The sequence below is a fragment of the Melampsora larici-populina genome (genome assembly GCF_000204055.1).
Source record: "Melampsora larici-populina 98AG31 unplaced genomic scaffold MELLAscaffold_50, whole genome shotgun sequence".
NCBI classification, from domain to species: Eukaryota; Fungi; Basidiomycota; class Pucciniomycetes; order Pucciniales; family Melampsoraceae; genus Melampsora; species Melampsora laricis-populina.
In genome coordinates this window covers 590,441-651,388 of record NW_006768814.1, presented here as the reverse complement: position 1 = coordinate 651,388, position 60,948 = coordinate 590,441, and the positions used below count along the sequence as shown (strand labels likewise).

The window sequence follows — 60,948 nt, the reverse complement described above, 5'->3', positions numbered from 1 at the left end:
TTAAATGCAATCAAGTCAATTCGTCAATCTGGTGAATTAAATTTACCTTCACCTAATTCATCTATTCCGACGGATTTTACGGTGAATAAATTGGATGTCCCAGTACCTAGTCGTAGACCTCATTGTATAAAGGATGATGCTTTTGGTCGACTTTGGCATAAGAAAGATGATCGATGGTGGGTTCCTAAAGCTGCAATTTTAGTGAGGATTCAAAAGTAAGTTTGATTTACTCTCAGACTCGACCAAGTTTAAATGTAAATTTTTCTTGATACATCAATTTTTTTTTTTCATAGTCCGATTATAGATGAAACCTGTCATAATGTCATCAAATCTCAATATATAACTAAATTATTACAAGAATCATTAAAGGAAGAATTATATGAATGTGAACTTGCAGGATTATCTTATGATATTTCATGTCATTCAGATTCATTGATTATCAGTGTCAGTGGTTATAATCAAAAAGCTTCAGCTTTATTTGAACATATTTTCAATCGATTGAAAAGTTTAAAAGTGGACAGAAAAAATTTTGAGTTGGTTAAAAATTTTCAAATTACAAGTTATCAAAACTCTATGTTAGGAGATCCGGCGAGGACTTCTAATTATTGGATTGAAGCTGCTTTGAGTGATTTACAATATTGGTATGAAGAGAAATTAAAGTCTTTAGAAGGTTTGTCGGGTTCTTTTTCTTCTATTCCTGGGTAACTTTGTTTACAATCAATTAACATTTTGGGGAATTTGTTCTGGATACAGTTATTACACCGGAAGATGTTGAGGCATTTATCCCGGAACTTTTGAAAAGAGGATTTGTTGAAAGTCTTGTACATGGGAATTTAACTGGAAAGGTAAATTTAATTTTTATTTATTATATTTTTTGGATTGAATCCACAATTAATCTTGTTTTTTTCGAACAACTTTCAAAGGAAGCGATTGAGATTTCAGAGTTACCTACTAAGATTTTGGATCTCAAACCGGTTGAAAGTGGAGAATTGAGAAAATCACATTCATTGAGTATTCCTAAAGGTGAGTCTACCACCATGATCATGAGACTGCTCATATGGCAAATACTGAAAGAGTTTTTTTTCTAGGCACGAATTTGATATATGAGCGAGATTTAATCGATCCATCCAACTTGAACAGTGCGGTAAACTATTTTACAGATGTAGGAGACATAACATGTCATTCAACTCGAACCAAATTACTCCTCTTAACGCAATGCATGAAAGAACCGGCTTTTACTCAATTAAGAACAATTGAACAACTGGGGTATATAGTTCGTACTTATTTACGAGGATCAACAGGACAGATCGGATTAACTATCCTGGTTCAATCTGAGCGTGATCCAAAGTATATTGAAAGTAGGATTGAATCTTTTTTGGTTTGGTTTGGAGAGATTAAATTGAAAGAAATGACAAATGAAGAATTTGAGGATCAGAAAATAAGTTTAATTCATAGATTATCAAAAGATTTTGAAAACCTTTGGGAAGAGTTGAGTTTTTGATCTTTTACTTTAACTAAATGTTTTTTTTCATTCAGTTTATTTGAGCTGACATTTTAATGTTTTTTTCTAGAGCATCACATTATTGGTCTCATATTCATTCGGGTTATTATGCATTTGAAGAAAGGTATGAAGATGCAAAAATGATACAACAAATTACTAAATCAGAAATGGAGGAATTTTATCAAACTGCAATAAATCCCAAATCTACTAAAAGATCAAAACTTTCAATTCAAATCAAATCACAAAAGGTTCCAGTACCAATTGAATTGATTGAAGAATCAGGTTTAAAAGAAAAAATTGGACAAAAGAAGATTGATTTTGAGGAATTGAATAGGTTACTTAAAGAATTAGGATTAAGTGATCAGAAATTGACTAAGGAAGTAATAGAAGATGTTTCAATGGTTAAGCCGGTGTTGGTTTTGGATGGAATTGATGGGTTGAGAAATAGGTTGGAGAAAACTAATTGTGCTATTCCTCATCCTGAGTGCAAAATTGGAACACTTGAGATTCCAAAAAAACCGATTGAAAACAAAGTTTGGGAAAAAGTTTAAAAAAATTGAAGTTGTGTTGAATTTTTTTTCTGTGTTTATATTCCTTTGTCCCCATTACAGTGGTTTTGAGAAAAAAAGTTACCTCTTTGTTTTTCTGTTTTTCTATTTTTTCGAGGTTGCACTAAATAGATTTTACATAGAGCTGCTGGATGTGCTGAAATTGATACATTGCAATCACAGCAGTCAAGGCTGGAGCTCAAAAACCAAAACCAAAACCAAAACCAAAACCAATGTGGTTGATCATCAAGTCAAGAGGGAGCACTATATGGATTTCACAAAGCACATAATATAACAAGGAGTAGAGAGCCTCTTCAAACACCTTCACTTTGAGATTGGAATGATAATTCCCAGTTACTTTTGGGTTACAGTAGATCTTTGACACAGTTTTTGGTGCAAGTTTTCTCTCTAGATAGTTACAATTGACTGTGATGTAAAAAAATGGTTTGTAATAGGATAGTAGCATTTGTGCCAACCTATTACATTATCCGGCTAATTTAAGTTCAGATTTGGACATAGATTGTCAAAAAGGACGGTAAATCTCAGAAGGCTCAAAAGCGCCTACCTGTAACATTTGATCATACAAGAGACTATGCGGGTGTGCCCGCACAAATTGAATTATCCACTTAATGAACCTCATAATTGTGTGGTTGATTGAGCGGGCAAACTCCACAACTATACATAATAGAAGCCAACTGTGCTGATTACCTCCCCACAAAACCTCAATATCTGAACAAATCACAATTTTAGGCATTATTGACTCAAACTGGCATTGGCAACTTGCTCCAACATTTTAACAAACAGGGCAATATTCTAAAAGAGGTGTAATGTCAGTGTTTTTCAAAAAGGACATCTTGACAGGAGATGAATTGAGAGTCAAGATTATTGCAAAAAATATAAATTCTTGGTGAGAAAGTGATCTTGTGATTCCTAAGGAATCTTAGTCTTGACTATCTGCTTTTGACTTCGCCTGTAGTAAGGGGTGGATAACCTGAGGGCACAGGTATCTTCGTAAGACTACGGCAGACAGCAGGTCTATGACAATACAAGACACTAACCTGTGAGCTTGAAAGAATTTGTGAAGCACGTGTAAGAAAGTTTATAAAGTTCTTGACAGAATGCTTTCTAAAGACACTACTAAGAAAGAACGTGCAGTACTTGGGCAGAATCACTGAGGGCACAGGATCCTTGTTAGACTACATCTCAGTCTGCTAGGTCTTAGGCAAGAACAGTTGACTAACCTGAGGGCACAGGATCCTTGTTAGACTACAGCTCAGTCTGCTAGGTCTTAGTTGAGAACAGTTTACTAACCTACACGCATCACCAGAGGAACAAGAAACAACAACCACACTAAAGATTGGAGAAAAGTTTAAAGAGAAAGTTGACAATAGAGAAACTTCACTACCTGCAAGCTCGAAAGAAGTGAGGAGCACACGTAAGGAGGATTTTTTAAAAGACAAATTGAAAATGAATAAAATCTAAGTATGAGAGTGTTTAGATTTGTTAGTAGTGAAGATTTGCAAAGCTTGAGAATTAGTTGAAGGAATTGTAGGATTTTGACACTGGACTTTAAAAAGAAACCTTTGTAAAGGTTAAACAACTTATCAGCTTTTAAGTGTTGACTAGACACAAAGCTGAGATGAAGACTAGACGATGATAACTCAACAGACCTTTATAAAGGTTAAACAACTTATCAGCTTTTAAGTGTTGACTAGACACAAAGCTGAGATGAAGACTAGACGATGATAACTCAACAGACCTGAATGAGACAGGTAAAACTTTCAGAATCTTTATTCGACTAAGGAAAAGCATAGGAAACACACCTTTATAAAGGTTAAACAACTTATCAGCTTTTAAGTGTTGACTAGACACAAAGCTGAGATGAAGACTAGACGATGATAACTCAACAGACCTGAATGAGACAGGTAAAACTATGAAAAGAAAATAAAGAAAGCAAACGAAACATAACAGCCACAAAAATATAACATTAACTTTCTTAACATTAATAAAAAGAAATAACAAAAAGAAAACACCTTACCTTTCAGAATCTTTATTCGACAAAGGGAAAAAGATTCTGAAAGGAAAACAGAGCAAGGTATAAATGAAAATTCAGAACACCCTCTGCACTTCACATCAGATCACAACTCAATTGAATTTAATTCATCCGTCCTTGAATCACACCTTGAATGTTCATTTCCCACAATAAGTCTCGACGTCGAACACATCACTATGAACTGGTTTTGAACAGATAATCAAAAATGAACAGAAGATTTTCAAGAAGCATTTGTTGAATGAAACAAACTCGCATCATAGTCAAAAGTCGAGCACGAGAACGTGTAATAATCACAATGAACTTATTTTTTAACGTGAAGTTCTTGACCCATATTCAGTTAATTTCAACAGGAATAACTCACTGATTCTTTTCAACACAAAACAAATCATAAAAAGGGGAAAAAGGGAAACTACAAGAGTGAGCAGATATCCCAAAAGAAAATTCTCCAATGCCCCTTGCTTCACGTTTACCGACTAGACCCCTTTGGTCCATTTTCCTCTAACATTGCCACCTTACAATACACTCTTCTAACAACGTGAATACAAACGCACTCAACACCCTCCACTTCCAATAACCAGATTAGGAAAATGATCTTTGACCACCTAGAATAATTAGATAACATAGATACATTTATCTTACCAAAGTTATTTAGATAAAATGAATTGAACAATCATCATCATCATCATCATTCATGTTAAAGGCAAACATGCAATTCAAACAAAACCTCACAAAACCTCCACCTTTCCCCCTAAGAACCCTGAGTTTTGACCAGCCGAAGTTACAACTTCGCGATGATTACTCTCAATTTTCTTAGATTCATGCAATCTATCTATTCATTGGTTCACAGAAGTGATCTTTTCACTATCTCCTGATGGCCGTTCTCTTACAACTTGGTAAGTCAGTTTGTTTGGTTCATCCACCCGTGTTCAAGTTTCTCCTCAGGTATCTATCCTCTATCTAATATCTCTTCGTGCTTCCCAGTTCTTCTGACTCACTTCATTTTGTGTAGTGAAAGGAGCGGTGCAATTAGTCAATGTACCAATCCAATCAATTCGAACAGCAGCAGTGTCAAAAAGTAAGACATTGTTAACTCTCACTACAGAAAATGTAATCTTTACCGGGCGGAAAAGAAAACTACTGACATAGAAAAATCCTGAGGCAACAGGAAAAGAGCTAAAAATCTGAAAAAATATGCACCTTGTTCCTAGATGTTGGGGCGTCATGATGAGTATTTTTTTGTATTTTACACGCAGATATTGGTTTATGTACTAACAATAAATGCTGAAAATCATCAAAAACTCACATATAACAATACCTGAAATTTGGGTCATGAGTGTGAAGACAATATTTTGTGGTCTAAAAACTTCGATAACTTTTGCAATTCTGCTCCAAATAACTTGATTTCTGGTTCATTCAAAAGATAAACCATTCTCCTTTACACTTCATAAAGGCAGCAAGTTGTTATCTTGTCATGTAAACACTCTACATTTGTTCAAACAATTCTACATGAATAGCCCTGTAGGATCTTTTGCAGACCAGCTACAGATGTGATGTCCACTCTATTTAGCTATGGGTTATCTGAGGGGGGTGTTTTCCTTAGCTTGTCTGAAGCAAGTTAGTAATAGTGAATTACATCAGTCTACCGGTTTGCCCTAGGCAAACCTAACTTCTTCCTGTGAAGGGATCTGTTAGGTTTCTTGGGGTGCCCCCCGACCGTGAGGTACCGGGGGGGGGGGGGGGTAGGGCAACCGGGCCTCGTAGATGGGATGCTCTGCACGGTGGGCTAGGCAAACCATCTACGGTCCCTTCCGCCCTTATGCTACAAATACAAATACTATAAACATGAGCTATAAACAAAAATTAAATCACAATTGGACGTAACAAACTATAAGAGGGGACCAGAGGGAGACTTGTGTGAAACAGAAAAACCTCCCAATCACGCCGAAGAAACTTGGGCCGGTGGGCGGGTGAAAAAGTTTCTGATGAGAGGAAAACAGCTCTAGAGGATAGAGCGGAACAGATAATCGACCAGAGATGAATATAGACACTCGTGGGATATTCAGAGAGGGAAAAGGTTGGCAAAGGTCAGGATTGGAAACTGAGATTTTCCAATTGAACCCTGGCTATATGCGCCAAAGTTACAGGAGTCCCCAATATAGGGATACCCACGTGACTTTCCCTCCTGAGACCCATATGCTTATACGTGGAAATCGATGGAGCTGTCGTGCCTTTGGGCACCATCTACCATCAAATAATAAATGTAGAGGGAAGACTCACCTTGTTTATGAACTTTAAATTGAGTGATTTGATCCAGAACTCCAAAAGTTATTGATGTTTGAAGATTTCAAAATCCTGTCTTCAAAATCATGGGCCAAATTTCAGGTATTGTTACAGGTGGGTTTTTGATGATTTTCAGCCTTTATTGTTAGTACATTAACCAATATTTGTGTGTAAAATACAAAAAAATACTCATTATGACGCCCCAACGTCTAGGAACAAGGTGCATACTTTTTCAGATTTTTAGCTCTTTTCCTGTTGCCTCAGGATTTTTCTATGTCAGCAGTTTTCTTTTCCGCCCGGTAAAGATTAACTTTTTTGTAGTGTCTTCCTGTCAACTCCATCATCAGGACCTAATCTCATGATTGATCTCTTATAGTTTCTCATTGAATCAGCTGATCAAGTAATACCTTGAGATAATAGTGGTACACAAACATTACAACCCATTTGAAAAACCCATTTAAGAAAAAATATAAAAACCCATTCAAAAAAATATTTTTTTGAACAGAAAATTCCAGAGGGACCCAATTTACAGAATAAAATCGGAGGGTAGCTTATTTTTTTTTGACCTTGAGCGTGTTCAACAGCAAGTTGATCAAGAACTGCCTGAATTTACTGTTCTTGGCTCATAGCTTTCAACATAGCACAATAAGCTTGAGGAATCCATATGGTGTTAGCCTTGGGTTCAGTACTATTCATTGATGTGGTAGGGGGAAACACATAGTGAATTTCTGCAGTGCTATATCAAGATGAGAAAATATGAGGCAATTTGGACAGTTTTCTTCAAAACCACAATATGTTGGTACAATTGCATTTGGATGATTTGCTAGATCATTGGTCAAGTTGATCTCAATCTGTTTTGAGTCATCTAAAGGGCCTTTTTTAATCACATCTATCAATGGAGGCTTTGTTGTACTGTAGAAAAAGGTGTCCTATCTCAGCTTTGAACTTGATATCACCAGGCTTGGTATTCATAAGCGACAATGGACCAGGGTGCCACCATATCACTGCTTGGGCCCTTAGTAATAAGGGGGCTCAAGTCAAAATATTTGCGACCTTTTATTAAAAAATTGGGGAAAGTTTCTTACGGTACCGTGCTGTAAAACCTTTTCCCAATTCGTAAAAAAGGACCGTAAAATTTTTGTTTTGGATCTCCTTCTAAGCAATAAATTTACACAAATTTGCGTAAACGAAATTGGGATGTCGTATAACTTTTCCCAATTGCATAAAATTTTGTGTAAATTTTACGCAATTGGGAAAAGTTTTTTGCAATAAAAGTAGTAAAATTTTTTGACCTGAACCCCCCTAATGTGCAGTTGGATGCTGATGGTGGTTATGGCCTGCAGAGGCTGGATTCCTACCTCAGGTGTAAGCAACATAATTTTTTTCCCTTGACTTTTTGACATATTCCTACCTCTTCAATAAGGCACATTTACTACACCATGGGGGGGTCCTGTGCCCAAAAATGGTCGACATCGCCTGAGTTTCGCCGGGCCGGATTTCGGTCCGCGGACGTGGGCCTCAGTCGTCAGCCTGCGAGCTTAAAACCGCCAATGGCGCGGGCGTTTGTCAGCGGCCGAATGGCTACCCCGAGACCACCCTCGACGCACTCTCGCGATTGACCACCCAAAGACAGCCGGAAGCCCGTCTATTGTACCTATATCACCCCTCTTGCGCGTTCATCACGATGGTGACACCCATGAAGCGCTCCGAACCATGTAAGGCCTCTCCAAACAGACATCGAAGGCCAATGAACACAACACTGACGAGCATTCCAGACATCGAATCGGTTTCATCCGATCCGGCCAACCCGCGATTTATATGTACAGCTTGCAACACCCGCGGAATGTCAAATTACGAGCATCACATTAAATCAACCGCGCATTGAGACAAAGTACAGAGGGTCATATCACGATTGGCCGAAGAAGAACAAATGATGATTGGCTTAGAAGCAAATAGACCAACCGCAACCACCACCATGACAGGCGCCCTGTTGGAGTCAGGACCTTCCTCAGATCCCGATCCCAATCCACCTTCACCTCTCACAATGCTTCGATCGCTGCACGCATCCGACCATCACCGTGATGGCTTAGCAAATCATGCGAGTGATTTCAATGACGCAGAAGATCGTGTTCGATTCGACATGTTGCGTCAGGCCCTGGAGAACCTGGACAATCTTGAACTGGAAGACGACGAGGACAAAGAGTGCGAAGAAGAGGCACCTCAAGACCCGGCATTAGCTAGAGCCCGAGCCCAAGAGGCAATCGATTGGCATCCGTTCAAAAACAAGGAAGTAAGTAAGATGAACACCCTAACAAGCGCCAATCATGATAACTAACTCGCTCCACTGTATCACTGATCACTTAGCAGGTAGCTGGGTTGCTGATCATTGGGACAACTCGACACCTTTTGTCTCGGGCGCAATACCTGAGCATTCGATCTATCATACGAGTATGCGATGTCAAGCTGCCTGAATGGGGAACATTGCGGGAACTGAAGGTGCGCTTGAAGAAAAGGCTTGACATGTCTTTGACTGAACGATGTAGTCCCTCTGGCACTCCTCTATTTGGCATCAGCGTAAAGACACTGATCAAGAACGTATGTGTTTTCCCTGAGTATTGCGCGCGCGGTTTCCGTCTGACAGAGGATGCTCTCAGGTAATTCCGCATATGGCCTTTGTCCCCGAAATGCCTCATGATGGCAAGGTCAACAGACTGTCCCAATCACGAAAATGGCGCTAGTGTTACGCACCAGAACTACGAGTCCAAATGGTAGTGGACAACCTCCGACATTTTTATATATACGAACCTGTCAAACTTCGAACCGGCCAGCTGGCGGTTCCAATGTTCTTCTTCAAATCCAATGACAAAATGCTAGCGAAATGTTTACCTGCTTTAATTCAAAATGATCTCAGTGACCCCGACCGCTTCAATATTGTCATACCTGAAGAACCGCCATTTGACTCACCAGAATTTTATACCTTTGATGTGGGAGATTTTGCAAAAACCTTCGAAGAAATTACCCTGGAAGACGAGGTATATCTAAGTCCGCTTTGTGGCTCGAAAATGTATCGTGGGTGACCATGTGTTTCGGTGGTCATCAGATTAATGAGCTCGCCGATTGACTTTGCTCTGTTATGTAGAACATCGCGGCGCTGGGGTAGTCACTCACCCACTTGCAAACCCATGGAGAGCAAAGGCCGCGGGAAAAGTCATCCGGCATGTGCCCATAACCTTATATTCGGACGACACTTTGGGTAATGTTTCCAAAAAGTGGAACAAACACATGAGCTTATATTGTACTCTCTCTGGTTTGGCACCCGAGTGGACAAACCAGCAATATAACATCCACTTTTTGGCGACGTCCAACAGCGCGACCGCGCTGGAACTGCTCGAAGATGTGGTAGATGAAATGAAGTAAGTCATACTTAACCTTTGGCGTGTTGGCAATTGGACGCTTACTTTTGTTCCCCCTCTGAAGTGATCACGGCAAGCATGGGTTTGTTGCATACGATGAAGGGTTGGGTGAAGATGTCTTGGTGATGGCGGTTATTCTCTGCCATCTTGGGGACTCTCCTATGCACGCCAAAATCTGTAACACGACCAATCCGGCGAACACTCTCACACCGTGTCGGATGTGTGAACTGAAGGTAGCACGCAAGGTCGACAAAGAAGGACAGACGTTTGTACGGAATTTTTTGGGCCTGGATGCCATAGGCGAAAAGGTGCGTGGATCGATGCAGCTTAGCTTTTTGGATATCTTCGCTGACCAATCAAACCAACCAGGGCACCTTGCCTCCTCGCCAGTGGGACGTTACCCTTGCACGCACTCGGGAACTCTGGGACCTATCTCAAAAGCGACACACGAAAACTCTGGTGGAGGACTTGGCTAGAAAGTACGGCCTGCGTGACCCCTACAATGATTACTACGTTCGCAAAGTACACGTGGCTCTGGCTAAACTCCCACCTGGCGAATTCGCAACTCTGTGCAACCGACTGAATGAAGAAAGGGGTCTGAAATTATTCAATCCAATGCTAAGGCTAAAAGGCGAGTAGGCTGTGCACCCTAACATCTGCGCCTTTGGGTGATCTAATGCTGAATCTCATGCATTTCAGGTTTTGACGGACACCTTGATACACCGGTCGAGGTGCTGCATGTCGTCCTTTTGGGTATTGTCAAACACTACAAGAAAGATAATATTTTCTGGGCAGAAAATTAAATTATTGATACACAAAAATATTGAGAGGCCAAGAGGCGAGCAAAAAATGAATAAAAATATGCATCTTGTTCCCTGCGGTGAGAGCTTCACTCTCCATATTTTTCCATATTTTTACAGTCCATATTGATAAGTGTACTAACAATAAACCTTCACAATCATCCAATTACAACCTGTAACAAGCACTGAAATTTGGCTCATTAGTGTTTAGAGAAACTTTTGATTTCTGAAAATACTCATAACTTTTTCAATTCCGGTCCAAAACGCTCGATTTTGGGTGCATTGGTAAGCAGGAATTGTCCTCCAAATAGTTCATAATAGGACCACACAGCATACTGGTCTGCTAAAAAAGATATCATCTTTTTCATACATTTGTACATACAGATCCATAGAATGATTGTCATACTAGCTACATAGTTCTTGATCGTATGAAAGTTCGAGGGGAGGAGTTCAGCTTTCTAATGCACTTAAAATCGAGTGTTTTGATGCAGATTTGACAAAGTTATAGGTGTTTTCAGGTATCAAAAGTTTCTCTAAACACTAATGAGCCAAATTTCAGTGCTTGTTACAGGTTGTAATTGGATGATTATGAAGGTTTATTGTTGGTACACTTATCAATACAGACTGTAAAAATATGGAAAAATATGGAGAGTGAAGCTCTCACCGCAGGGAACAAGATGCATGTTTTTATTTATTTTTTGCCCTTCTCCTGGCCTCACAATATTTACCTGATTCAATACTACCAGAGCCTTGTCGGGAAAGACTTTCGAACGGTACTTCAGACAGTACTGTTTGTACTGTTTCCATTGATGACCAAAGAACAGCGCAATCTTTGGTTATTGTTGTGCCTGCTGGGGTCGTATATATTTCAAACAGAAATCTCCGATATGGAAACATACCTATCGGAATTGGACATTCACATTGGAAGTTTCCTTCACAAGCTGATCGGTTTCACAGCCCAATGGGTTAACAAACCTAAGTTTCATATGCTTATTCACTTGCAAGACTCAATTCGCAGGTTTGGACCGGCGTCACTCTTTGCAACGGAGAAAATGGAATCGTACAATGGGAACTTGCGTGATGCATCAGTCCACTCCAATCATCAAAGCCCCAGCCGCAACATCTGAAACACATTCATCACCGAGTCCCTGCTTCGCTTGCTAATCTCAGGGTCATCTTTTTACGACAAGGAACTCCAGGCCCGCGTGGTAGGTGGTCCTTGGCTGCGAGCGCTTCTCACCCACGTCCCCGAGGTCAAAAAGGCTCTAGGGCTTAACAAGGATGCTAAGCGCATGGCTGAATTCCAGCAAGGACGTACGTAATTGCTTTCCCTGTACGTCATAACTCACCAAAGAAGCTAAGACATCGCCTTTCCGAATAGGTCGTTGCAAAAATGAAGTTCCAACGCCAAACATTTTGAGAGTCACCGCTCCAGGTGCCGAGTATGTGTGTTTCGAAGGGGTTACTTTGCGAAATGGTCAGACGGTGCGCCCTCTTGACTTTATATTGGTAAGCGCGCGTATTCCCATATACGCTTTGAGAATACCTCTGACAAGAAATCCCAATCCAGCTGAAAGACCAATCGACAGTGGCCCAAGTACAATCGATATGGATACCAGATTGCCAGGCACCCGTCAAGGCGGTCATTGTGTTGAAACAATGCTCCATTGGCCGCTTGGTCCCACGTTATGGCATGCGAGAAATCAAACGAACTGAACATCAGTTTACGCGCAGCGTAAAGGTTGGTGCACTATTGGGCCAAAGGTAACGCACCCTGGCTGAAATTCCTTTGTTTCTGTTCGCTCAGGAGGTGGTCACCGTGCTCAACGTGCAGCATAACTGTCACAAAGGCCAGTGTGAGGTCACTATGTCCCAGACCAAGATGATCGAGCGCAAGATATGTGACGTTATGGTCTCTGGAATAACTCATGCAAAGACGTCTTCATTTATTCTCAATTCCGCCGCGCATTACTCTGGAGAACTTCATCGACGAATTGCCAACACAAAACTAACCGCGGTCACGCCAGAACAATGGAATACAACAATTGCTCATGGCTTGGATGTATGGCATGATGTACCCCGGCAAAAGAAGAAGGAAAAACAAGCAGCAAATCAAACAAATCATCTTGACACCGAAAGCGAGGTTGAACAATAAACAAGGAGAACACTAATGCACTATTGGGAAGCTATGATAATTAAACCGGATTACAACGTGAAATGGTTGTTGTAATTAATTCAAGAAATGAAAATGTAGACAGAGTGTGATAAGATGACCATTTTTTCCTCGTAATGACAAAGAAACAGTTTGAATCACATTTCCTCAGAGGTCTCAAGGTGATCTTCACCTGAACACCCGGCCGCTCCCTATGGGACCAAAAACGAGGTCAATGAGATTAGACCATGTCCAAATTACAAAGTGAGGTAACACATACTAGATGGATCAAAGTGTTGACGCAGGCGATATTTGGCAACGTGGCATCTGAGACAATCCTGAACGACGTGTTCCAGATTCTTGTGAATAGTTCGCCGGATCATATTGAGAGCGCATCGGTCAATGACCAGTGCACAAGCCGTGCGGATGATTGGCCTCATGCCGGAGAGGTAATCCTGGCAGCCTGTGATATATTCAATGGCGATGCTGCATGTGTGTAACCACGCGAACCAGTTGGACCCATCCTCTTCTAATTGGTCGACTTCTTCTACAAGGGTTCGTACATCTTCAAATTTTTTGAATATTCGACGAACCGCATTAAATTCATCATATTGAAAGTCTCTAACGGCACGCTCGGAATTGTTAGTGCACATGGTTGACTAAAAAGACACGCGATATAATGGAAATCCATTAGATTGTAGGAAATAATCGAAAGAGTTGGAAAAACGAGATAATCGAAGTCAAGAAAAGGCCATGCAAAGTTTTGAAATTATCGAAAGCATTCGAACACCGAGATAATGGAATTCAAGAAAAGAAACGATGCTATGTAAGTGTCTTAATAAGCGTCATGAATTTGGGAAACGTCTGATGGATCACCCACCATCTGGTTCATGACCTTTTGGAATTTTGGTATCAGGCACGGTCGATTTAGAAACTCGGGAAGTGGATGGTGTTGGATGAAGGGGAACAAGTCGGTAAGGCGCTAACCCGACACCCTTCATATGGCAAAATGCATGTCCTTGCACACTGACTCACCACCTCCCCAGGTAATGTCTCTGTTTGGATGTTCATCCAATCGGTTTTTTGCCACATAGCGGAGAAGGCAGAGTGCATTGCGCAATGCCGACGGTTCTGGTCTCTTTGCAACCTCACAATTTACAAGCCCATATGGCCAAATGAGGACTGGTTTCCTCATCTGAACGGTCTCGAATGCGCCAGAGTGACTGCCACCAAACATTCTGTGCACACAACCACAGGATGATGAGTGGATTGGTTCACCGGCAGATTGCCCAATCGCGAAGGCGTTGTTAATGGTTAATGCAATCTGGACTCCTGGCCGGACCGCAGAGTCTTTTGCGAAAACACCTTGGCTCCAACCGCACCAAATACAAGCCTTCTCCTCCGAAAGAGGACAAGTTCCCTTGTCTCAACGGTCTAGAGGCCGCCGGGCCCAATAGCTCGCATCTTTTGTCCACACAGCCACAATCCACAAAATCCTTTTGGTCATGGACTGCAAATAGTCGCATTGGAGACTGCTGACGACAGTTGGGGTCCACAGTTCCCTCCAGCGTGTTCCCCAATGTCGGGTATAAAGACAGACCGACTTGCTCGTCCGTGTCCAGGTTATCCCATTCTGCAACCGATTCGAGATTTAACATCTTTCTGAATTTGCAATGCATCGCTCTTTTTCATTTTGACCCAATCAACCATTTTTTATTTCAACTCTTCGCTTCGACCAATCAATTTCGTCTGGCCTTCTCCACCATGTCTCCTCTTCAAAATCGTTCATTTGGTTCGTTTGTCGCCTTCCTCCCACACCCTTTTTTCCTTTCTAACCCACCCGACCTCGATATTCTTATCCACGGTTCTTCGTCCCTCAGAGTCCAGTCCAGCTGCCTCTCAATCGCCTGGCACCCCGGCCACTGCCACCTCGTTGCGATCTTTCAGCAACTTTGGTACCTTACGAGGTACAGAGCTTCCAATCTTTTTTGTTACCCCCTATTGATATTCGTCCATCTCATGTTATCACCTCGCCGTATCCTCAGGAGCGAGAGGCTCCTCTGGCTCTGTCCGGCCCCGAGAAGGACGTTCGCGATCTCCGGGTTTGCGCACCCCATCGGGTCTTTGGGACGACCCTTCCCAAGAACCGTTTGACCAAAGACGTACACCACGGGTGAGCTTTTTGTCAGAATTTGGCCTGACGCTGTCTGAGAATGGTCAGGTCAAATATTGGCCTCAAGACCGACTACAGGCCATCTAGATGCGGGCTGCAGTCGGGCATACTTCTGGCAAGCAATTCTTTCCAAAATTAAGAATAAGGAGCGGCCTGCAGGCCAACAATAGGCAGCCTGCCGCCTGGCATCCTTCACACGGCCTAATCCAAGCAGAAATCCGCCTGCAAAAGGCCAGGAGACCGCTACTAGACGTCAACCACAAACATCACTCAAGTTGCAAAGTCCGCAACTCCAGTGATTGGTTAGGTCAAATGTGACACATTCATCGCTGGCCTCTTGCATAGCAAGAACTTTCAAAGTCATTTTTCCACTCCAAATTCAAAAAGAGATGCTTTAATTCAACCTCATCGCGCTTTAGAACATTTGCAACACACAGGTTTATCCTTCAATTTTAGTAAGTGTCTTTTCCCCCCCTCTTGCTTCTTTTACAAACGCATATGAAGAAGAATCAGTGTCTTGATACTTACCCTTGTATGTTGGGCTAGTCAGTACTGTACTTTGGCTCTCAATGAAGACCATTCCAGGTGGAGGTGGGCAGTTTCACTTTACAGGATCGGTTTTGTCACTTGTTTGTTTTCAGTCTTGATAATCCTGTCTTGAAGATTTTCCATTCGAGTTTGATCATCATAGATGATGCTACCCTTGTCTTTTATGTAGCGGCTTTCCCTAGACTAGCTCGTCATACCCCACAAGCGAAGGCAGCCTTACAACAATCCAGTTCTCTCACTGCTGATGAGCTCAAAATCGAATGTAGTCTGGAACACAATCGAATCTTGAATATATCCACCTTGCACTCTAACCTGGGCTACCTCTTTGTAATCATTATCAACCTTTCAGTAGTGATCTCTCTCAATGGTAAGAAAGTGCTTGATACATATAACATCGTCTTGGTCAGTTTTTTTGTACGTTTATCACTCTTGAAAAGCAAAATCGACTCACATCATATTATCCACAATCTAGACTAATTCCTATTGGGTCATCTTCCAAAACCCATGACCAGGTTCTGCACTTCCACCTCGTTCAAGTTACTGGACTGTCAGTTGAATCGATCTATTAAAAGCTATCCAACAAGTGAAAAATTGCCCATCACATTCATATATCTAATTACATTCTGCTTACTGGCTGATGGGTAAGCAAATATATTGAATTTATTTATTGGAGTCCTGACTCGATGTTGATGTTTTCATGGTTTATGATAAGTCTCAACACCACAGGAACCGTGATCTCAATCATTGGAGGAAATCAATTCGAGTTTAGCTTTTTGGCCTCTGAACACGCTTTGAGTGGGGTTAAAAGACGGCTTTCTAGTTGTGATTTAACTTCGATCTTTATCCTCCAACATTCTTATTATTATCACATTATAATAATGACAATGAGTCTTTCTTTAAGATTTGTTCATCTTTCTCATGTTCCGTAGTCCCTGTCTCTTATCAGGCTTGTATTAGACTTGTTTCCAGACTTGTAGATGGAGAATTGTGACTGTAAAATCAATCAATTGATTTGTCAAACTCGTGTGCCCCTGCTGAGCTCCCTGCTGAGCTGAGCTAAGCCCACCCGAGAGCCTGATTCCCCCGTCTAAAATCCGAATACCTCATTCAGACCGGGTAAGCGTGTCCGAGAGCTGAAAACCCTGGTGAATGTGTTGGGCCATCGATCCAGCTGACCGTCGAAAGCCGGAATCCAGGCGGCCTGCAGGCAAAATCCAGGCGGTCTGCAGGCAAGGCCAGCAGGCGCCTGGCAGGCGTCTCGCGTGAGGGCCATCTGCAGACGGCCTGCCCCTATGCAAGCGCTGGCGGTCTGCGGCTGGCCTGACATGGCCGCCTGTAGCCGGCCAAGACACCTCTGTGGTGTACCCCTCTTGGACCTGTCGAGACCGTTGTTTTTGACTAGCTTAACAACAAGCCCACTGTGCCAGGTGATTTTTCTCGGACTCGTCCGCCCCTGGCACAGGGGGCTTGCACATTAAACGACAATCGTTGCGTGACTAATAGCCACCTTTTGGTGGGTGTTTTTTCACTTCGCTTTCACACCACGACCCACAAATGCATTTTCTTCAAAAAAACAGTCAGATGAGCTCTGTCGAGTTATGAAGGAAATGGCCTCTTCAGAATCTCGACAGAGCTCATGATCGTGTTGATTCATTGAGGCTGCTTATTTTGAGATTTGAAATTTCAACCGCTAAGATTGTTATGTGTACCCTTAAAAAGGCTCGAGAGATGGTCAATTGACTCCCTTAAACAAACTTATTACTCGTTTTCCAGCTCAATTCTTGTGAGCTGGCACTTTTGATTCTCTTTTTTTTCTAATAGAAGTTATGTACAAGATGCTGAACTCATACCAGCCAGTTTCAGAAACAACATCAAAGTAATGTTGAATGAGATAGGATGGGTTGCATCCAAAAGTGACCCAAATTTCACTTTTTGGGGCTATTGGTCACGCCAGAGATGTCGTTTAATATGCAAGTCCCTCGTGCCTCGGCTTCGGGTTACCGTGAGCTTTTGCACGATTGGACTTGGGTTAAGTTAGTGTTTTTGACGAGTTAGCCACGAAGGCCGGCCTTGATGACACCCACCGAAGTTATGCCCTGGCCAGCTGTGAGGTAAGAGGCCTTTGTGCTGTGCCCTTGTCTCTTGTCCGGTCTTGGTCATTGATCTCATGTTCGGATTCGATTTCTTTCCCTCGCGTTTGGTCCTATCCTGCGTAATCGATCTCATTTCCACATGTTCCCACCTCCTTAGGCTCTCGGGTCGTATCGCCACATTGTGATGAGTGTGTGTCATACCAAAGTCAAGTTTGAGGTCGAGTGCATGTCGGAACAACTCTTGAAGATGGTTGATCATGTAGTGGGGATCTTGGACAAAGTCGAGTCGGCTTTGGACAAAGTCAACGCCATGACGATCAAGGTCGAAGCGATTTTGGACAAGGTTGTGGGTATTGCTGATCACCTTGAGACTCTAACCGAATTGGTCCAATCCACCCCGGCCCTTCAGGAAACTCCCAATGGTCATGGTGCCGGAGTGCCGAATTCCCCGCCTGTTCCTAGCGGGATGGCATGGACCTGCTTTACAGAGCTCCGGGTACGTCGTCGATATTCATCTTTTTCTTTACTCTTCCTGAAGATGGTTTCGATATGGATCAGGGTGCGATCATCACCGCCGCTCACAGGTTGATCATCAAAGAGAGCCTGGAGTCTTACACAGCTTTGGAAACTCCTGACCGGGACTGGTTGGCTCACTCGTACTTCAATTGTATCAAGGTATTTCATCTTCTCTATACCAGTCTTGCCATTTTCCAAAACTAATTCTCTATTCAAATAGACCGCTGTTCGCCAAAGTGGGGCGGTTACCCAATTTTTGCCACTGCAGGTCAACGGTGTCAGTGATGTCACCGCGACTAGGACCTACAACTCGGAGATCAAGAATGTCGCCAAACATGTGCGCGAGCGCCTGCACTTGCTGGTAAGTGGTATCATTTGAGTTTGGTTTACTCCACACACCGTCTGACATGTGACGCGCCACAGCTCTTGACCAGGATTTACGATCCAAAAAACCCTGTCATTCATGGTGCCGTTCCCAACCTCAAGGCTCTCGTTCATCGAGTAAGTTTTCCCTTTCTGCTTGAAAGTTCACCAAACGTTCTTACTAATGTGACATTGATCAGATTGCCATTAAATTGGGACAAAATGGAGACCATAGTGACATCAATACAGTATGGGCCAGTACCAGCGAGCTCGCGCGCTGCCGCTTTGCTTACCTCGTGAGCGCCCTTGCTCTCCATTGGTCCTTCTATGCTTATGACAAATAATTGACCACTTTTCTTCGCCAGCGTCGAGAGGCCGTTCGCATATATCAAGTTGGACGAGGGTCGAGTTCAATTTGGGCCGCGGTGGACCGCCAGCTCAATGAACTACGTGCCCGAGGCCATGATTTTACAGCCTCGTGAGTGCATGGTTGTTCTTATTGTCAATGTTTCAAGCTTACTGACCTAAAATTCTACCCCAGTTTCTACAACATAATCTATGATGATGACCGTTCAGCTTTTGATGGCCAAAATGTTTTTCAAGACATAACCCAAAATCTTTCCTTTCAATTACCTTTTGAACACGACGTAATGGCGGGCGTTGCGGCAGCTCAAGAGGATGAAATGGAACAATGACCAAATTTCGCATTTATTGAAAAGCATCACGCCCGATCATGATCATGACCTATGGGACTTTCACCCAAACCGACCCTTCCACTTTTTCAGCTCTTCTTGTTTAAATCACGCAGATGTGCGCTCAGTGCTTGTCCCACGCCATGCCTCCTTATCCCCAATGTCCCCCAAAAACAATGAATATAGCAATTCTGTTTATCTATTTTTGATGGCTCTCACACCGTTTGGCGTAATACCTGACCGCATTGCCATCCAAGCGCGTGCGCCTTGCCTCGCACGCCTGCCCTTGCCTTACCCTGCCTGCCCTGGCCCCCGTGTGCGCCGAAGCGCCGAAGCGCCTGTCGCACGCCTCACATGGCGTGCCTGAAGTGCCTGGGCCCCCGCCCTCATTTCACGCTTGCGCCTCCATTGCAAGGGCGGCCCTCTGGTCGCCGATGGCCATCATATTTCTGGCATTAGGCCGCATTTGGGCTGTATTCGCGGACGGTTCACACACGGCCAAGCCAAGGTCTATCCTCAGGCCGCCCTTCACTGCGGAGGCTTGGGCGGCCTTTCGACAGCCGGCCGTCACCGCCCAAGGGCGGTCACGACCCCCCCAAGGTGTAGATTTTTTTGAAATTTTCTCAAATTCCTACCCAGAAGATTAGGACCCTTTTTGCCCAAAAAGGCCAATTCCTACATACCCAATAAGCCGGGTATATAGGGGCTCTCCAGGGTCCTATGACAATCAATTGAATCCCTTATATATCAATCCAAGCAAAGCAAAAGGAAAGAAATGGTCGGAATCGATTCCGATCGACTAAATTATTGGTCAATATTCATTCTCGTTGTCATCATCACACCAACAATTACTCAAACAATATTGCCACCGGCTCATTTAGTTTTGTAAGCTTTGAAATTTATGTTTTTATGTGAACCGATGGGTATTAAAGTGACTGACTTTGTTTTGTTAATCTAGAATCTTACACATGTCTTTCCTACCCAATCAATCTCCAGAACTATTAAATTATCCAGTAAGACCTAACATTCATATTACTTCATCATTTCAACATTCACATCAACTTCAGTCATAAATCTCAAACTAGCCAATTCATCAAATAGAAATAAGAAAAAACTCACTCATCAACATGCTTTCGGTGATGATAGTTTTTGATGTTGCAATTCTTTAGATAATCAAGAATCCGATCAACGTTACAAGAATCTCAACATTAATCCAACCGTATATCGAGATGACCCGTATACACAAAATCGAAGCCGATTCAGATTCTCTAAAGTCGTATTCAAATATTCTAGGGGGACGTACTCCAAATTATTCACAATCAGGTGAATCGAGTAGTTTCAAAAGACCAAAAGATTATGAAATATCAGATTTAATTCAAGTGTCTACACTTGGATCTGATTGGGCACCAGATGAAGGTAGAAACGATAAAGATTGAAGAGGTCAACTTCAGATAATCAAATAACTCAAATGGTCTGACTGATAAAATGAATTGGCAAATGCTCAAGCTGGTGTAAGACATTCGATTTTTGATTAGTTGGCTGGTGAAATAAAGTGTGGTTGTTTTGGTGAGGATTCAAGGACTGATTTTACTGCTTCTGTTGATAGCGTTTGTTTTCCTTTTGATCCGATTTCTCTAATTATCATCCGACTCTAAGGTAATGTATATTTCCTGGATTATTGTCAGATTGGCTCTCATGCTTCACTTTTTTATCCCAGGAATCCCAACTTTTGCCTATAACAATCAGCAAATAATGGTTGGAGAATTCAACAGTAAGATTTTAAAGGGCAGATCCGATTAGATTCTCCTTTGATACTAAGATTGTTTCATTGCTCATTGCTAAAAAAATTTATTGTAGTCCACAGTCTTCCAACTTTGCAGTAATTGTTGAAGATCTAAGTACTGCTGGTGCTATTGAGGTTGAGAGAGGAAATATGGATCAAAATTTGTTTTCTCCAATACTAAAGGTTATACACTTTTTACAGCTACTGTTCATTTTAAATCTAGGTGTGCTTTTTCAATTCATTTTCAATTCCAAGACTTTGGAATCGAAATGATTTTCAAGCTAATGTGTTTCTTTTTCATCCATAGTGAAAGTGTGATTACTGATTCAATTTAGTCAAGTCATTATCCAGCTTGTGGTCATATGATTTTGAATTTAGCAATTGGTGTTTCATACAAAGTTTCTGGACTTTGAAGAGATTTGAATTAACTGTTTTAAATTTAATTGATTGTCCTGTTGAATTACTTGCTGATGATGCTTGATATAATTTGAAAATGAATGAAGGTTATGGGATTGAAGGATATGCAGATATAGAGATACATGGTTTCTTCTTTTCATTTGGCAATGTTGTTTTGAGTTTTTGTTACAGAGAATTTTACAGAGAATTGAAGGAATTTGAAATCAGACAATGTCATGGTGGACAGTTATCTTATGGTGGATGATCATCCTTCAATATTTGATTAATTCATATCAATCACAATGAAAATATCAAATAAGTTTACTCAATTTTGCCTTATTTTCCTTTATTGTACCAATTATTATCTCTCTAGCAATTTTAATAATTTGATTTTTTTGAAAACCTGATGATATATAATTTGATTGTAATTTTGTATATATTATGAACTTGTTGGTCTCAAATTCAAACCAAACTTTGTTCTTTCAATGGAGTTTCTGTTTGAGAAATGGATTAGGTAAGATAAGCTCAAACTGAAGCCTTCTCGAATTAGTGGAAACCAAAATTACAACTTGGCAATGTATGTAGCAGTATTCATATGGTGGACATGGTCCAAAAAGGGCACCTGGGTGTAGGTGCAAGGGTGCACCCAAAAAGTTGAAATATAGGGTGTGCGCACCCCAGAACCACCTTGAAGCTTTTCCTTCTGTTTTTGGACTTTCTCTCACTTTTCTTACATCCCACCACCTCCAATTATGCCCAAGGACAAGAGCAGGACACCATCTGAGAGGATTGTGAGCACCTCTACAAAAGAGCTCAAGTCCGACACAAATCCAAGATCTTATGTGAATCAGTCACAATAGTCAACAGTCTATCAGCAATAGATAGTGATAGAATGCACAAAGGCCAATCAAACCCAATCAATTCAGACTTCCCAAATCAATGTGTAAGGGATCAAATCCCTGATCAGAAACAAAACAAAACAAATATACACTCAGTCTAAATGATATCAAGAGGCAATCACTGAATGATAGTATAGGGATGTGGTATTGAAGTTTTGTATGAGAAAAGCTTATTAAATAAAAAGGAAAGCTTTCTACAAACAGATCAGGAATATAAGAAGCAATACAACATGAGGTTGAGTGAATCTTGTGGGTATAAAATGGTGATATTAAACATAATAAGGCATAACATTAAATTGGTAATGATAACATAAAACAACTACGTATTGATTGTAAATATCTCCAACAACATGAACACTTGAGACCTTCAATTTTACTTAATCCAATTGTAAGAGGCATTCAAACCCATTCAATTTTTAGGCCTCAACACATTATTCACATTAAAGTGGCTATCTTTTACCAAAACCTGATGATCTAGATTATCCTGATAAATTGATTAAGGAATCCAACATAGAGAACCCTGGTTCTGAATGGTGCTCAGATTTCTTTGTCAGGTGATGCAAGGAGAAATGAACATCAAGATGCAGGGGAGGCTTTGAGTTTGAGGCGGCCTTAAGATGATGTACAAGAGCTTTGATAATCTATGGTCAGGAACATGTCATGGGTGCTGACTAAATCCTATACCGTTTCCAATTTCAGTCAAGAAGAAACAGCTTCACCTTGATTTGTTAAGTAGAATTGGAGGCTGTGTGTCTGAATATTGGATTTTTTTGGGTATGATGCAAATTTGAAAACCTTTCTGGAGAAGCCTTTGGATGTTCTTCACAATTGAGTATCAACGGATCAACACAGCTTATCTTATCAAAAACTCTGGTCAAGATGTTAACTGCAACAATCTCAAGGTATCCAGCATTTCATTTGATTCCAATCACCAACATCTTGAGAGAATCGATGTTAAAACATGCTGAAAACAGTACCACAATTGCTACACAACACAATGAGATCTGACCTCATTGGCATTGTGGAGCTCAGCCTGAGCTATGAAGTGCACCACAATGCTCTTCTATAATAAAAAAATTGTGTGTTGAAGTTGTGGAGCAGTCACAGCGCTATAAATTACTGCATTGTGTGCAATATAGCGGTGCTGCGCATTGCACTGCTATATAGCACTTTACAGTGCAATATAGGAATTCACTGTGGCCGAAGTGGCTATCAGAAGTGTGAAAAAAAGAATCAATTCAGCATTTGTAAAGATCAAGAGAAAATAAAAACAAATGACTGTGTATAAAAGAGAACAGGCAAAAACAATGACCATTTATGATGGAGAAAAGAAAGAAAACATTGACCATTGATGATAGAGAAAATAAAAGGAAAAGTAACTATTATGATAGAGGTGAACAAAAACTGGATTTGTCAAGAATATTGAATTTGAGTGAATGAATTGAATAAATATCAAGATCCTGATTGAAATTTTGGATCCAAAAGGTAGCTGGGGCTGGAGTACATTCTGCCCTGGGTGTAGGTTATTTCCCAGCTATATGGCGGAGAAACTCCAGCCCCTGCCCATTGCGGAGCACTCACTGCTCTATGGGAAATTTCAACCCCCAAAGTGCAGAGCACAGGCTCTGTAACATACAGCAGGGCCATTGCACAGCCAAAAACTGCTCTGCAATTGGTCCAAAATCACAAAAAAGAGTGGAGTGATTTCAGTATTGCTAGAACCCTTTTACCTCTATCACAATATAGAGTAGAAGGGGTTTTAAAATGTTAACTCATCCAAGTAGCACTTCAGATCAAATATTGATTGGAAATCAGGGTAAATTCCACATTCAGAGTCCAATCTAGCAACTTCCCATTGATTGCCAGGTGATGTTCACCACCTCTACCAATGTGATTACTATTTGCACTATGTCCTTGGATCTGTCCTTGACAAATCCTTGCAGATCTGTATTCACATGTGACCCTCTTTCTCTTCTCCTGAGAAACAGGAGCAACAATAGTTTCAAGTCAACTGCTATTATTGAAAACTACACTCAGCATCAAAGTCTTACAGCCAATTATATGTCATGCCTTTTTGGAATAATGTTGAGCTGAAGTGATCCATCATTAAGGCAATCTCAAAGTATTCCAAGTGAGACACCATGTTATGTACATACACAGTAGGGTGTTATAACTTATAACAATTTGTATTCATAAATTCAGTGCGGTGCCCGCCGCAAATCTGGCTAGTAGCTTTGAAATTATGATTAAAGATAAATCAGTAGATTTGAAAACGGGCCAAATACAATTTGAACAAGTTGCTCAAACATTAGGTGTAATGAGATGGCATACTATAGGTACCAAACCCACTTGACATCATCTAAATATCCAAATTTCACTCGCCTTTTAATCAAATTCACCTTTATCATTACTTTGTTGTACTTATCATTCAAACGATAGCAAACAAACTTGAGATTCTAATGAAGAAATTCCAATTGAAATTGTTGAATGTTTGAATTCAGATCCTAACCAGCAACAAGCCTATATGTCAAATAAACTCAAGAGTTGCTTGAGTATATGTAGTAAGGTAAGGATCCTTCAAGCACTGAATTTGCTCAAGTAACCCCTTGTCTGGGAAGTTCACTACCAATATTGAGATCAAGGCTCAGGCATTGAACCTCAACCTTCTCAATCAGACTCGGTGAATGTCTGACCATCTGACCCATGAGGTCGTCTTGGATTGGGTCCACAGGCTCTGCTAAGCCTTGTGAACAATGCTGACGGCTTCAATTGCTTGCTGGGTTAAACAAACAAAGCTTTAAGCCGTTCACAGGGAACAGTCAGGAACAGCCCGGTTTGAAATTAGATGCAGCCCGGTTGAGCTGAAAACCGGGCTGCGAAAACGCATGTATCCGACATCCGGGCTTCGGGTCTTAAATACCGGGCGCCAAATAGTGCCGTCCTTAGAGCATCCCCAGCCGTGCTGTAAATTCGTATTGTATGGAGCGCCGCACGGATTGTTTAGGCAAGTGTTTGAGGCATAAATTTTGAACAATGCACAGCCGTGGTGTCGTACAGTATGGCTTGTAGCATATTTTGTGAAGTGAGTTATGGGTTAGTTGATCATCAAGGGAGACATTCTGCAGGGAGTGCGGTCGTGGAAGTGGGAGTTATGGGAGAAGCGAGGTACAGATGAATTTAGGGAGCGAGCCAAAATAGAACATATTTGGCCTATTTTGGCTCACACGGAGGGAATTCCCTTAGCTACGTGAAAATTTAGGGCATCGGCTGTGGATGATTTTGCCCTAAATTTCCGTACGACATGGTTTACGCCACACGGCTGTGGATGCTCTTACTTTTTTCCTATTGTATGCAATTGAAAAGATTTAGGGCTCAATTCTATATCTACTGTGTGTTTATAATTTCCAGTCAGCTATCAAGCTACCGTAACTGTAACGTAACTATAATAGCAACGTTACGGTCTCAAGATAGCGGCGAGAATCAATTTGAGTTACGCTAGGCCGGATAGCGTAACTGGGCGAGCAGCGCTAGCCAATTGAGAAATTTTCCGATAACTCATAAAGCTACCCTACGCGCAACCAGCCTCGTAACGCTGCGTTGCGCTGAACAGTCTTTAGATCTTTGCGAGAGAAGCTTATGGTTCTTCATTTCGAGTCTTCAAGGCTTCTACCCTTCGACCCGAGCACCCCTTGGTACGTAGAATCCGAGCTTGTGAAAGCTAGTTTTTGGAAGAATTGCAAGACATGAAGCCCATATTGTCATTGACGCAGGCCACGAAAATTTCTTTGAAAACTTGAAAGACTTCAATAGAGTTCAATCCCTTGATGTGCATACGTCAGACTAGTAGCTCAGGCTAGTTCCTTGCATTGGCACACATCCTTGAGAAAATCAACCACTTAACCAGTTTCTAACTCAAGTCTAGCTGATTCGCTTCACAAAGAAGCCAGACACTTGATTCGTATCCCGAGAAAAAGGATACTATGAATCACATTCCCATTGAATTCTTAAATTTCCAAGTATCCTTCATGGGTATTTTAGTATGAACTTTCAAAAGACTTGGCCTTGGAAGTCTTTAATTGTTCTGCTTCTCGAAACTTGTATGCAGAATGAAAAAAATGGCAGTTGAAGCTTTCTTTATTGAAGTTAGGGTAAGACTCGGACTTCACTCTGAACTTGAAGGTGTGACTAGATTTAAGTAGATCATTCGTATATCCTTTGCTGTCAGTATTTCAGGTGCGATACTTGAAAAATTGGTCTATTGTCTAGAGCAAGAGTGCTTTCTCGAATGAAAACAGGATAATTATTGCTTGACACTGACTCTGAGGTCTAGACGCTGAAAATGCAGGTGTTGCGATGACTGCCATCGGCCCTCCGACTTTTTCCACCTCAAAACCAAGCGAAGCAATCTGTTATCCAAGGGGTCAAAGAAGCTGATGCTGAGATGGTCAATGAAACTGAAGTGTATGATTATGCTCAACAACAGAGGCATTCAATGAGAGTCAATTTGAAAAAAAGGATTCAATCATCTTGTCAAAAGTGCTTCAGGATCACTTTTTCAAAAAGTGAAGGTGATAGGACTGTCTAATTGATTTCAAGCAAGATTGGATTAATCAGAAAAAGAAAGTTAAACATCCAAGACAACAACAAAGATATTGAAACGAGTTAGTTTAAGAACTGAACCGAATAAAATAAAAGAAAGATTTTGTATTGCCGATTGGTTAAGATGTGAGAAAAAAGGTTTGAAAGATGAACAACAAGTTTCTATTCTATAATCTATTTGATGAAACAAGTTGATGGATGATAGGTTGATCAAGGAGAAGGATTCCGATACTTAAAAAACTTTTGTCTTTTTCGAGGACGAATCAAGTTGTACACAGAGATGCAAAAATAAAATAATTGAAAATAAATCACAACAAGTGAAATTGAAAGAGACGCGTCGAGGAAGATGTTGCCTGGGATTAAGCATTGATAAGGTTTGGCCGAGATTGCTGTGAAGTTGAATCTGGGTTTTTTGCTCGATTTAGTTCAGGTGATCCTTGATTGGTAAAAAGGGCATTCAAGACACTTGTGAAACCCTCCCTGCCAGTTGCAGCATTTTTTGCAAATCTGAATCAAAGAACAAGTGTAAGCATTAAATTCAAACCCAAAGTCATAAGTCAAAATGACTATACCTATCCCTGCCCCATGATTCGACCTGCTTGCCAATAGCTTGCCAAGTCTGACCTGTAGCTAATCGTCCCTGTGCCTCCATTTCGGCAATCTGCTTGAAGATAGTGTGCTTGGCGTTATTAGGTGATGCCTCGTATCGAATTTTCTCTTTGCAAATCATGATCGAAGACATCGAAAGATTAACAGATCCCATAAGGATCATTGCCGGAGATCCAGATCCTGATAAGCCTGCTCTAAAAAATGACAAAAAACACATGAACAAATGGTTTTGATTAGTACAATCTTACTGAATTGACCAGAATGGATAGGAAGTTGAAGCCTGGTATGGTAGGTATTTGATGAGTGCAAACCAAGGAGGTATTACGGTTTAGAAAAGATCACCTCTCGCACAAATTGTTCTTCTGCACCACCTACTAGCTATAATAAGATCCATGTGATCGATTGAAATGAAATCAGGTGATTGATCGATCGTAATTCTAAAACGTGTTCATTTCACTTTCTCGTACCTTCATGATCCAACGAGGTGCATTTTGTCGAATGGTGATCAATCTCTCTGTTCGAAGAGTTCCATCAGATAAAAAAGAGCGATCTAAGACGTCTACAGAGGTGATATGCTCGGATAGATGATTGGGATATTTGTGCCAGATTCCTATGGCCACATCTCGCTTTGGATCCAAAAGATCAAAGAGAACAAGAAGATTAGTTGATGTTTGTTTGATGGAGATTTGATGAATGTAACTTACGAATGAAAAAGGGAAGATATGTTCAGCTTGAAAGGTCAACATTTCTGTCGAGAATCGGTTTGAATGTATTTTGGTAGGAATGGATGGAACTTCAACTTTGCAAACTTTAAACTCAACCACTCGAGTCAACCACCATCTCCTAGAATGAGCCCCGCCTCGTCACCCCGACTCCTCTCAGGGTTGACTCCGGGGGTCGGGTGAGGGACTTAGGACTATCGGCCGGGCCTGGTGGTGGAGCAGGGCTGCCAAATTTCAACTTTGGTGTGGAGATTTTTTCATCATCTCAAAATCTCCCACGGAGCATCGGGATTCTGGATATGAAAAGAAGACTTACCTGGGTCATGAATAAGTCGACTGTGTTGGCCACATTGCGATTGCTAGCCAATGGTTCGGTTTCAGGCAGGCAGGGGAGATAACTTTGTGAGGCCCGTCAATCAAGCCATACCAATCAGTTGTGGTTGTAGCTAGCTGAAGATTGGAGTCGTCAACCTTGGCAGCATCTTCTTTGTCAGCAGGACCATCAAATCCAAGTCCTTCAGCTGTTTTGTCTTCTTCAGGGATAGATTGGAGAGTTGTTGTTGGGATGGGGAAATCTCCTAACATTGTTGATTTGACAAGCGGAGGTGGAGGGGCCTGGATACCAAGCGCTTGAAGTCCACCACTGACAATCAGGGCTAACTTATGACACACACTTGGTGCATTTTGTGGTTCCATTTGAAAACTTCATTGCTGTCCTTGCAGTGTTTCTTGAGATGTATGTTCATTGCTTCAGCAAGTGTGTTGTCATTGCTCCCCAAATTGTGGGTCTGAGCAATCATGTAGATGAGAGAAAAGAAATAAGATTAGATTAGAAGCATGTAGGAAAAGTGAAAATTTTAGATGATGCGTGAAGAGAAAAGAGTAGATGCGGGTAAAGTCAAAATAAAGGCTTATCTTTGTGTGCAGGCCATGTTTGATCAGGAGATTGATCAAAGGCTTGGACAGCCAGTCTCCTTTTTGATGCCATGTGATCAGCTTCAGGGCCAAGTGTCTCATGACATAGCTCTAATCTTTGGTGACAAATGTCACACTTGCACCTAGAAAACCATATCAAGTTCCTGCAGTAGTCCATGCGTCATGAATGAGACCAAACAAACTTTTAAGAGACTGTCAGAGTATCATCAGAAAGCTTGTAGACAAGTAAGAGAAACAGAGACTCACCTTGAGTTCATCCATCATGGAAGATCACATGTCCAGATAGGCCTCATGCGCAAACTTAGCTACCCAGGTCCTTCCAAACGGATGGGCATTTGGGTTGGTGTATCAAAATGTGGTGCATAGATATAGGTCTTCCAGTCTTCACCATGGCTGAGTGGTTCTGATTACCCATATGCCCAACATGTGATTGAGTATCTGGTGATCAAATTTGGGTGTCACCTGAGCAAAAGTCTTCATCAAAGTTTGACCTTGATCCCGGTTGTCCTCTGCAGATTGATGTTCAAAGATGGTGAGTGGAAGCTTACAGCTGTTTTTGATTGCTTTAAACCTCTTCTGGCAACCCGGCTTTCCCAACTTACCTTCCTGCCGGGATCCATTGCAATGGGCTAGCAGATCGGTTGCCAAAGTTGCAGAACAGGATACTTGGGTGCCACACTACTTGCACTGAAAGGCTGTTGCTGGCAGCCTGTAAGGTTTGTATCTCAAACCTTCACTGAACTGTGATGGGAAGCTGTCAGAGACAGCGGGACGGTTTCTAGAACCCAAGTGACTTATATTATTTCAAACCAACAGGAAACCAATATAGAACTGGTTCTGTAGGATATGGGGTGGGAAGTCAGTCCCAGATCACTACGGAACCATAGCGTGGAATTTGAACAAAGATATATAAAGAAGTCTCTAAGACTTAAGTGTTAAATATTGAGTAATTAGTATTTGTATGTATGTGTAATGACCGTATGTCTTACAAAGCCCTTTCAAATATTTCAATTAAATCAAGATAGCAAATTAATTGAAAAGAGTCAATATAAGAGACAAGGAAACATAAGAGGAAAGAAGATAAACCACTTACATTGACAATTGCAATCATCTCATCATAATAATCATGGATGTTATTGAACTGAGCTTCTTTCTTTGGTTTCTTTGCAACCTTCTCATTCTCCTAGTCAGAGTCTTGCACCAAGTTAATTTGAAGGCTGACAGGCTGACTAACTGCACCATATTTGCTTTCTTAGGTGGCTTGGTGAGAACAATCTGTTTTACTTTGACGTTTATATTAATTCCTTGAGGATTATTTCCAAGGCTTCTTGGAATGGTTGGTCTGGCGGCAAGGCTGAGGCAATTTTGATTGATCTGAGGATCCGTCATCTGTAGTGTGATCTCCACTACTAGGTGCTGGATAGACTGATATGTCTGATACAGAGGCGTCATCTTCACATCAAACTGCACGGCAAGAGTTGGCTGGTGATTCAATCAATCGAGATGGTTCCCTAGCTGGGGAAGGTCAAGCACTACGTTGAACTTTGGGGTTATTGGCTAAGCCAGAAGCAGAGGAGGTGGAAGACATGGTGATGATGTGGGAATAGTGAAAATAGCTGTAAAACAAGATCAATTAATGTTATGGTGGTAATTGACAAAGGGAATAGTGAATGAGAAGAAAATGAGATTTGTAAATATGGAAATGTAAGTAGTGAATATGGAATCAAAAATAGGGCAAAGAGAAGAAAGGGGTCATACCTCTTGAAAAAAAGAGGGGCTCTGCTCAAATACCCCAATGGAAAGGGTACATGTTTCCATTGCTGCATGTCTAGATCAATCCTAAAAATTAATTAAGCCAAAATGAGTCAGTGCAAAGGGGAATCTAGATGGAAAGAGGTGGAATGCAGACCAAAATGGTTAATACTTACCAAAGGGGCAAGATCATGAAGTACTCTTTGGTGACCTTTTGCGTTTGAGGGCGGTGTACTGAGGATGAATTGGATGGGCAAACTACAGCTGAAAACTAGGTACTTTACCAGAAAAGTACCTAGTATTGGGATACTGACAAGACCAATACTAGTACAGTACCTACACCAAAAAAAAAGTTTCTGGGGCCCGTAGTAAAGCATTGGCCACAAAGGTACTTCACTCCCAGGTACTGTACTGCCAAAATTAGGTACTTTACTGTACAATACCAGTACTGGTACAGTACCTGCTGCTGTGTTGTTAATACATAGTTGTCAATCTCATGTTCTTCTACATTAAAATCAAACATTGTGAATTTGGACCTGTAATAAACCATGGTCCAGTCTGATACAGACACTGCATATACCATAATTTAACCTAGCTCCTCTTATTTTCTTCAACTTGTACTCACACTCTTTTATGGTTCTCATTCAATTCCTTCAGCACTCTTCATCCATCTAAGTCATTGATCTATTTCATCTTGGCATCATTCTTGCTAATTAATAATAAACTCTCTTTGATGTCAACTAAGAATATCTCTTCACATCTTCTTTATATTTTTTTTCACTCGTTCTTTTTCTATTCTTTTGCGTCCAATCCTCATCTTGTATTATTTAAGCCTGACTTATTAGATTGTTCCTCTATAGTTTTTGAACCAGTGAGTTTGTATTTGTTTTCTTAAACTTTAAAACAAAAACCCACACTAAGGGCGCGTTCACTTAAGGAATTTCGGACCAGAAATCACATTCTGTAAATTTTTTAATGCAAAAATGTAACATGCCCCACCAAATAGACATTTTAAATTTTGCAGAATGTGATTTCTCACCAGAATTTGCTTGAGTGAACGCGCCCTAAACCTATGCAGACTTTTACTGATCACTAAACTTTGACTTTCTGCTTTTAAGATGAACAAGCAATAAAAATGATAATACATAATAAATCAAATGATTAACAGCATTGCTTTATTGTATGTCAGAGTGTGAAAGTTAAGACGCATTTAATTTGTTAATAACTCTTGTTCAACTGATGTTCATTACAGCTGTTTTGAGAAAAATTGATGTTGTCCTTGTTTTTTTATTTTTTTATGTTCAAGTTGCACCAAAGATTACTGGTGTGGACTCTACATATGAGCAGCTGTAGTCAATGATTTGCTAAACTTTAAAGATTGTACCTCACTGTTAAGCCTTGAAAACGCACCAGAGGCTGTGCATTGCGGATACAAAGTATGCAACCATTGTGATCATTTGTGAACTTTGCACCCTTGAACAAGGTGAGTTGTACCACTCTCATGTATGTAGAGTCTATGTGAGTGTTCTTTAGTGAAACTTTAAAATAAAAAAAAATAAAAAAACACAGAGGACACCATTTTTTTCTCAAAACAGCTGTAATAATAGTTACAGCTCTTCAGGAAATTTGTGTCCAGTCGTTTTTTTTAAAAAAAGTTTTGCACATAAAGTTGGCGCCAAAATACAGCCAATACAGCACTTTAATAGCAGTGGATCCTAAAGGAGCTGCAGGCTAGGACATCAATTGTGCTATCCCCTCCCACCACCACCATTCCACCATTCCACTATTTGACCAATCCAACCAATCCAACAATACCTTCCCTCCCATCCATCTCCACCACCGTCCCACCAATCCATTGGCACCACCTGATCCATCCAATCATTGAAGATCATATGTGTTCAATGATGATGACAAACAGCTGGTTGATACACAAAACCATTTGATAGAGACAACCTCCATCAGATATTTCCTACATACACCAGCCAGGCGTCTGCGCACTTAAATAGCCCTCTTTGACCACCGTATCTTGACCGCAGCTCTTCCATTTGCTTTGAAACCAGCAGCCCAGAAACATTTTGCCTTGTCTAACCGTCGTAGTGTCCAATGGCCCACCATAAACTACAAGACATCCCCGTGTGCGCCATTTACACCCTCTTTGTACATCTTCTGGAGCCTCATTTTGACATGTTTCTTTTTCATTTGTTCACACAGCCAAGAAGGATCTAATAGGCCTGTTAGCCCAGGTGCTTGATTTAGATCTTGCGCCAGCCCCATTAAGAGGCAGGCAAAGCCATACCACGTCATTCCAACCAGCCCTCAAAAGTCGGCCGCTAGACAAGGCACCATTTTGGCTCCTTTGATCCCCAACTTGACTCTTCCTTGGAGTCACAGTGTTTCCAATGCAAGCCTCACCCAAGCATTTGCTGAAGCCCATCATCTGGGCCAAACCGTCTATGGCTACAGCCCACCTCACCAATTTCAATCACCGCTGTTCAACATCAACTCGATGATGTTGCAGCCCAACGTTTTTGGGCACAGAAGCTTAAGTGCACCTCAAGTTTTGACCCCAACTCAACCTTCTATCGTGGTCCATCTTAACAAAGATGAAGATGATGAAGGTATGTGATCCTGTCCTTGTGTAGAAGGCCTGTACCAAATCTTAAACCACCATGATCTTTTTCTCCGTAAACTTCTTCCCTTTACACTTTTTTAGAATTACCGCACCCCTTAGATATTCTAGACTACTGAACTCTGGATGCGGGTATTGAACAAACGCGCTCAACCCCGGTTCTCATCAAGGAGGTGATGAAGCACCAAGAACACACATTCCTTATGTCGTTCAACTTATACCAACTCAGTAGCTAAACACACTAAGAAGGCTCGCGGTCGTGCTGTCAAGGAACCTCAGAAGGCACCCAAGCCCCAATGGAAGAATTTCAAGCCATTTCTGTTTCATAGCGATTTACCTGTGGGGTCCTTCAGGTGCCCTGTCTATTGTGACATGATCTTCGAAGCCTGCAATTCCCAACTCACCGGGGTTTTGTATGCCCTTATTTCTGCCAAAAAAACTGGCCTACTTGCGATTCGAGCCTTCATCAACACCACCAATTGCCAGCACAAGGCATTCCACAGCTTCATTACTGATAATGCCAGTTTGGGTACGTCTGTCAATGCTGTGCTAGCTGCCCCATCTGAGGCAATCATGGGTTTCAAAATCACACATTTGAACCCTAAAGCTAGCAAGGATGTGAATCATGCTTTAGCCTTGAGTTTCCCGCCACCAAATGACCCTTCCGACCCTCCATCTGATGAGGAAGGTACAATTTCAGAGGGGGTGAGTTAATTTCTTTTCAATCTGTTTGTGACGGTAATGTTACTGAGTCTTGGACTGCTGTGGTTGAGTTGCAGTCCAATTACCTCACCAACATTCAAAAATGCTACAAGCAATCAATGGCTCGCTTCAAATCTCAATTCAAGTCAGGCGAGAACATTGCCACAACCGTCAATCCGGCCAACCCTGCCCAAGTTTTGCTTCTCAACACCGCTTGCATACACACTTGGGCTGATGACTGGGTAAGATTTCAACTCTTTCACCATTGTACGCCACCAGGTCACTTACATATTGCGCAATGTAGGCTGACAAGGTCTGCGGTGTCAACAAGCTCCATCCTCCAACTAAGTGTCCGGATTTCAAATGGATCCCGGTGGCTCATTATCAAGCAGCCAAGGATGAGCTTGAAGGTAAGGCAGTCGGCAAAACTGCCAATACCCCGGCACCAAATTCCGCAGGGACCATTATCCATCATAACTACTATGCTCAAGTGCCAAGCCCTGGAATGCCTCCAGTTAACCCCTTTGCAACTCCCAATATGATCAACGCTGCCACAATTACTTTACCAGTATTGGTATCGTAGCGGTATCGTAGTTTTTTTTTGGGTATCGTATTGTCAGTATCAGTATCGCAGCCACAATACGGTACTGCCCGATCCTCCTGGCAGTATTGTGTATGGCGTTACTTTACTTAGTATTGTATTGCCCCCCGAGTACAATACTGGAATGGGCCCAAGGAAGTATCAAGTACAAAATCTCTATTGATTTTGTGTCTGGGAGTGCGATACTACGATACAGTATCAGTATCTGATCGGTATTGTGACAAGATACGGTACTAGGTATTGGGCGGCACAGTATTGCCATTGCGATACTTTACTGAGTATCGTATTGTGGGTACAACTACGTTACTGAGGCTCATTTTCTCTAGTATTGTAGACCCGTTACTTTACTGAGTATCGTCAATACGATACCAGTATCGTATTTGTGGCAGCGTTGATATGATTAATGGACGACCCAATGTCCAATCTCACGCCTTCCCCCGCCCAGCGATATCATCTTTATCACCACTGCATGGCGGCAAAAACCCCAACTTTGAGGATTTTTGGAAATTTGCTGGGATTCACCCAGGAATGGCCAAAACTTGCTCGGCCTTAGAAAACAAAGGCATTGACAACTTCAATTGTCTACTTGACTGGGAAACTTACTCTATTACAAGATTGCACTCTTTTGGGATACCATTTGCACATGCAGATGACATTTGGAAGGTGGTTTCCAAATTCCTCAACAATTTGAAGTCAAAGAAGTTGGGTTGACTTTTATTTTGTTGTATTTGACCCCAACAAAGGGAGTCCACTATTCATCTTGCCTCAGGTTGTTCTTTATTTTTTCTTAGGTGTTGAACTGCCTTAGTTTCAAATTTCTTGCCACTTTTTGTAAATCATCACTTCTTATTTCAATCAGTGGTGTTCTCAATACAATTGGGTTACTTTTTTATCCTTTGGTTCTTCCCCACTTTGGAATTCCCCACTCTGTGTTTGATGATTCCGCTCATACATATTTCTAGTTAGTCATGACTCTGTGATATGAACATTGTTCATTTGCTTGGCCTGTAGATACGTGAGAATGAGAACATACCCTCCGCAGGGGGGGATATGAGGGAGATGCTGCATATCATATCTCTATGATATGAAGCATCTTGCTCAATACAAAGGTCTTTGGAGCGCATGTGATTCAACTTTATGGTCACAAGACCACCAAAAGCTTAAAGTGATATCTTCACATAGACACTTGTTTGTGCTGAGTTCTAACATTTAAGAGAATATCCGTCTGATCCTCCTCCGTCAGACCCCATTTGTATTGTTTCCTTACTTGCCCAAACCCCCACATCCTGAATTTATTTTATCTTCCCATTATATCATTGGCTTTTATCCATTTCTTTCATCATCATTATGCAACAAGATATGCAAAATCCTTCTCTTGCTGACATTATCTGGTATTGAAAAGTCTCTGCTCGCGATAAGTCCAATGCCCTGCCTTTGGACATCTTGCCAAACGCCCACCCTTTTGTTCTCACTGGTGAAGATCAATGTTTTTATTGTGGTATTTACGGCCACCGTCAGTGTTCTTGTCCTATGAAGGAAAAACATTGCAAAGGAGAGTTGCTCACGCGGGAAAAGATAGGACACCAAGCAATGCATTTTGGTGAATGGTGTCGTGTCAAAAATGGGAAGACTTACAGTACGGATATTTTGGGTGGAAACACCAAGCCCATTGAACCTGTTTGCTCGAACTCCATCACGGCTTGCAATGTAGCTCCTGCCACTTTGTCCGCGGTCAATCAGGCACCTGCTGCACGCGGATGACAGTATCAAACTCCATCTGTACATCAACCTTTGTCTCCTGGTTTATCTTCCTCAGACAAGGAGTATCTCGTCCAAACGGTTGCCAAATTGGATGCTGGTAAGCGAATTTGTAGTTCCTCACAATCTAGTTCATTGCAACTGATCTCTGTTGCAGATTTTAACCCTTGTGAAGAAGAGCCAGTTCCGGATATTGTCTTGATTGACAAGTGGGGGGATGCTTATGATGGTGAGCACACTAGCTAGCTCTGCGCAGCCACTGGTTTCAATGCTGATGCACAATCCAGCCTCAATGGACATTGAAGTGGCACCTTCAGTCACCACTTTATTGAAGGCAAACCACATTCCTAAAGAATGTCCAGACAACCACATGGTGAATGTGGAGTGGTGCGTTGTGAACAAAGGTAAGCTCAATCCATATCACTATGCTCGCCCGCTCTGGACTTTCTACTGATGCAACTTCCAGAGTCAATGTCCAATGCGGAAGCACCCACGGTGGTGGCATTGCCAGCCTCTCCATCTATAATCAAAACACTTTGGGAGGCCGCGCACGGGGATTACATGCTCATGGTGAGTCCTCAGACAACGTTCAACTTGTAGGTCACTGGAAAGCAAACACTAACACAAACTCTTGTCAGCAGGGGGCAAAGATCTCAGTGTGTTTCTCAAGGTCATCCGTCAAACTGGATACGGAGGTCCTAATAAACTTATGTCATCATTGTGTTGTGTGCTTTTGTTTAATTGTAAACATGCTACGCAGGCCAATTGAAAGGCCCCCTTTTGTTTGGATCAAACAATATCATTTTCATACTTTGCACCATGAACTCAAACTAAGATTTCTCATAAAGCATGTCATAAACTGGATAAAAATCCATACAAACTTTTGAAACACCAGAAAAAGACAATGTAGCAAACATGTATCAATGACTACGCTACAACCAATAGCCGCACACAGTGTATAACTTATTCATGAGCCTTCCAGTGAAAGTTTCCCAAGTCAAGTTTTCAATTGTAGCAATTTTCTCTTTGGCAGCAGCGAGTGCAAGACATTGCAAACGTTGAAAGTGGGCTTTCAAGACACTGAACACCTTCTCGATTGGGTTGTAATCAGGCAAGTAGGGTGGTCAGTACAGTATGCAAATTCCCTTCTCCGGAGCAAGTTCTGTCACTTGTCCTCCATGGTGAATGCACACATTATCCATGATCAGGACCAAATTGGCCTGTGGGTATGGATTCATAACAGGGGACTAAGAATGCAATGTTACCAAACACATGTGAAAAAAGAGAAAACAGCACAAAATTGAGTCTCACAAGTTGATGTTTGAGAAAGCTTTTGAAATATTTCCGAACAAAGCTACCCTCCTGGCATGCCATGGCCAAAACCCTCCCCCTTGAAAATAGCAGGCAAAAGTGAGAAACACTTTCCAGCTTGGATCCAGGGTATTCTTTTGGTCTGGTGGCCTTGCATGGCCCATCCATTTTCTCTGTTATGAGCCACAGGCTAGAAGGCTCTCATAGATATGCTTATACAGAGTTGTACCTTGCCTTATCCTCTCACTCGAGTAGAACATCTGTTCCTCACGTAGCAATCTAATAGCTCACCAAGAGGGCCTTTCACTCATAGCTCTTGCATCTTTGCTAGCCAACTCATATCATACTCTTTGCAAGCTGCATTCCTGAATGGCACATTAATCTAATGCAACAATGACATGAGAACAATTCAAGTCAATTACAGACAAACTGCCTGCCTGCTTACCTAAGAACACCGTTATTTTGGGTCGCAGAGCCCCGATTTCATATAAAAAGCAAGCCCTTTTGTCGGGGGATTGGTTTGGGTGTACAGTGCAAGTTTTCTTCCAACTGAGCAAGAGGCGTGCTTTGAGATCCTTGGCAATCTTTTGAATGGACACCCATTTCCCACATTCTTGATACACGGCGCAGAAAATTTTGTCCAGGTATAGTACAGGGTTCTCGTCAATCAGTGTGAGCGGGAAATCACAATGTTTGTCGCACAGCCCCCATCTACTGGGCTCTGGGAGGCCACAGACTACCACAGCATCATGAAAGATTGATGAAAGCTTCAGAAAGGATTCGCAGAAGCTTCAGAGAAGCTTCGGGAAAGATTTGAAAGAGCTCAAGATGATGCCTGCAAACGTCTGAACAGGTCTCCAGACCAAAAAAAATGTGTGGCTGCTGACCGGAAGAATCAGGGGACCAGTGACTTTCAAGGAACATATCATGTGCCACAACTCTCAAAGATTGGTGGGATGTATCATAGCAAACATTCTCTGTCTCTCACCAGACCACTCAGGGTGTATATACTTTGAAGTTGGATTGGCTCCTGTGCCCAGATCTCCTTCATGCATATCAATGTGTATATCTATTGGTGTACACACTCCTGCCCACATGCAGTACTAATACCATATGTCTCTATAAACCCATACATGGGCTCCCTTGCTGGCCATCAAGGGGGCCCCTGTATAGTTTTAAGGAGTTATATGGTATAAGACAATTTCGACTACTGATACCAGATTGTCTCTATAAACCCATACATGGGGTCCCTCAACGGCCATTGAGGGAGCCCCTGTATGGTATTACAGGGGTATATGCTAGAAAACATTTGGACTACTCATACCATATGTCTCTATAAAGCCATACATGGGCTCCCTTGATGGCCATCAAGGGACCCCCTGTATGGTATTCACTGCCAGCATTAAAGAACGTTGGGACTACTCATACCATATGTCTATATAAATCCATACATGGGCTCTGTCAATGGCCATCAAGGGACCCCCTGTATGGTATTATAGGGGTATATGCTAGAAAAACATTTGGACTACTCATACCATATGTCTCTATAAACCCATACATGGTCAGTTATCTGCTCATCTAGATAAGGAAATCATGTGTAATACATGCTGTAACTTTGTTCAGATTGAGACACACATTTCAAAATATTGACTACATATATCACAATGGCTACTCAGGCAATATTCATGGAACTGTGTAACAGTAGCAGAATGGGAATCTGATCACTAGGACCCATATTCCCATCTGGGAACCTCTTTAATGCTGGCAGTGATTATAGGGGTATATGCTAAAGAACGTTGGGACTACTCATACCATATGTCTATATAAATCCATACATGGGCTCTGTCAATGGCCATCAAGGGACCCCCTGTATGGTATTATAGGGGTATATGCTAGAAAAACATTTGGACTACTCATACCATATGTCTCTATAAACCCATACATGGGCTCCCTCAATGGCCATTGAGGGAGCCCCTGTATGGGTGCATGTGACTTGTGCTGGATTTTATGTCCAGTTGAAGTTACGTTGAAGCTTTCATGAATCTTTAATGGATCTTTCATGAATCTTTGATGAATCTTTCATGAAGTAAGTGGTAGGCTCTGGCCTGCCAGAGCCTAGTAGATGGGGGCTGTGTCGGTCAATCTCGTTTTTCGGTCTAGCTGCTTGTAGTCGTCTGGATGGCAAACCACACTGTACGTAGCGCGGTACAAAGTGTGCCACCACGTAATGGTGCACAGGCTGACTGATGATTGCAGCATATGCTTAACCTGTAGGCCACTCATGCCTTTGTGAAGGTACCGGATAGCCAGTACCTTGACACCAGGATTGTACTTTCCAGGTTGGACTGCTCGTACTCTCGCCATCTGAATTGAAATCATACCAAATGAGTCAGTCGTGGATATTGAAGGGAATAGAAGAGAAAGAAGAGCTGACGTAAGATGAGCATAGAGAGTGGGCAAGTAGTGGTGAAACAAAGTCACAAGGGGGAATCAATGCTGATTGGGTGGAGTGACGAGGGTGATTCAATTGTGAGCGGGAGGAATCAATGATGACTGGTACTGGCAGCAGCAGCAGAGGGAAACATCCTGGAGAATACATAGCCCTTGCTGCGCTTTTTAGCATCCGGGGGGATAGTTTGTTCATGTATTGGCTGTATCGGCTGTATTTTGGCGCCAACTTTATGTGCAAAAAAATAAAAATAAAGGACGGGACACAAATTTCCTGAAGAGCTGTGATACAATAGGGACTGGGCAAAGCTCTGCAAAATTGCAATTCAACCGTAGTTGAAAGCGAGTTGCAAACAGTTAAGCCACTGTTCAATCAATATAACATTTCCCTATTTTTTTAGTAAGCTTTATGGCACTAAAAAAAATAGGGTGGCACACAGCCATGACCCTCCCTAAGACAAGCTGTCTATCCAAATTTGCCCCTCCCACCTCAGCCAAAAGCCTATGGCAGAACACTTCTGGACAGCCCGATATACCTTTCACAGGTTGCTCTGGCTTTGATTTTGGTGAAATCATCTTGTAGTCGGCTGTAGTTGGGGCTCTTGGGCTTGCAGGAGAAATCGTGACATCTCCTGTTTGTATAAATAACTTCGGTCGGCTTCCAGGGGATTCATGCGCTTATTGAGGTGGCTAAATCCTCTGTCGGTTGAAACCTCGCCCAGTCCCTAATACTAAAAATTTCTTTTTTTGATGGGTCCAATAAATTATGTATGCAGTAAATTAATGACTAAAAGGTGTTTAACTCACATCCGAGGGATTTGACAGTATGTCACTCCTTTTGTACGTGTGTACCTCATGACTCAGATCAACGGATGTCTCACATATCAAGATGTGAAAGAGTCTTCCCTCCAGCAAAAAAATAACATGGTGTACATATTTTCTACGTTTGTAGCACCGGTCAGTCTCGCGTTGTGGTGCTCTCAATCCGGGGCGCGGTAGTGAACCAATTGATACGCTCACATGGTCTCACATTTATTGAACATGACATCATGAGTAGTTTGAAATAATGTGAGAAAGTTGTGACATGACCTGTGCAAGCCTGTGCAGTTGTTCAAATTTATAAAACTGATAGGCATATGTAATTCCCTTCTGGAAATCGTGGAGCCTGGAATGATATGTGAGTCGCGGGAGTTTTCAATCTTCTTGAGAGTGTTGAGGCAACCCTGGGCCAGCAACGCAGGTTTTGCGTGTTGCGCTGCGCCTGCGTTGCGGTTTTTCTGACCGCAGCGCAACATAGAATCAAATTCTAGGTTGCGGCCTGACCCGCAGCGCAACATCATTTGTCAAATCGATGGATTTTTTGGGCCGCAACAACATTTGTTGCGTTGCTGCCCAAAAAAAATCACAGTTCGGCGTTTTTTTGGCGCTGTTGCGCCTGTTGCGTTGCGCGACGGTCAAGGCGCCGCGCAACCTGACCTCACCATTTGTTGTTGCGGTACTTACCGCAGCGCAGCATGTAATGCAGGTTTGTGCTGCGTGTTGCGGAGCAACGCACCAAAAAACACTCGTGTTGCGGTGCGTTGCGTTGCTGGCACAGGGTTGGTTGAGGGGTTTTCAATTTTTTTCAAATTGTCTGAGTTTACTGAGCTCAGTCATTTTGAGTGCTGACCACCGGATGTTCAAAGCAGTCGGTCACAGTCTCACAGGCTTCGGCTGCCGGCATTTAAAATTTTGCAGCACTGCTTTTTTTTTATTTCATTGCTTTAAGTGTTTTTTGAGCTGGTAGGCTATCAAACACTATGTAATATGTCCAGCACCTGTAAAACCCCTCTGGCTGTGTCAGGGGAAAGGGTTGCTGTTGGCTGTTTCAACTAGATTACATGTTTTTTTTGTTATATTTTGGAAGAAAGGGCAATGAAGTATGGAATTGGAATGAAATCACTCTATGGGTTGAGAATGGTTCATGGGGTGGGGTTCATTAGTGGCCTTAGGCCAGATCCAATGATTTGCAAACCTCCACGTGGAGTTGCAAAAGGTGGCCAAGAGTTTGAAACTCTTTGGGTCTGAAAGTATTCGTTTGTTCATTTTGGCGGTGGTGTGTTCTTGAAGGTCGTGTTCTAGTTTGTTCCTGTGTCTTTTGTGTCTCTGGCAGATGAACAAGAAGTGGTCAACAGTCTCTATGCCGTCTTGGCATTCGCAGAGCGGATCTATGGGTTGCTTGAATCTGTGGAGGTAAGCATTGAGTGGTACATGACCTGATCGCAGCTGTGTGATAGTGGCAACTTTGTGTTTAAGAAGTTTTGACAGTGCTTGAAGGTGTTTCTTCGGCTGAGGTTTCTGAACTAGCCTCTTGATTTCCGCTTCCGTGAACGAATCTGTTTGGGACTTTTTCCATTTGTTAATGGCCGATATGAAAGCGGCTGAATTTGGCGTGTTTGTAAATGTGCTCGGTAAGTCGCTTTTTGCAAGGGTGTTAGCTAATTTGTCGGCAGCCTCGTTGCCGGGGATCCCTTTGTGTCCGGGACACCATCGGATGGTGACTTTCATCAAGGGAAAGCTCTGGTGAATGCAAGTGAGTAATTTGAAGGTTTGTTGGCGGTTGTCTAGAGAAGAGAAGGAGGACGAGTTAGATTTTAGGTCTTTAACTACACCCTGATTGTCTAACACAATTTTTGTTCGATGGGTTGCAGGGGTCGCCATTTCTAGGGCCATTTGTAGCCCTAGCTGGACACCCCTGTACTCTGCCTGATAGATTCCTTGGGATCGAGCCAGGCCTAAGTGTGTTGATTTCGATGTGGTGGTGTTGGCACACCACGCCGCTGCAGCGGTGTTCTTGGTTGGGATTCGAGATCCATCAGTAAAGATGAGTATGTGATGACTGCTGGGTTTCAGGCGGAGTGTTCCCTCCGTGGCTGTGGTTTCGTCGTCCTGGAGGATAGTTGAATAGTTGGGGGGTCGTACTAGTGTCTAAGCCGGGTCAACCGGGAGCTGGACCACGTGTTCTTCAAAGTTTTTGTGGAGCGGGTGTTGAAAGAAATGGTGAAATGAATTCCTATGGCTTTTTGGGTTTGAGTGCTGTGCCTGCTGTATAAGGTTGAAAAATGGATGAGTTTTTGATTTTGCTAAGCAACGGGCCATGAAACTCAGCGCCTTGCTCTGTAAGCGGGCTTTCACTGGGAACAGATTTAAATCATGTCGAAGGAATACGGAAGGTGTTGTGTTTAGCGTTCCTAAAGCTGCTCGGGAACATGTGTTGTCTATTTGCGTTAGTTTTTCAATGATGAATTTCGGAGGCTCAGTGGGTGTCCAGGCCATGGCGCCGTAGTCCTTCGCCGCGTGGATGGTGGTAGTGATGGGGATCCTCATAAGCTGGGGTGGTATGCCCCAGCCGGTCTTGGAGAGGCCTGCTAAAAAGCCAGCACGTTGCTGACCCTTGGCAATGACCTCAAGGTGGTGCTGCTTGAAGCTTAGTTGGTTGTCAATCTTGACGCCAAGCCATTTCGCGCAGGAGGCTGGTTCGATTGATTTTTGGTCTGCAAGGTCAATAGTGGGAACAAAGACTGGTGGTTGTAAGCTGAACAGGACCCAAAAGGTCTTTTTGGTGTCAAAGATCGTGCGGTGGTTTTTAGCCCACTGCTGCTGTCTGAAAGACAGCGTCTGCATCTGTGACCTTAATTGGTGTGTGTCGTTCGCCGTCGAGAGGAGGACAGCGCTTATTGAGGTGGCTAAATCTTCTGTCGGTCGAAACCTCACCCAGTCCCTAATACTAAAAATTTCTTTTTTTGATGGGTCCAATAAATTATGTATGCAGTAAATTAATGACTACAAGGTGTTTAACTCACATCCGAGGGATTTGACAGTATGTCACTCCTTTTTTACGTGTGTACCTCATGACTCAGATCAACGGATCAACACCACCGGCGCTCCGCTATATTTTGATTTTTTACGAGCGGAGTGTTTCAGCGCTATGATAAATCGCTAATCGCTCCGCTATTTTTTTGGAAGCGCTATGACTTCTGAGAGCGGTGTGATCTTTTATATCGCTCCGCTCCGCTATGGGCAAATCTCACGCGAAATAGCGCATAAAAGCGGGGTTGAACAAGACAGAAAGCTAGAAATGGGGTTATAAGACATTTTGAACTACATGGGTTGTTTCTGAGACATGTGTATCTAGCATCTGTATAATAAAAGGCAGAGTTGGGATGTGTCAAGATATAAAAGAAAAAAGAAGAAAGTCAAACTAAGAATTGAAAAAATCGATTGAAAAGAATTAATTCCAAGGTAAGATTCAATTTGAAGTATTAACTAAATGAGGATCAGAACACCAATCTGATGGATAAGCTTCATGGTAAGGAATTGATCTTGTCTGTAAAACTTGATCATGGTGATTTCTTTTAGGATCAAAGAGATTAAATTTCTAAAGATTATCATTTAAATAAGTTTCAGTAGAATGGTTTGAATTTAGAGATAAAAACAATAAAGATTTTGATTGAGATGAAGAATTGGTTGTAGACCAAGCTGCAAAACATGAAGTTGATACGTGTTGAGAAAGTCGATTGGGTGAACTGGTTTGATAATTCATTCTTTCACTGTTACTCATTGAATCTACTTCATCATGTAAGACTTCATCTCCTGGTTTTTAACTTACATGCTGAAGGATCAATGGCGGTTGAGGCCAAATTTCGTAATTTAAGCAAACATGAAGAGTTTTGTGAATATGGTTTGTTTTCATCGATTCGATTTGAAATGGATTTAGTTTCATTATGACCTGATGAACCAGATCGTTTGAATGCTCTTGAATCTGAAGTTGAATTTGGTCTCATTCTTGGATAAGTTTTCGATTTTGAACGGTTTGAATATTCATTGATCGAGGTGATTTTATTTGAATGAAAGATTCAATTGTTTGGATTGGTAGGAATTGGACATGGTCATTGATGTTTTAGATATCTAAATTGTCTTTTTGCTCTCGAAGTTTTTCTATCCCGAGGTGATTTCTTGAATTCAAGACAAAAAGATTGAAACAACAAACGAGTCATTTTTTTTGATCAAATTGGGATAGGCGTTGCTATGAGGTGCTGTGAGATGCTACGGGGCGCTCGGTGGCGCCCTGTCGCTAAGCGCTCGCGGCCGCTGTGGCTGCTGATAGCACAGCGGAAAAACGCTATACCAAGCGGATCTAAGAACCGCTATAAATTTCCGGCTTCCACCATAGCTATAGCAATGCGCGAAACCCGCTATATCCAGAAAGTGGTAGCACAGGCGGAGCGCCGGTGGTGTTGAACGGATGTCTCACATATTGAGATGTGAAAGAGTCTTCCCTCCAGCAAAAAAATAACATGGTGTACATATTTTCTACGTTTGCAGCACCGGTCAGTCTCGCGTTGTGGTGCTCTCAATCCGGGGCGCGGTAGTGAACCAATTGATACGCTCACACGGTCTCACATTTATTGAACATGACATCATGAGTAGTTTAAAATAATGTGAGAAAGTTGTGACATGACCTGTGCAAGCCTGTGCAGTTGTTCAAATTTATAAAACTGACAGGCATATGTAATCCCCTTCTGGAAATCATGGAGCCTGGAATGATATGTGAGTCGCGGGAGTTTTCAATCTTCTTGAGAGGGTTGAGGGGTTTTCAATTTTTTCAAATCGTCTGAGTTAAGGCTTGGACCCGGCCCGACCCGGCCTCCAAAAAATGAGCCGCTTCGGGCCCCTATTTTGCTCGAGCTAGCCCGGCCCGGCCCGGTAATACAAAAAAATTGTCTGTGTGGCTCAGCATCGGGCAAAATCGTGATTTTGGAGGATCATATTGGCCATGATAGCCTTTGAAACTCCCTTTTCTGCCATAATCAGTACTCCCCCCATCCTTCTGAGCATCTCAAGACTACTTTCCATCCCCATAATCCCTTGGTTGTGCCCTTTTGGCTGGCCCGTGAGCACACTACTCTGGGGCCCAAGAGCATTTTCAATGGGCCGTTAAAGCTCGAGCCCGGGCCCGGACCAGGACCGTTCCGGGTGTCCTGAGGCCGGGTCCATGCCTTAGTCTGAGGGTTTCAAGGCGTCAAGGGTGTGTGGCAACATTGACATGTCATGCCGAATTTATGGCTGTAGGTGCCGCATGTCGAGACACCATTTGGTTAAAATCACTTATTCAAGACATTGTCCCGCAAATCGGCACCCCTTTGATCCTCGGAGATAACAAGTCATCAATTCATGTTTCAAAAGAAAATGCTGCAAATAAACGTACACGCCATACTGAGAGAGACTTCTACCACATCAACAAGCAGTTATACAAGAAGAAAGTTGATTTAGAATGGATACCTGGCAACGAACAACTAGCTGATACATTTACGAAGTCATTGGGGCCGTTGAAATTTAAAGAGGTGAGGGGGCAATTAGGTGTATGTGTGAAAGATGTGCGGAGACGTAGATAAGATAGTTTCATCTTTGTTCTGTGATGAATTTTGTTGTGGAGTTTTTATCTTGTGTTTTTCAATTTTTTATTTTTTGTGTGTGTGTTTTGTTTTCTTTCTTTCTTTCTTTTTGGAGGATAAGCTTTGTCTTGCCGTGGGGGGGGGGTGTTATGGCCGGAGGCCATACGTGGCGAGGCGTAGTCTACGGGGCCACGTCCGCGACAAAGCTCGGGGCTTAGGTTTGGGATGTTACCTTATGTAGTCGCACCACTCCTCGATATTCCAGCTCTTCACCATTGGAGCTGGAACATCGAGCGAGTCATCAGAGTGCTCACCTGAGATTCTGTCACTACAGGTTAGCAACTCTCATTATCTTTTCTCTATCTATTTGTTAGTTATGCTGTGTTAGGAATTCATACCATTGGAGCTGGAACATCGAGCGAGTCATCAGAGTGCTCACCTGAGATTCTGTCACTACAATTTTGAGTGCTGACCACCGGATGTTCAAAGCAGTTGGTCACAGTCTCACAGGCTTCGGCTGCCGGCATTTAAAATTTTGCAGCACCACTTTTTAGTATGTAGATAAGTACATAGCCCAGAGATATAGCTTTGAGCTGCTTTGAGTCACTGTCAATGATCAGACAGAAGGATCGTTATTTTTGGAATTTGATCTAGTTGGCTTTTTTTGGAGTATATAATCCCAATGGATTCTTGGCTTTTGCAATCCAATCATTCCATTCTTCCCAGTCTTTGTTTCATCAATCGACTAGTTATTAACTTATTACTATCTTACTCGTATCTACATCATTTGTCTTTTGCTACTTTATATAAATTCATCTCATCTCACAACATGCAAGGCTTGATCAAAACCCTAGTCCTCTTTGCAGCCTTCACCTACAGTGTATCTGCGACCTGTAAGGATCGACTTGAAGCTGATCAGTGTGAAAAGTAAGCCTATGTATACGTTCAAAACCAAGCTTTCATTCATCTGCACTTCTTCTCATTACTTTCACGTCTTTCGATACCGCTACTCACAGAGCCCTTGGCAAGTTCCCGATGGATCCTAAAGGTGTTTTCATTCCTGGTAGCAATTATTACGAGGCCTCTTGTGGAACCTGTGTGGTAAGCCTCTTGTTCAACTGTTGTCCTTTTGGATACTTCTCGATGAAAGACTTGAGGTATATTGATTTGTTGGCATGCTTTTGATCATTGATCTCTTGGGATCCCATCCAATAGGTTTAAATCAAGGCTCAGGGTACCAGTAACATCGACAGGTAAGCAATCAAAAACCTACCTCCAATGGTAATTCAAACATGCTCTTTGCATTTGTCTTACAAGATTTATTACCCATAGTTCTAGCAAGGGTATGATCAGCGCCCTGAAACAGATTTTGGCTGGTGAAGAAAACGGATGCAATCCACTAATCGTATGTATTATTCTTTCTGAAAAGATTATGTTGGATGGAAAAGTTGGACTCATCTTTTCCATCATACAGGGTAAGGGTGTCGCAATTGTAAACCCATGAATCTTCGGATCTATTTACGTGCCAGCAACGCTTACGGCCAAAATCGGAGACTCTCCGGTTTGTACATGAGGATCCAAAGTGTTTGTTTCAGTTCAGTTTGAGATGGTTGGAATTGTTTTTTCCAACTAGATCTACATAATGTATGACTACTTTTCGATTATTTTGTGCCTTTACAACATTCCATGTGCTGTGATATGAACCCCTTGTGATCAGAACTCTATGCCCAATCAGCTTATTGAACAATTTGAAGTTTTATGATGAGTCCAACCTACAAAGTCTTTGATTTTTGCCACTCAAAGAACACTGAAGAAAGTAAACGCGAGACTGACCAATCTGAGGCTGAGGTACAAGTATACACCAGGAGCATTTGTCTCGATTTCACACTATCGTGAAAGATTTCGGATCTTGAGCTCATCGCAGCTGACAGGTGGGCTTCACATGAGAGTACTTAACCCAGGGAGTTAGCCAGAAAGTAGAAGTCAGTTAAAACTTGACACAGTACTTCAATCCAAAATGGTGCTTTTAGATGAATATGTTGTCAGTTCATATATTTATCAAGATTGGATCTTCTTCGCCGTGAGGTTTGTAGGGAAAGTGAATTATCTACTGCGCATACCTAACATGATATTAAGGACCAGGCGCAGATTTCCTGGTTTGCACTCGTTATTAGTAGGCAAAAGCATCATTAGACTGATCTTTGACTTTGAGATCTGCTGATAATCCTGGATGATCTCACTTAGAGTGCATGTGACATGGTACAGCATGTCACACACCTACCTATCTAACACCATGCCTAGGCATTGAGATGTCCGATGATTGAAACCTCAGCGCGAATGCTGAGCCCGTTCTCTTGACAAATCAGATTCCCTGTGACTCACGCCGATTCCTCTTCGATTGCCCTTCCTCTCACCAACTGCCGCTCAAATTTGCCCCCATGGAAGTCCGACATTTACTATTCCAGCCAAATAGGCATCACAACAACATATCTACCAAAGCAAGAGAAATCAGACTTACCACACAGGTAGAGATTTAAAGAATGTGACTGAGGAGATCGGATTACGGGCTCGATATACACTTGCAACCTTTCACAGAAAGGTTATTTCAAAAGCCATAGCTCTTTGCTGTGAATGAAGCTCACAAAGGTTAACCAGACGAGCCAAAAAGGATAGAAGTGCAAGAGAGTGCAAGATAAATCACTTCCTAAACGTCATCAAATCGAATGTTACACGTTAAAAACCTCAAGTAGTAAGAAAATAAAAAGCACCGGAAATAGAACTTTTTATTCCCTCACTATGCAATGCAACAAATCTGGGGTCATGCAAAGAGCAACATCACACACTCCTCATTCATGAGTGTATGAAGTCGTGCCTCACTGAAACTATATGAGGCACGACAAGAAGAAAACCACTGAATCGCTGATCGCATCACGTATGGCGTCTCAGATGGCAAAATAACTCAATCTTTAGACACAAATGTGAGCAAACGTGAAAAACGACTCGTTTTGGTAATACGAAGACCTGGGATTCTGCGCCTGGTCCTTATTTGAGCAAAATGCGGCCTCAAGATCTGGTGAAGGATATTATTTATGCATGTTGTCAAGTAAGGTTTATGGATCATGATCAGAACAATTGTGTCTGGGTGAAACAAGTTTGATCCAAGTCGAGGTGTGTGTGAGGTAGATGTTTCAGATGTAGCTAACTATTAGGATATTGCTGATGCTATGCTTATAGTGTGGAGTGACACCAACTGCGTCCACGTACTATGTATGTATGTACACGTCCAAGCTTTGGTTCACTTGACAACTTCCAACAAGAACTGATTCTGATTGTCTTCATCAAACCATCCTCAAGCAACTCATCACTCACTTCTTTCTTCCCCATTGTCAACTTAAACTCAAACAAAAGTTAGCATTCAATTCTTTCATTAACCTAGACTACAACTTTTGATTCATTACCAACTGAACTGCTTGACTCTTTGATCTCCAATATATAGGATTCTTTAACTTTGATCGAGTTCTTTTAGGTTGAATATAAGTTTAGCAAGAAGAGCAAACTTACTTATCTTAACAAGTCATCAACTGGCTGGATTCATCCCATACAATAGTTGTTGTAGGTATGTATCAATCACCACACCAACCAAACCTAGTAACGTCAAGCTCTCTTGACTTACCGTAACACCCGGGAACCTTTTTTTTGCCCTTCATCTCATCATCTCATCCTCGAGAAACGCTTTCTGATTTACTTGACTTGTTTTGTTTTGTAAAAGCAGAAAGTTTTTTGGACCAGAAATTCTCAAACCTAACTCTCGATCACTCAATTCCCAGCTATTTCGATCATCATCAAAGTTCACACATCAATCTACACCCCACAAAGTTATCTAATCCATCATCTTCATCTTCAAATCAAGTTGAGATCTCAAGATGAATTTGTTTAGATTGATTGGTGATTTATCACATTTAGCTTCAATCTTTATTTTGATTCAAAAGATTGTAAAGTCTCGTTCAGCAAGAGGTATTAGTTTTAAAACTCAAGTTCTCTATGTACTTGTCTTTATGACTCGTTATGTGGATCTGATCACTGGACCTTATATCTCGGTATGTTCTTTTTCATTTCTGATTTCATTCATGAGTGATTTGAAGTTTGAAAATTGATCTTGGTTTAAATTCGGTTTGGTTTGCGACCTTTATATAGATATATAACACCGTTATGAAAATCTTCTTTATTGTATCTTCGGCTTATATTGTTTACCTGATGTATTTCAAGTACAAACCTACTCAAGATCCTGCAATCGATACGTTCAGAGTCGAATACCTACTTGCACCCTGCGCTTTACTGTCTTTGGTCTTTAACTATAAATTGTAAGTCAACATGATGATGATGATACTCTACAAGCTGTATGTTTGAACTCACTCATGGGTATCTGCACGCTTCATATAGCACTGTTGTGGAAGTCTTGTGGGCTTTTAGTATTTACTTAGAAGCTGTGGCCGTCTTCCCTCAGTTGTTCATGTTACATCGAACTGGTGAAGCTGAGACCATCACCACTCACTATCTGTTTGCACTTGGACTTTACCGAGCCATGTACATTCCTAACTGGATCTTCCGGTAAGCCCATCTCGCAATCGTAGCCTTGATGACCTATCAGTTGACTGATGTTTGATTGTTTGATCTTTTATCTAGATACATGACTGAGGACACTGTTGACCCTATTGCAATCATCTCCGGTATAGTTCAAACTGGTCTCTACGGCGACTTCTTCTACAGTAAGTTTCCATCACGATTCTTTTGAATTCTATGACTCGATGCTGATCAATCACCTCACACTCTTATCACAGTCTACTTTACAAGAGTGATGCGAGGACAAAAGTTTGAGTTACCAGCATAAGAAGATGAAAAAACCAAAAAACAAAGGAGAGTGGATTGAAGAAAGAAGATGTGATGATCGATATAGATGAAGATCACCAAGATGTGAGAGTGAGATTCATGATAGACAAAATATCCAAACAAGACAAATGATTGTTTTTTTCTTTTGAGTGTGATACCTTTATCTCAATGAAATCAATAATCAATCTATTGTTTTTTTCTTTGTATATTGGGGTTACATTTTTTTGATGAAGAGATCTAGTGTGTGTGTGTGTGTGTTTTCGTTTCGAAAACTCTGATTTTTTTTTCAATCTTCTCTTCATTTAGTGTGTAGATTGTTTTATAAAAATGAAGGAAATGAAAGAAGAAGAAGAAAAAAACCTCGATAAGGTTTCTTGGTGGTTTAGGTATTAAAACTTTCATGGGTTCTACATTTTTTTGGTTTTGGTTTTTGTCAATTTTGTGGTCTCTTTCTCCTATGAATCTTCTTACTTTTTTTTCACACTTTTACTGTAAATTTTGGCAGATCATCAATTTACATAGTTTGGTTGGGTGACTGCTAAGGTTTAAATGGTTTGAAGGATTACATACATATATTGTTGGTTTGATGCTGATACATAACTGAGGACAGTGCCTAAGAAGCTTGATAGGCTTGGTTTGGAGCTGGTGGATGATTCTGTGGTGGAGGACTATGATGATGAGGGTTGTAAGGGTCTTGAATGACTCTTGAACTTGAGCAGATGTTTAGAAACTTATTTCCTTGTCAAAACCACCTGCACTGGACGCGATCGATCGTATATGTACTCGCGCGACGCGGATGCCACTTGCACACTAGCAGTGGTAATATTGCTCGAATTGACTCCTCAACGATGGAAGGACATTCAATCCTCCAAGATTTCGATGACTATGTTGCAACTCTTGAAGTTGATCACCAACGCCCCCGCGCCTCCCTTTGCAGTATCAAGCTTACCAGATTAAATCAAACCAATCTTTCCTTCAAACCTCAACTCTATGAGATCCAGCTTATCAGAAGTCAACTCTTACAATTCTGTAATAAGAATTCTGATTGTATACAAATACAAAAAAATGATTGACCAAAAAAACAAATAGATCAGAGTTGGACCACGAGAGGAAGTGTAAGATTGATTTGAAAGCTTTTAATTAGTTAACTTTGATTCTAAAGAAAAGACTAAACAAATCCATTGTCTTTACTTGTACCTCTTTATTTTTTCGAGTCTATCAAATCCATTTCAACCATCATCCAAACAACCAAGACTGATCATCAAAATCACCCCTTTGGGCTTCATCTCGATCATCAATCTTTCAAAATCAAAAAAGTTTATCATGTGGAGAATGAGATCATGAAGTTTTTATTGATTTAATTTACTTTTTAATTCTTTTTCTTGAGATCTCATGAATTCAAGTTCTTGTGTTAAATTTAAGTTCATGATTTCAAGTGAAATGTTACTTGAGATTAAGTCTTGCCATTTTTGACTTAAATCATTTAATCTTTCACCTACTTCCATCTATTAGTAAACAAAGAAAAATTCGATCATCAGTCAGTATATATATGGCATTTCAAAGAAAGTTGTCAAAAAAAAGGAGGACTTTTTTGGGGAAAACAAAGAGATGGGTTAAAACTTAACTTGATTAATTTTTCTACGTCTATTAATTTGATCAATCTTCTGAAGTTCCAAACCCAATTGATTTTCTAACTTATGAATTTCTTTTTCGATTAAAAAGTTATTTAATCTCCAATGATTTGATCCGTATTGATTCATAAGTTTTAAATTTAATAATCTGATTCTTTGTTGTTCGATTTGTGATTTAGCATTCTTTAATGAATCATTCCATGAGTTTAGATCGTTTGGATCAGTTGGATATGGGATATTGAGTCTTTCTAAATCTAATCCTTTGGGTTCTGTTTCAGGTTCGGTTTCTGGTTGAGAGTTAGAAAGACTTGGGAATGATTGATGTAATAGTTCATGATAGATTTCTTTAGGTTGGTTTGATTTGATGCTGCTTAGATCTGGAAATCGGTCTAAGAAGCTGTGATGAGTTTGTGGGGTTTTTGATGATGATTGTTTGATTTCTTGTTCGATTTCTCGTTCTACTCTTTGTCTTAGGTTTGGAATCAAATCTAAATCTCGATCGTAATCTAAAAGAAAGAAAGAAAGTCAAATTCACTTAGGATTGAGATGGTAAATGAAGAATGAGAATGGTTGACTGACAAGGTAGAGAGTCTATTGAGATTGATTGGTTGGTACTCATGTTGTTCTGGTTGGGAAACACAAAACTGTCAGCTGATCAAATCGAGATATCTCAAACACTCAAATGTCAACTAACATGTCACTCACTCAATCTAACATATAACCACCAACACTCTTCAACACTTCCCAAGCAAACAACAACAACAACAACAACATCAGAACATTAATAATACCCAAAAGCAATGGAAGAATGGAACAAATCGAGTTGGAGAAACAAACCAATCCAACAAAACGTAATCTATCCATCTGAAACGGCTCATAAACTAACAGGTATAAAACAAAAATTACAAACTTTACCTGGTTTAGTCACTCCACAAGAAGTAAGTAACCATTGTTCCACAAAAAAAAAAGAATCAAACGAAAAAAACTAATCTATTCATCTTTTGTTTTCTCTTTTCAGATAGTCAAATTAAAAAACCAATTAATTTCAGTTTCACGTGGTGAAGCTTTTATTTTACATGGAGGAGATTGTTCAGAATCATTTCAAGATTGTCAATCTGATCAAATCTCCCTAAGAATCAAATTAATCTTAATGATGTCTTTGATTATGATTTGGGGTTCTAGATTACCTATTATTAGGATTGCTAGGATTGCTGGTCAGTTTGCTAAACCTAGAAGTTCGGCTTTTGAACTTGTTGATGGTCATCAGTATCCTAGTTTTAGGTTAGTTACTTCATATATTTCTTATGATGACTGATTGGGATTCATGAGTTTTTCTTGTTTTTTTTTTTTGGATGGGTTTAGAGGTGATAATGTTAATGGTCATTCACTTGATCAAAGAGTTCCAGATCCAGAAAGACTATTAATGTAATGAACCGATTCTCTAAACCCTACAAAACCACCAAAGAAAAAAGAACTGATCCTGATCCACATTTCTCAACTTTTCTAGGGCATATTATCATTCATCTGCTACAATTAATTATATTAGATCATTATTAGGATCAGGTTATGCTGATTTACATAGACCATCTGCATGGTCATTTGCTCATGTTCGATCACCTGAATTACAATCAAAGTATGAAGAAATCATTCAAAGGTTACAAGATTCGTTAAGTTTTATGAAAACTGTGGGGGTGGGTCATCAGCATCATACTTTAGAGTGGATATTTGGACGAGTCATGAGGTTTGTTTGTTTATCAAGATTCTGATGTTTTCTTTCTTAAATAGATTCTTGCTTGTTTCATTCATTCATGTTTTGGTTTTTCGGGGGGTTTTATGAATATGACAGGCACTTATGTTAGAATATGAAGAAGCACTTACAAGAAGTGATGAACCAGAACAAGCACATCGAACTCGAAACCTAAAACCAAGTACATCCAATCAATTCCAAACCGAAACTCTCAAACCCGAACCGACCTCTCAAAAATGGTTACCTAAACCGAATCATTATGATTTATCAGCTCATTTCTTATGGGTAGGAGATCGAACCAGACAATTAGATCATGCACACTTAGAATTCTTAAGAGGCATATCTAATCCGATTGGAATTAAATTAGGACCGAATTTGATCATTAAGGAATTAATGGAAATCTTGGATTTAGTTAATCCTAGTTATGAACAAGGCAAAGTGATTTTGATTTGTAGATTTGGGATTAAAGAAATTGAAAATCGGTTACCAGAAGTTATTAGATCCGTCATTCATTCGGCTCATCGTCATTCGATTTTTGTTTGTGATCCGATGCATGGGAATACTAAGAATGTGGAAGGATTAGATGGGGTTAAAACTAGATATACCGGTCCGTTTCTCTTCTTCTTAATCTTATGGAGATCATTTGATTCTGATTCTGATCTTTCTTTTTGATGGACTATCAGAGGATATTATCAATGAGATCCGTTTATCATTCAAAATTCATCATGAACATGGAACTAGATTAGGTGGAGTACATTTAGAAATGACAGGTGAATTAGACGAAGAAGGTTATTCAGTAACGGAATGTTTAGGTGGTAGTATGGGACTCAAACCTGAAAACTTGGCTTTAAATTATACGGTATGTGAATAGGTTTTTGGTTTTGGTTCTTTAATCATGACTAATTATCATTATTATTATTTTTGATCGATTTGGATGCTTTTCTAGAGTTCTTGTGATCCTCGTTTAAATTATGAACAATCACTTGATATTGCATTCATGATTGCAAATGAATTTAATTCAATTCATCAAGATAAATTGAAATCTCCTTTAGCTATTTATGATTTACTTGTTTCTCCTACTTTTTAAAAAGCAATCAATTTTATATCAAACCAAAACCAAACGAAAAAGAAAACGAAAAAAGTGATCGAGGGAGGAGTAGTAGAAGGAACTTTTGAAAGATGAATGAATAGTTATTGTTTTTTGTTTTGAAATTTCTTCTTGTATCTTTAAGTTTAACTTTTTCGTGTTATAAATAATTGTTTGGTTGACTTCTTGTTGTATATCATTATTCAATTGTTGATGAGATTAAGATTTGTTTGAAATGAAATGATTTTTTTGAATTAAATTATTTAAGCAAAGTTGATCAAAAAAGATATTTGAACTCAACTTTATTATTATAAAACGTTGAAATATGATTACACAAAATGATCTTTTTCATTCATGCTTCTTTTGGGGTTTTTCAAACTTAATGGTGGTACCAATTATCATCATCTGGATCTTTACAAAACTTCTTTTAAGAAGCGTTTCATTCAACTGTCATATTCTACCGCGCTTTCACTGTTTGCTAAAAGAAAAAATCGTATTTGTAACTTCAAAACAAAAAAAAGTTGATCTCAATCAAAACTATTAAACAATTCTCAAGAACCTCACATGATTCTCAAATCTTCAAAAATAGTGCAAAAAGCGCATAATGGTTTTTATTAATTCAAAAATTATTTATCAAAATGAAATCGAAGAAAAAAAAAATGATCATACAATTTGAAAAGAAAGAAAACAAATACAAAAAAGTTTTCTAAAAAAAGGCAGATGATTCTAATAGAGAGAGAGAGAAAAAAGGTGGATTGGAAGAAATGAAAACCAAAAAGAAAAAGATGATTGATATAATAAAATGAAAAGACAAAGATAAAAACCATCTACATAATCCTTTCAACAAAGTAACAAATAGTTTCACATTGCATGATTGCGGGTATATAGGTTACAAATAACAAAAAGAAGAAAGGATTTGTAACACGTCAAGTCAAGAGCAAACGATAGAGAAGGTATACAATGGAAAGTAGTTGGTGATTGTAAGTTGGTTTGTGAATGTAAGTGAATGTGTCAAGTGATGATTTTAAATAAGTTTATAAACGATGAAATATAAAACTTTGTGTGAAAGGAAGAAGATAAGGAAAAGAAACCATTTTCGAATCTAAAGAAGTGCTTTAAGAAGTCAACCATCTAACCGAATTCGTATGTTGATAAAAAAAAGTATGGATATACGAGTCAAAGGAAAACATCACATAATCTCTCTGCCATCAAAATGAGTGCCCATTAGGGTGAGATAATTAAATTAAAGTGTCGAGTAATAACTTCTGTCTATGGATATGAATATAGTAACAATTGAAGATCGAAGTCCTGGTGATTAATATTAAAAAAGAGGTATCCAAAAAAATCTCAACTCGGAATCCAAAGAATATAAAACAAAACTAAGCATAAAGGGTCTTCTCATCAATTCAAGTCTTCATCTTCCTTGTTTATGCCATTTTTTTAAATTGGATTTAACTAATCGATTCAATGCAGTTCTAATTTCTTTTGCTACTGGTGCTCTTGAATCGATTTCTTCATTTAATTTCCAATGAAACGTATTTATCAAATTCGAAACATCATTCCAAAAACTAAACCTTGATAACGAATGAAGTACAATCGCTTCAATTAATTTAGCTTCTTGGTATTCCCTTCGGCCTCCTTTCGAGCCGGTGGCTGCAAGGTTGGCTTCCGTCTGGGTTTTGTCGCCTGTACGACGATTGTGCGTACGAGAACAAGTGGTAGGGGCTAAACACACGGTCATTGCTTGGTCGTTGTTAGATGTTGTTTTCGGGTGTGCATAGGATTGGTGGTGCCATAGACTGATCAAGTGTAGAAATCGATATCTAGAATTCTGATAAATGAAAAGCTGAAGTACTTCCTCGAGCTAGCCAGTCGGCACAAGAAAAAAATGAGATCAGCTGGGAATAAAATTTACGATGAAAAGGCAAAAATTCACACACATGGTTCTCAATGACCTGCCAAACGTCTTGAGGATCAGGCCGCTCGAGTTTACCGTCTTGCTCAAAAGTGTCTATACCTAGCCAACACCTCCAAATCTTGAGCTTCTGATGCTCAGACTGATCAAGATGAAGCCTCGAGTTAGTTAGTATTGCTTACTACAGATCAAGGTGATTAGACTCACGAAATCAACCAAAACTTTCAGGGCCCGATGCAAATTGATAGCAGCCAATCTATCCTTCCATGGACCCGCCATTTGTGTCATAAAATCTTCTTCACTCCATAATGTCATCCCAACGTCAGGTGATGTAGAATGTGCAAGTCCTAAACCAATAGATTTTGGTGTGGATAAACTTGAAAATGTAAGTTGAGGGGTTTCATGTTTCATCAATTGTTGAGCATCAAGCATAAGTTTCTTGTACGAGAAAAATGGGTTATAAAAGTCCAATTCGCCACCCTCACAAATGAGACTAAGTGGTAAGTCTCTTGATAGTTGCGAATGTCCATGCACACCATTGACATGTGTCAATGTAGCAATTTGATTACCACCAATTCGTGCCAACTTCAGAACGATCTAAGAGTGCGGGTCAAGATCAGTCAAAGGTGAAAAGGATACTATGTAAATCCAAAAATAGTACATACCGCTGGTGAAGAAGGCATGCTCGGCGGCATATCCGGGATACCATCCATCAGGGGCCAGTGTCCGGCCCTTGGGAAATTGTGAGCTTGAAGTTCCCGATATAAATGTGGTTCGAATTGGTGATTCTCTTCATCCAATTTAAGTAATTCATTCCTCAATTTGAATGGATCCTTGATTCGAGTGCGCACCCATCGTCTACGACGACTAAACGTTTTCAATCCATGTGGACGGCCTTTCCATTGATGAGTATAGATATCAAAGTATTCCCAGCCGTTGGCATCTACTGATCTACCCCTATAATCGACTTCGAAATCTGTGACCCAACGCCATTGCGGTGTCGGTAATGGAAACGTAGATGGTGTATACGGTGTCTGACTGGAAGTATATCAACTTGAAGATGTCAGCATCTGGTGCACATGAAAAAGACTAGAGTATCACACTGACACTAATTTGGCCTGAGGTAAACCTTCAATGTAGGCGGACTCCCAGTCTCCAGGTCGTTCGTATCGTTTTATCATTTTGATGGTCTGCCATGGCTTGGACCGAAACCTCTCATTAAACTTCTCGTGGCCAAAGAAGATGAAACCCCCTTCGTTTTGAATCAAGACATCAGTCTCAAACTTTACGGGTTTCTGCCGAGGAGCGTTTTGGGTGATAGAATTGGACGGTGATAGAGTAGGCGAATCATCTTCGAGTGCCTGGCGAAAGACATTCAACACATCCTCTTCATATTTCGGGTTGAGCTTACGTTTGGGCCGGGCAGTTGATGCCGGTGGCCCATTGAAAAAGTGTCGGTTAAATTGACGAGTTCCAAAGTCTATGACTCTGTTGGTCAGTAAAGGTGAATGGGAAATGGACTTCAACTTGTGATGACGCATATGACTTTTTCCTTTCCGATCAGGATTTGTGACCCGCGTGGAATCCACTTGTTCGTGGTCAGGTGGGGTGTTGACCGTTTCCGTTTGGATGCTACTGGCCGAAGATCCAACATTGGAAACTGATGCTGAGTGAGATGTATGGCCGCTAATGGCTGAAAGACTTGATCCAACGGTGTTGGCTCGTGAGTGAGGGGCGATATTGGAAGGAGTGAATGACAATGCCTGATCAAGGGGTGATTCGGTCAGATAACCAAGACTTTTCTGATGAGATGGGATGGTCGACATTGGGTATTCGCCATTGCTGATACCGGCCATCGAAGGGTGCAGTTTGCCGGCGAAGACTTCAAGTTCCATATTGCGTATAACTTCCAAGCTCGAAAGACGACTGGCGTACAAATCTTGGGCGATTCGATCTGTATCTGTGGCTAGAGTGGGTAGATCAGCGGTCACAATGGAAAGTCTTGAGCGATCAGGGGTCTGATGAGGTTGCGACGCTATGCGATCTTGAAGGTACTCGATTTGTGACGCTCCGTCATCCTGTTCAGCCCTTTGACTGCTTTGACTGCCATCTTGTGAAACCGTAGCATATGGTAAAGTTGCAGGGGTTGTTTGCGGTGTCGAGGCTGCGGGTACTGATTCAGAGTCAGTGTCTAGGCTGCCTGATGCCGGCTCGTCCCTTTCGAAGATTGCAGCAGGTACATCCAAGGAAGGTGCCCTAGTCTGGCGGCCGTCCAGCGAGAGAGAACTTGCTCTTGAAGGGACATATGTAAAAGGTGAAGAAAGTCCGCGATTTCCTTCATCAAGGTTAGGAGATGCTGCGGTAGTCAAAATCGCAGGCGGATTACTACACGAAGCCGAAGCGGAAGGAGAGCCAAAACCACGAAGAGAATTAAGCTTTAGAGCATTGACTACTGGACTTGTGATGGAAGTCATGCGCGGCTTTTGGGACGAATGAGGTGAGCCTATCAATGTTCCACTTCGTTTGATTGAACCAAGTTTCTGACCAAGTGAATCGACTCCTTTTTCAATGAAATTAAGAGGTTTTTGAGCAAGTTTCGTTTCGGAAGGTAACGTCTGTCCCTGTACTTTCAAGACCAAGTCGAGGGCACAATCGCCGTTTCCGATCCTGAACCAGTCTTCCGATTTAGGGCATGGAACATCATTAAAACCGCTATTTCCAAATTCTAATTTCATCGTATCGATTTGTGTTTTGATGACTTCGCGCATTTTGCCGGTGACGCCTTTCCCAGGATTGACAGGTGAGGCTGAGTTGAGAGGGGAAGGTGATTGATGAAGAGATGTAGGAGTAGATACGGATGAAGGAAGTTTGCCTTCCTGACGTTGGAGAGCTTGACGCTGCTTGAGCTGAAAAGCGCGTTCGTGAAGGATTTTCTTCGTGTCATCTTCTTCATCCTTGAAAGCTTGTGG

The 60,948-nt window shown here is 41.2% G+C and overlaps 13 protein-coding genes across 13 annotated transcripts; 10 read left to right on the top strand and 3 right to left on the bottom strand.

Moving 5' to 3' along the window:
* Window positions 1–573: 573 nt before the first annotated feature.
* Window positions 574–2,052, top strand: MELLADRAFT_92606 (insulinase; the record flags this gene model as incomplete). Its single annotated transcript, XM_007415354.1, has 6 exons — window positions 574–670; window positions 754–845; window positions 924–1,023; window positions 1,089–1,273; window positions 1,394–1,488; window positions 1,572–2,052. The coding sequence occupies 6 exons, from the start codon at window positions 574–576 to the stop codon at window positions 2,050–2,052; spliced, it is 1,050 nt and encodes a 349-aa protein (XP_007415416.1).
* A 6,305-nt stretch (window positions 2,053–8,357) lies between these two features.
* On the top strand, window positions 8,358–8,710 carry MELLADRAFT_67196 (uncharacterized protein; the record flags this gene model as incomplete). Its single annotated transcript, XM_007415355.1, has 2 exons — window positions 8,358–8,672; window positions 8,699–8,710. 2 exons carry the CDS (start codon window positions 8,358–8,360, stop codon window positions 8,708–8,710), a joined length of 327 nt encoding a protein of 108 aa, XP_007415417.1.
* Window positions 8,711–11,887: 3,177 nt separating this feature from the next.
* Window positions 11,888–12,750, top strand: MELLADRAFT_111139 (uncharacterized protein; the record flags this gene model as incomplete). The annotated part of the gene is made up of 4 exons (XM_007415356.1): window positions 11,888–11,909; window positions 11,977–12,080; window positions 12,166–12,336; window positions 12,403–12,750. The coding sequence occupies 4 exons, from the start codon at window positions 11,888–11,890 to the stop codon at window positions 12,748–12,750; spliced, it is 645 nt and encodes a 214-aa protein (XP_007415418.1).
* Window positions 12,751–12,936: 186 nt separating this feature from the next.
* On the bottom strand, window positions 12,937–14,405 carry MELLADRAFT_111138 (uncharacterized protein; the record flags this gene model as incomplete). Its single annotated transcript, XM_007415340.1, has 4 exons — window positions 12,937–12,959; window positions 13,028–13,406; window positions 13,783–13,894; window positions 14,137–14,405. The coding sequence occupies 4 exons, from the start codon at window positions 14,403–14,405 to the stop codon at window positions 12,937–12,939; spliced, it is 783 nt and encodes a 260-aa protein (XP_007415402.1).
* Window positions 14,406–17,542: 3,137 nt separating this feature from the next.
* MELLADRAFT_92605 (uncharacterized protein) lies at window positions 17,543–19,136 on the top strand (the record flags this gene model as incomplete). Its single annotated transcript, XM_007415357.1, has 9 exons — window positions 17,543–17,580; window positions 17,752–17,908; window positions 17,972–18,058; window positions 18,121–18,237; window positions 18,299–18,439; window positions 18,502–18,579; window positions 18,642–18,737; window positions 18,807–18,919; window positions 18,983–19,136. The coding sequence occupies 9 exons, from the start codon at window positions 17,543–17,545 to the stop codon at window positions 19,134–19,136; spliced, it is 981 nt and encodes a 326-aa protein (XP_007415419.1).
* Window positions 19,137–20,101: 965 nt separating this feature from the next.
* MELLADRAFT_111136 (uncharacterized protein) lies at window positions 20,102–20,569 on the top strand (the record flags this gene model as incomplete). Its single annotated transcript, XM_007415358.1, has 2 exons — window positions 20,102–20,146; window positions 20,303–20,569. The coding sequence occupies 2 exons, from the start codon at window positions 20,102–20,104 to the stop codon at window positions 20,567–20,569; spliced, it is 312 nt and encodes a 103-aa protein (XP_007415420.1).
* Window positions 20,570–27,169: 6,600 nt separating this feature from the next.
* Window positions 27,170–28,165, bottom strand: MELLADRAFT_111135 (uncharacterized protein; the record flags this gene model as incomplete). The annotated part of the gene is made up of 5 exons (XM_007415339.1): window positions 27,170–27,317; window positions 27,383–27,613; window positions 27,745–27,797; window positions 27,887–28,045; window positions 28,124–28,165. 5 exons carry the CDS (start codon window positions 28,163–28,165, stop codon window positions 27,170–27,172), a joined length of 633 nt encoding a protein of 210 aa, XP_007415401.1.
* Window positions 28,166–32,932: 4,767 nt separating this feature from the next.
* On the top strand, window positions 32,933–33,577 carry MELLADRAFT_67193 (uncharacterized protein; the record flags this gene model as incomplete). The annotated part of the gene is made up of 3 exons (XM_007415359.1): window positions 32,933–32,964; window positions 33,098–33,447; window positions 33,543–33,577. The coding sequence occupies 3 exons, from the start codon at window positions 32,933–32,935 to the stop codon at window positions 33,575–33,577; spliced, it is 417 nt and encodes a 138-aa protein (XP_007415421.1).
* A 2,607-nt stretch (window positions 33,578–36,184) lies between these two features.
* On the top strand, window positions 36,185–37,288 carry MELLADRAFT_111134 (uncharacterized protein; the record flags this gene model as incomplete). The annotated part of the gene is made up of 5 exons (XM_007415360.1): window positions 36,185–36,274; window positions 36,526–36,619; window positions 36,677–36,748; window positions 36,986–37,089; window positions 37,190–37,288. The coding sequence occupies 5 exons, from the start codon at window positions 36,185–36,187 to the stop codon at window positions 37,286–37,288; spliced, it is 459 nt and encodes a 152-aa protein (XP_007415422.1).
* Window positions 37,289–47,541: 10,253 nt separating this feature from the next.
* On the top strand, window positions 47,542–48,216 carry MELLADRAFT_111133 (uncharacterized protein; the record flags this gene model as incomplete). Its single annotated transcript, XM_007415361.1, has 5 exons — window positions 47,542–47,639; window positions 47,729–47,813; window positions 47,940–47,965; window positions 48,045–48,117; window positions 48,142–48,216. The coding sequence occupies 5 exons, from the start codon at window positions 47,542–47,544 to the stop codon at window positions 48,214–48,216; spliced, it is 357 nt and encodes a 118-aa protein (XP_007415423.1).
* Window positions 48,217–50,060: 1,844 nt separating this feature from the next.
* On the top strand, window positions 50,061–52,193 carry MELLADRAFT_73032 (uncharacterized protein; the record flags this gene model as incomplete). The annotated part of the gene is made up of 7 exons (XM_007415362.1): window positions 50,061–50,119; window positions 50,209–50,328; window positions 50,485–50,809; window positions 50,907–51,073; window positions 51,153–51,320; window positions 51,396–51,478; window positions 51,551–52,193. The coding sequence occupies 5 exons, from the start codon at window positions 50,636–50,638 to the stop codon at window positions 51,598–51,600; spliced, it is 642 nt and encodes a 213-aa protein (XP_007415424.1).
* A 1,837-nt stretch (window positions 52,194–54,030) lies between these two features.
* Window positions 54,031–56,064, top strand: MELLADRAFT_53650 (uncharacterized protein; the record flags this gene model as incomplete). Its single annotated transcript, XM_007415363.1, has 7 exons — window positions 54,031–54,168; window positions 54,249–54,511; window positions 54,593–54,655; window positions 54,738–54,975; window positions 55,077–55,584; window positions 55,661–55,836; window positions 55,924–56,064. 7 exons carry the CDS (start codon window positions 54,031–54,033, stop codon window positions 56,062–56,064), a joined length of 1,527 nt encoding a protein of 508 aa, XP_007415425.1.
* A 581-nt stretch (window positions 56,065–56,645) lies between these two features.
* Window positions 56,646–58,731, bottom strand: MELLADRAFT_73031 (uncharacterized protein; the record flags this gene model as incomplete). Its single annotated transcript, XM_007415338.1, has 4 exons — window positions 56,646–57,928; window positions 58,005–58,121; window positions 58,187–58,576; window positions 58,645–58,731. The coding sequence occupies 4 exons, from the start codon at window positions 58,690–58,692 to the stop codon at window positions 57,479–57,481; spliced, it is 1,005 nt and encodes a 334-aa protein (XP_007415400.1).
* Between the last annotated feature and the right edge of the window lie 2,217 nt (window positions 58,732–60,948).